The 72089-nt window shown below is 47.3% G+C and overlaps 1 non-coding gene and 1 pseudogene across 1 annotated transcript; one reads left to right on the forward strand and one right to left on the reverse strand.

Annotated features, from left to right (window-relative positions):
• Positions 1-21068: 21068 nt before the first annotated feature.
• On the reverse strand, positions 21069-21274 carry LOC142255535 (U2 spliceosomal RNA; annotated as a pseudogene).
• Positions 21275-33568: 12294 nt separating this feature from the next.
• LOC142255494 (U2 spliceosomal RNA) lies at positions 33569-33768 on the forward strand. The gene has a single exon (XR_012727423.1). It is a non-coding gene; the product is annotated as a U2 spliceosomal RNA (small nuclear RNA).
• Positions 33769-72089: the final 38321 nt, after the last annotated feature.

Here is a 72089-nt window from a genome sequence, read left to right on the forward strand (position 1 = left end):
GGCAAGGGACGCGAACACCTCGGCTAGGTGCTCCAGGTGGGCTTCATACGTCTGTGAGTACACAATCACATCATCCAAGTACAGCAAAACGGTCCCATAGGCAGTCTTCTCTCGGTCTTCCGGTGCCACGGCCACCTGCCAGTACCCGCTGGTGAGGTCAAGGGTGGAGAAGTAGTTAGCGGTTCTCAGCGAGGCCAGGGACTCTTTGATGCGGGGCAGAGGGTAAGCATCCTTATGCGTTATCTGGTTAATCTTCCGGTAATCCACACACATCCGCATGGTGCCATCCTTCTTCTTAACCAGCACCAACGGAGCAGCCCAGGGACTACAGCTGTCCCTAATAACCCCTGCCTCCTTCATGTTCCTCAATATGTCTTTGGCGCATTGGTAGTGCGCAGGGGGAATAGGCCTGTATCTCTCTTTAATAGGGGAGTGTGTACCGGTAGGGATGTGGTGTTGAACCCCTTTAATCTGCCCAAAATCTAGAGGGTGCTTGCTAAAAACCCGCTCATACTCCTGTACCACCCGGTATACCCCTTCCTTGTGGTGTATGGGGGTATCATCAGTGCCGACATGTAGCTCTCGATACCACTCGCCTAACTCCCCCAGGGATGAGTGGGAACCGGCAGCAGGCGGTGTGACCGGGGGAACGGCTTCATGGATCGTGTGGGGATCTAGAGTGAGCAATTTGGCAAGGGTAGCGTACCGGGTGGTGCATGAATGCACACATATTGGTTTTATAATCTTATTGTATTACTTTATATTCTTATTTCACTTGTGCATATCTCCACCATAATCCTGGCTAAGAAATATAGCTTTTTTTGGGGTACACAGGTAGTAAGGTCTTCTTTCTATTTCTTTAGGGGTGATATAGCCTGGTGGAACTCTAGACCTCTAACATTATATATGCACCCTTTTTCTTTATGGTTCTTGGACACCTTATAACATTCTTCCATACATATATATCTTTCTCATAAATTATAAATAATTAGGCATTTTTATATATTTTATTTACATTTTCATAAATAACTTTTTACAAAGCATGGGGGACATTCTCACATACATATAATTTTCATGTACGCATTCTGAAAATTTACGCATAAACCGTACACACTCCTTTTTGTAACAATTTCTATAACTCATTCGCTGAACTCTCATCCCGGATATTCATTCTTACACCGAATTTCCTGTTATAACACAACATTCATGATTTTTATTCAATTTATTTTTATTTTTTAGGTTTATTAGTAGTGATGAGCGAGTACTAAAAAGCTCGGGTGCTCGAAGCTCGGGCCGAGCCTCCCAAGATACTCGTGTACTCGGCCCGAGCACCGAGCCCAATGTTATCCTATGGGAGACCCGAGTATTTTTGTGAAATGACCACCGGCAGCATGTAGAAACCCTAAAAATGGCACAAAAGTCTCCGAAGAGTGCTAAAATGACATGGCAACAGCATGGGGAAGACCCCTTGAAGCATTTATCACTCAAAAGTCACAGCTTTGAATAATTTTGTCCGCGTTTTACGCCATTTTTACGGACTCACCAGAAAACCTTCCAAAATGACACCAAAATGATTTTTCATAGCGGAAATGTTAAGGGCACATACCCAATAGTGAGATAGAGCTAATGTATGTTACTTTTTGAGATCAATACATGAAAGATTTTACGTAAAACATTGTGTGGCACTCCGATGTCCCTGAGAAGAGACGTACATAAAGGCCTCTGAGTCTAATGTGCCCATTTTGAGGAACTGAGTCCTTGTAGTATTTTCCTTTGCCAGGGCAGTCCAAAATTGTGAGGTTCACCAATGCCCCTGCATACAGACGTGCATGATGGCCTGTAAACCTGAAGTGCCCATTGTAAGGAAGTGGGTCTATTGTAGTATAGCCCTTAGGCAGGGCAGCCAAAAATTGGGAGGCTCCACGTTGTCCCTGGATAGAGACGTGCATGAGGGCCTCAAAACATTAAGTGTCCAGTGTCAGGAAGTGGGTGTATTATAGTATAGCCCTTAGGCAGGGCAGCCAAAAATTGGGAGGCTCCACGTTGTCCCTGGATAGAGACGTGCATGAGGGCCTGTAAACCTGAAGTGCCCATTGGAAGGAAGTGGGTCTTTTGTAGTATAGCCCTTTGGCAGGGCAGCCAAAAATTGGGAGGCTCCACGTTGTCACTGGATAGAGACGTGCATGAGGGCCTGTAAACCTGAAGTGCCCATTGGAAGGAAGTGGGTCTTTTGTAGTATAGCCCTTTGGCAGGGCAGCCAAAAATTGGGAGGCTCCACGTTGTCCCTGGATAGAGACATGCATGAGGGCCTCAAAACATTAAGTGTCCATTGTCAGGAAGTGGGTGTATTATAGTATAGCCCTTAGGCAGGGCAGCCAAAAATTGGGAGGCTCCACGTTGTCCCTGGATAGAGACGTGCATGAGGGCCTGTAAACCTGAAGTGCCCATTGGAAGGAAGTGGGTCTTTTGTAGTATAGCCCTTTGGCAGGGCAGCCAAAAATTGGGAGGCTCCACGTTGTCCCTGGATAGAGACGTGCATGAGGGCCTCAAAACATTAAGTGTCCATTGTCAGGAAGTGGGTGTATTATAGTATAGCCCTTTGGCAGGGCAGCCAAAAATTGGGAGGCTCCACGTTGTCCCTGGATAGAGACCTGCATGAGGGCCTCAAAACATTAAGTGTCCATTGTCAGGAAGTGGGTCTTTTGTAGTATAGCCCTTTGGCAGGGCAGCCAAAAATTGGGAGGCTCCACGTTGTCCCTGGATAGAGACGTGCATGAGGGCCTCAAAACATTAAGTGTCCATTGTCAGGAAGTGGGTGTATTATAGTATAGCCCTTAGGCAGGGCAGCCAAAAATTGGGAGGCTCCACGTTGTCCCTGGATAGAGACGTGCATGAGGGCCTCAAAACATTAAGTGTCCATTGTCAGGAAGTGGGTCTTTTGTAGTATAGCCCTTTGGCAGGGCAGCCAAAAATTGGGAGGCTCCACGTTGTCCCTGGATAGAGACGTGCATGAGGGCCTCAAAACATTAAGTGTCCATTGTCAGGAAGTGGGTGTATTATAGTATAGCCCTTTGGCAGGGCAGCCAAAAATTGGGAGGCTCCACGTTGTCCCTGCATAGAGACGTGCATGAGGGCCTCAAAACATTGTTCCCATTGCAAAGGAGCGGGTCTCCTGTCGTTGTAATGTCCATTCTGCAAAGAATGGGCGAAAAAATTTACCACTGGGGGTATACCTGAAACAAAGGCCTAACTCTTGTAACGGTCATCATGGTGGCGCATGAGGAGAAGGAGGAGCAGTCCAGCGATTATCCAAAGTCCAGAAGTGTGTACCCATGGGTGACTGGAGGTACATAGCAAATTCCCGTTACAAACTTTAAATTCCGCTCTCATTTGCTGGTGGTGTGGTGAAGTCTGGCCCAATCCAACCCTTGTTCATCTTGATCAGAGTCAGCCTGTCAGCATTTTCAGTTGACAGGCGGGTGCGTTTATCTGTAATGATTCCACCTGCGGCACTAAAAACACGCTCTGACAAAACGCTAGCGGCAGGGCAGGCCAGGACTTCCAAGGCGTAGAGAGCCAATTCATGCCACGTGTCCACCTTGGATACCCAATAATTGTAAGGCACAGAGGAATGTCGGAGTACAGTTGTTCGATCTGCAAGGTACTCCTTGAGCATCTGGGCAAACTTAGGATTTCTTGTGGCACTACCCCGCACCTCAGGGGCTGTGGTACGTGAGGGGCTGAGAAAACTGTCCCACATCTTAAAGACTGTTCCCCTACCTCTGGCGGATTGGACTTGTGCCTCTCTCGGCTGTACGCCTTGGTTGTCCACTGATTCCTGACCTATGCCGCTAGCGTTTTGTGAGGGGAATGCTTTGCCTACTTCCGTGACTATGGCCTTCCGGAACTGCTGCATTTTGGTTGACCTCTCCGCCTCGGGAATAAGAGACATAAAGTTCTCCTTGTAGCGTGGGTCTAACAGTGTTACCAACCAGTAATGATTGTCGGCCAAGATGTTCTTAACGCGAGGGTCACGAGACAGGCAGCTTACCATAAAGTCAGCCATGTGCGCCAGACTCTTAACAGCCAGGACTTCAGTAGCCTGACCAACACGTTGACTGAACATGCTGTCCTCCTCCTCCTCCTCCTCCTCCTCATCTACCCTGTCCTCTGGCCAGCCACGCTGAACCGAGGATATGACTGGTGTGCATGTCATATCCTCAATTTGGCCGGAGATTTGCTCCATGTCTTCATCCTCCTCCTCGTCATAGTCCTCCACTGCACGTTGTGATGAGACGAGGCTGGGCTGTGTGTTATCACCCACACCCACTACTGTTTCTTGCTGCAACTCATCGCGCTCCGCCTGCAATGCATCATGTTTGGTTTTGAGCAGAGACCGTTTTAGAAGGCAGAGTAGCGGTATGGTGACGCTAATAATGGCGTCATCACCACTCACCATCTTGGTGGAGTCCTCAAAGTTTTGGAGGATGGTACATAGGTCGGACATCCATCTCCACTCCTCAGGTGTTATGTGTGGAGTTTGACCCATTTCCCGACGGCTTAGGTGATGCAGGTACTCAACAACTGCCCTCTTCTGCTCACATATCCTGACCAACATGTGCAGAGTTGAATTCCAACGCGTGGGGACATCACACACCAGTCTGTGAGCCGGAAGATGCAAACTGCGCTGAAAGCCGGCAAGGCCGGCTGAAGCAGTAGGTGACTTTCGAAAATGTGCAGACAGGCGGCGAACTTTTACCAGCAGATCAGACAGCTCTGGGTATGAGTTTAGAAACCGCTGAACCACGAGGTTGAGCACATGGGCCACGCATGGAACATGTGTCAGCTGGCCTCGCCTCAAAGCCGCCACCAGGTTCCGGCCATTGTCACACACGACCTTTCCTGGCTTTAGGTTCAGAGGTGTGAGCCAGTGATCTGCCTGCTGTTTCAGAGCTGTCCACAGCTCTTCTGCATTGTGGGGTTTGTCACCTATGCAGATTAGCTTCAGCACAGCCTGTTGCCGCTTCGCCGAGGCAGTGCTGCAGTGCTTCCAGCTTGGGACTGGTGTGGAGGGTACAGTGGATGAGGATGCGCAGGAGGAGGAGGAGGCTGAAGAGCATGACATTCCGGAGCTGTAGAGTGTGGGTGAAACACTGACTGAGGTAGGGCCTGCAAACCTTGGTGTGGGAAGGACGTGTTCCGTCCCTCGCTCAGACTGGGTCCCAGCTTCCACAATATTAACCCAGTGTGCCGTCAACGAGATGTAGCGGCCTTGCCCACAAGCACTTGTCCACGTGTCTGTGGTTAGGTGGACTTTGGGTGAAACAGCGTTGTTCAGGGCACGTGTGATGTTTTGTGACACGTGGTTATGCAACGCGGGGACGGCACACCGGGAGAAATAGTGGCGGCTGGGGACCGAGTAACGTGGGACAGCTGCCGCCATCAGGTCGCGGAATGCTTCTGTCTCCACCAGCCTAAAAGGCAACATTTCCAGCGCAAGCAGTCGCGAAATGTTAGCATTTAGAACTGTGGCATGTGGGGTGTTGGCAGTGTATTTGCGCCTGCGTTCAAAGGTTTGCTGAATGGATAACTGAACGCTGCGCTGGGACAAGGACGTGCTTGCTGATGGTGTTATTTCTGAGTAGGCAACTGCAGGTGCAGGACCGGAGGAGGCTTGTTCGCAGGCAGCATGGACAGGGGATTGGCTCGCATGCACAACCAGCGAAGACGTAGCAGTGACATTAGCAAGCACTGCTCCTCGACTCTGTTGTACTTCCCACAAAGTCGGGTGCTTGGCTGACATGTGCCTGATCATGCTGGTGGTGGTCAGGCTGCTAGTTTTGGTACCCCTGCTGATGCTGGCACGGCAGGTGTTGCAAATGGCCTTTTTAGAATCATCTGGATCCAACTTAAAAAACTGCCAGACTCGGGAAGACCTAACATTTGTACAGGCACCTTGTGTCGTGTTGTTGTTCCGGGGAACGGTTGCCTGACTTCTGCCTGGAGCCACCACCCTGCTTCTTACTGCCTGTTGGGATGCTACGCCTCCCTCCCCCTGTGCACTGCTGTCCTCGCTCTGCATATCCTCCTGCCAGGTTGGGTCAGTTACTGGATCATCCACCACGTCGTCTTCCTCTTCCGCACCCTGCTCCTCCTCCTGACTTCCTGACAATTGTGTCTCATCATCGTCCACCCCTTGTTGAGACACGTTGCCAACTTCGTGAGAACGTGGCTGCTCAAATATTTGGCCATCTGTACATACGATCTCCTCATGACCCACTTCAACATGAGCTGGCGAGAGGCCAGAATGTGCGAATGGAAACGTGAACAGCTCTTCCGAGTGTCCAAGTGTGGGATCATTAATGTCCGAGGACGTGTACTCAGCCTTGTGGTAGGAAGGAGGATCAGGTTCTGAAATGTGCGGTGCAGTATCACGGCTACTGACACTTGACCGTGTGGAAGACAGAGTGTTTGTGGTGGTGCCAATCTGACTGGAAGCATTATCCGCTATCCAACTAACAACCTGTTGACACTGGTCTTGGTTCAAGAGCGGTGTACTGCTGCGGTCCCCAAGAATTTGGGACAGGACGTGCGAGCGACTAGATGTGGCCCTTTGTTGTGGCAAAATTAGAGCTTGCCCACGACCTCGGCCTCTGCCTGCACCACCATCACGTCCACTTCCTTGTTCCTTGCCAACGCCCTTGCGCATTTTGCAATGCTGTGCTGACGTGTATTCACTAGACTTGGGCGTCATATCAAAGTTTGTGCAAATTGTGCACCTGTACGCTGCCACCGACAGGCACACACGTGCGGTTTTTAAATGCAAGCACGGACGCACTAAGAACCTAACAGGTTTTAGGAGCAAAAATTAATGATGAGAACTCTGACACTATCAGCCACTGCTGACTGACGTGTATTATACACTACACTTGTGCGTTATATAATAGTTTGGTAAAAACGCACACAAGTGCACCTGTACGCTGCCACCGACAGGCACACACGTGCGGTTTTTAAATGCAAGCACGGACGCACTAAGAACCTAACAGGTTTTAGGAGCAAAAATTAATGACGAGAACTCTGACACTATCAGCCACTGCTGACTGACGTGTATTATACACTACACTTGTGCGTTATATAATAGTTTGGTAAAAACGCACACAAGTGCACCTGTACGCTGCCACCGACAGGCACACACGTGCGGTTTTTAAATGCAAGCACGGACGCACTAAGAACCTAACAGGTTTTAGGAGCAAAAATTAATGACGAGAACTCTGACACTATCAGCCACTGCTGACTGACGTGTATTATACACTACACTTGTGCGTTATATAATAGTTTGGTAAAAACGCACACAAGTGCACCTGTACGCTGCCACCGACAGGCACACACGTGCGGTTTTTAAATGCAAGCACGGACGCACTAAGAACCTAACACAGGTTTTAGGAGCAAAAATTAATGACGAGAACTCTGACACTATCAGCCACTGCTGACTGACGTGTATTATACACTACACTTGTGCGTTATATAATAGTTTGGTAAAAACGCACACAAGTGCACCTGTACGCTGCCACCGACAGGCACACACGTGCGGTTTTTAAATGCAAGCACGGACGCACTAAGAACCTAACACAGGTTTTAGGAGCAAAAATTAATGACGAGAACTCTGACACTATCAGCCACTGCTGACTGACGTGTATTATACACTACACTTGTGCGTTATATAATAGTTTGGTAAAAACGCACACAAGTGCACCTGTACGCTGCCACCGACAGGCACACACGTGCGGTTTTTAAATGCAAGCACGGACGCACTAAGAACCTAACACAGGTTTTAGGAGCAAAAATTAATGACGAGAACTCTGACACTATCAGCCACTGCTGACTGACGTGTATTATACACTACACTTGTGCGTTATATAATAGTTTGGTAAAAACGCACACAAGTGCACCTGTACGCTGCCACCGACAGGCACACACGTGCGGTTTTTAAATGCAAGCACGGACGCACTAAGAACCTAACAGGTTTTAGGAGCGACAATTGCTGAGAAGTCTGACACTATCAGGACTGTTTTAGACTGTGTACACCAGCCCCAGATATGATGAAGGCTGGTATACGGTCACCACTAGGAATGGCTATATACCCTGCCTGCCTGCCTGCCTGCCTGTATACTGCTACAATAGTCCTGACAAGGACTCTTTTGGTCTCTAGCCTGTATTCCAACCTGGCTATACCCTGCCTGTATACAGCAACAATAGTCCTGAGAAGGACTCTGCTACTGTACTCCGACCTGGCTATACCCTGCCTGCCTGTATACAACTAGAATAGTCCTGAGAAGGACTTTTGGTCACACTGTTTGCAGCCCTGCTACGGAAATAGCTATAAAGGGCCGCAAACCTTTCCCTGAAGCAGCGACCCTTTCCCTGCACTGACTGTCTGGATAGCTGTGCGCCCGCCGGTATAAAGGCTCGGTCACGCTGTGCAGGCCGGCCAATCACTGCAATTCCACAACTAACAGGGCTGGCATTGCAGTGGTCTGCCAGCCAATCCCTGCATGAGGGCTGGCTCTCAAAAGAGCGCCAACATGCAGGGATGAAGACCACGAGTACAGCACGAGTATCGCGAGATTACTCTGTCCCCGTCGAGTAGACCGAGTACAGTGATACTCGTGCGAGTACCGAGTAGTAACAAGCATGCTCGCTCATCACTATTTATTAGTAAAATGGCTTACACTCCCCTTTTTTCCACTTTTTTCTTCACTACTTTTATAAAGAAATTTTTCCTTTCTTTATTCTTAATGCAATTTTATATAGCAACACCACCATTTTTTGCCACGAACATAATTTTTCTTGTCCGTCATCCCGTTCACCCTTACAGGGTTGTGGACAGATGCACTTGTCACTACACTTCTAAGACTCAATACAGGGTCTGGAGCTCAATGCTCCCTTTTTGTTTTTTTTTTCTTCTTTTTTTTCTTTTTTTCATTTTGTCCTTCTTCTTCTTCTTTTTCTGATTTTTGTCTCAAAAAGCTGATGAAATTTGAAACACTATACCCCAGTGATTTTATAAATGTTTCTCAATATATCACTTGAGAACTTTTATGGCCGGTATTGTAACAGTTGACCATCCCGGCAGTATTTGAAATACAGCAGTCAGTCCTCTGACGTAGCTCCATATGTGTATATATAGAGGTTCTTCCTCCTTTGATTGCATACTGTTCTTTTTTTGCCCTGATGAAGGAGACAGTGATCTCTGAAACACATTGACCGGAAAAAAGAATAAAGAGATGAAATAATTAACATCAGTTTCCTTTGGTGACAGCGCGGCACGCACCCGATTTTCCTCCTATACGTTATTGCTCTTCTACTAGGGGCTGCGGCTGTTAGGTTCTTAGTGCGTCCGTGCGTGCATTTAAAAACCGCACGTGTGTGCCTGTCGGTGGCAGCGTACAGGTGCACTTGTGTGCGTTTTTACCAAACTCTTATATAACGCACAAGTGTAGTGTATAATACACGTCAGTCAGCAGTGGCTGATAGTGTCAGAGTTCTCGTCATTAATTTTTGCTCCTAAAACCTGTGTTAGGTTCTTAGTGCGTCCGTGCTTGCATTTAAAAACCGCACGTGTGTGCCTGTCGGTGGCAGCGTACAGGTGCACTTGTGTGCGTTTTTACCAAACTATTATATAACGCACAAGTGTAGTGTATAATACACGTCAGTCAGCAGTGGCTGATAGTGTCAGAGTTCTCGTCATTAATTTTTGCTCCTAAAACCTGTGTTAGGTTCTTAGTGCGTCCGTGCTTGCATTTAAAAACCGCACGTGTGTGCCTGTCGGTGGCAGCGTACAGGTGCACTTGTGTGCGTTTTTACCAAACTATTATATAACGCACAAGTGTAGTGTATAATACACGTCAGTCAGCAGTGGCTGATAGTGTCAGAGTTCTCGTCATTAATTTTTGCTCCTAAAACCTGTGTTAGGTTCTTAGTGCGTCCGTGCTTGCATTTAAAAACCGCACGTGTGTGCCTGTCGGTGGCAGCGTACAGGTGCACTTGTGTGCGTTTTTACCAAACTATTATATAACGCACAAGTGTAGTGTATAATACACGTCAGTCAGCAGTGGCTGATAGTGTCAGAGTTCTCGTCATTAATTTTTGCTCCTAAAACCTGTGTTAGGTTCTTAGTGCGTCTGTGCTTGCATTTAAAAACCGCACGTGTGTGCCTGTCGGTGGCAGCGTACAGGTGCACTTGTGTGAGTTTTTACCAAACTATTATATAACGCACAAGTGTAGTGTATAATACACGTCAGTCAGCAGTGGCTGATAGTGTCAGAGTTCTCGTCATTAATTTTTGCTCCTAAAACCTGTGTTAGGTTCTTAGTGCGTCCGTGCTTGCATTTAAAAACCGCACGTGTGTGCCTGTCGGTGGCAGCGTACAGGTGCACTTGTGTGCGTTTTTACCAAACTATTATATAACGCACAAGTGTAGTGTATAATACACGTCAGTCAGCAGTGGCTGATAGTGTCAGAGTTCTCGTCATTAATTTTTGCTCCTAAAACCTGTGTTAGGTTCTTAGTGCGTCCGTGCTTGCATTTAAAAACCGCACGTGTGTGCCTGTCGGTGGCAGCGTACAGGTGCACTTGTGTGCGTTTTTACCAAACTATTATATAACGCACAAGTGTAGTGTATAATACACGTCAGTCAGCAGTGGCTGATAGTGTCAGAGTTCTCATCATTAATTTTTGCTCCTAAAACCTGTTAGGTTCTTAGTGCGTCCGTGCTTGCATTTAAAAACCGCACGTGTGTGCCTGTCGGTGGCAGCGTACAGGTGCACAATTTGCACAAACTTTGATATAACGCCCAAGTCTAGTGAATACACGTCAGCACAGCATTGCAAAATGCGCAAGGGCGTTGGCAAGGAACAAGGAAGTGGACGTGATGGTGGTGCAGGCAGAGGCCGAGGTCGTGGGCAAGCAATAATTTTGCCACAACAAAGGGCCACATCTAGTCGCTCGCACGTCCTGTCCCAAATTCTTGGGGACCGCAGCAGTACACCGCTCTTGAACCAAGACCAGTGTCAACAGGTTGTTAGTTGGATAGCGGATAATGCTTCCAGTCAGATTGGCACCACCACAAACACTCTGTCTTCCACACGGTCAAGTGTCAGTAGCCGTGATACTGCACCGCACATTTCAGAACCTGATCCTCCTTCCTACCACAAGGCTGAGTACACGTCCTCGGACATTAATGATCCCACACTTGGACACTCGGAAGAGCTGTTCACGTTTCCATTCGCACATTCTGGCCTCTCGCCAGCTCATGTTGAAGTGGGTCATGAGGAGATCGTATGTACAGATGGCCAAATATTTGAGCAGCCACGTTCTCACGAAGTTGGCAACGTGTCTCAACAAGGGGTGGACGATGATGAGACACAATTGTCAGGAAGTCAGGAGGAGGAGCAGGGTGCGGAAGAGGAAGACGACGTGGTGGATGATCCAGTAACTGACCCAACCTGGCAGGAGGATATGCAGAGCGAGGACAGCAGTGCACACGGGGAGGGAGGCGTAGCATCCCAACAGGCAGTAAGAAGCAGGGTGGTGGCTCCAGGCAGAAGTCAGGCAACCGTTCCCCGCAACAACAACACGACACAAGGTGCCTGTACAAATGTTAGGTCTTCCCGAGTCTGGCAGTTTTTTAAGTTGGATCCAGATGATTCTAAAAAGGCCATTTGCAACACCTGCCGTGCCAGCATCAGCAGGGGTACCAAAACTAGCAGCCTGACCACCACCAGCATGATCAGGCACATGTCAGCCAAGCACCCGACTTTGTGGGAAGTACAACAGAGTCGAGGAGCAGTGCTTGCTAATGTCACTGCTACGTCTTCGCTGGTTGTGCATGCGAGCCAATCCCCTGTCCATGCTGCCTGCGAACAAGCCTCCTCCGGTCCTGCACCTGCAGTTGCCTACTCAGAAATAACACCATCATCAAGCACGTCCTTGTCCCAGCGCAGCGTTCAGTTATCCATTCAGCAAACCTTTGAACGCAGGCGCAAATACACTGCCAACACCCCACATGCCACAGTTCTAAATGCTAACATTTCGCGACTGCTTGCGCTGGAAATGTTGCCTTTTAGGCTGGTGGAGACAGAAGCATTCCGCGACCTGATGGCGGCAGCTGTCCCACGTTACTCGGTCCCCAGCCGCCACTATTTCGCCCGGTGTGCCGTCCCCGCGTTGCATAACCACGTGTCACAAAACATCACACGTGCCCTGAACAACGCTGTTTCACCCAAAGTCCACCTAACCACAGACACGTGGACAAGTGCTTGTGGGCAAGGCCGCTACATCTCGTTGACGGCACACTGGGTTAATATTGTGGAAGCTGGGACCCAGTCTGAGCGAGGGATGGAACACGTCCTTCCCACACCAAGGTTTGCAGGCCCTACCTCAGTCAGTGTTTCACCCACACTCTACAGCTCCGGAATGTCATGCTCTTCAGCCTCCTCCTCCTCCTGCGCATCCTCATCCACTGTACCCTCCACACCAGTCCCAAGCTGGAAGCACTGCAGCACTGCCTCGGCGAAGCGGCAACAGGCTGTGCTGAAGCTAATCTGCATAGGTGACAAACCCCACAATGCAGAAGAGCTGTGGACAGCTCTGAAACAGCAGGCAGATCACTGGCTCACACCTCTGAACCTAAAGCCAGGAAAGGTCGTGTGTGACAATGGCTGGAACCTGGTGGCGGCTTTGAGGCGAGGCCAGCTGACACATGTTCCATGCGTGGCCCATGTGCTCAACCTCGTGGTTCAGCGGTTTCTAAAGTCATACCCAGAGCTGTCTGATCTGCTGGTAAAAGTTCGCCGCCTGTCTGCACATTTTCGAAAGTCACCTACTGCTTCAGCCGGCCTTGCCGGCTTTCAGCGCAGTTTGCATCTTCCGGCTCACAGACTGGTGTGTGATGTCCCCACGCGTTGGAATTCAACTCTGCACATGTTGGTCAGGATATGTGAGCAGAAGAGGGCAGTTGTTGAGTACCTGCATCACCTAAGCCGTCGGGAAATGGGTCAAACTCCACACATAACACCTGAGGAGTGGAGATGGATGTCCGACCTATGTACCATCCTCCAAAACTTTGAGGACTCCACCAAGATGGTGAGTGGTGATGACGCCATTATTAGCGTCACCATACCGCTACTCTGCCTTCTAAAACGGTCTCTGCTCAAAACCAAACATGATGCATTGCAGGCGGAGCGCGATGAGTTGCAGCAAGAAACAGTAGTGGGTGTGGGTGATAACACACAGCCCAGCCTCGTCTCATCACAACGTGCAGTGGAGGACTATGACGAGGAGGAGGATGAAGACATGGAGCAAATCTCCGGCCAAATTGAGGATATGACATGCACACCAGTCATATCCTCGGTTCAGCGTGGCTGGCCAGAGGACAGGGTAGATGAGGAGGAGGAGGAGGAGGAGGACGGACAGCATGTTCAGTCAACGTGTTGGTCAGGCTACTGAAGTCCTGGCTGTTAAGAGTCTGGCGCACATGGCTGACTTTATGGTAAGCTGCCTGTCTCGTGACCCTCGCGTTAAGAACATCTTGGCCGACAATCATTACTGGTTGGTAACACTGTTAGACACACGCTACAAGGAGAACTTTATGTCTCTTATTCCCGAGGCGGAGAGGTCAACCAAAATGCAGCAGTTCCGGAAGGCCATAGTCACGGAAGTAGGCAAAGCATTCCCCTCACAAAACGCTAGCGGCATAGGTCAGGAATCAGTGGACAACCAAGGCGTACAGCCGAGAGAGGCACAAGTCCAATCCGCCAGAGGTAGGGGAACAGTCTTTAAGATGTGGGACAGTTTTCTCAGCCCCTCACGTACCACAGCCCCTGAGGTGCGGGGTAGTGCCACAAGAAATCCTAAGTTTGCCCAGATGCTCAAGGAGTACCTTGCAGATCGAACAACTGTACTCCGACATTCCTCTGTGCCTTACAATTATTGGGTATCCAAGGTGGACACGTGGCATGAATTGGCTCTCTACGCCTTGGAAGTCCTGGCCTGCCCTGCCGCTAGCGTTTTGTCAGAGCGTGTTTTTAGTGCCGCAGGTGGAATCATTACAGATAAACGCACCCGCCTGTCAACTGAAAATGCTGACAGGCTGACTCTGATCAAGATGAACAAGGGTTGGATTGGGCCAGACTTCACCACACCACCAGCAAATGAGAGCGGAATTTAAAGTTTGTAACGGGAATTTGCCATGTACCTCCAGTCACCCATGGGTACACACTTCTGGACTTTGGATAATCGCTGGACTGCTCCTCCTTCTCCTCATGCGCCACCATGATGACCGTTACAAGAGTTAGGCCTTTGTTTCAGGTATACCCCCAGTGGTAAATTTTTTCGCCCATTCTTTGCAGAATGGACATTACAACGACAGGAGACCCGCTCCTTTGCAATGGGAACAATGTTTTGAGGCCCTCATGCACGTCTCTATGCAGGGACAACGTGGAGCCTCCCAATTTTTGGCTGCCCTGCCAAAGGGCTATACTATAATACACCCACTTCCTGACAATGGACACTTAATGTTTTGAGGCCCTCATGCACGTCTCTATCCAGGGACAACGTGGAGCCTCCCAATTTTTGGCTGCCCTGCCAAAGGGCTATACTACAAAAGACCCACTTCCTGACAATGGACACTTAATGTTTTGAGGCCCTCATGCACGTCTCTATCCAGGGACAACGTGGAGCCTCCCAATTTTTGGCTGCCCTGCCTAAGGGCTATACTATAATACACCCACTTCCTGACAATGGACACTTAATGTTTTGAGGCCCTCATGCACGTCTCTATCCAGGGACAACGTGGAGCCTCCCAATTTTTGGCTGCCCTGCCAAAGGGCTATACTATAATACACCCACTTCCTGACAATGGACACTTAATGTTTTGAGGCCCTCATGCACGTCTCTATCCAGGGACAACGTGGAGCCTCCCAATTTTTGGCTGCCCTGCCAAAGGGCTATACTACAAAAGACCCACTTCCTTCCAATGGGCACTTCAGGTTTACAGGCCCTCATGCACGTCTCTATCCAGGGACAACGTGGAGCCTCCCAATTTTTGGCTGCCCTGCCTAAGGGCTATACTATAATACACCCACTTCCTGACAATGGACACTTAATGTTTTGAGGCCCTCATGCATGTCTCTATCCAGGGACAACGTGGAGCCTCCCAATTTTTGGCTGCCCTGCCAAAGGGCTATACTACAAAAGACCCACTTCCTTCCAATGGGCACTTCAGGTTTACAGGCCCTCATGCACGTCTCTATCCAGGGACAACGTGGAGCCTCCCAATTTTTGGCTGCCCTGCCAAAGGGCTATACTACAAAAGACCCACTTCCTTCCAATGGGCACTTCAGGTTTACAGGCCCTCATGCAAGTCTCTATCCAGGGACAACGTGGAGCCTCCCAATTTTTGGCTGCCCTGCCTAAGGGCTATACTATAATACACCCACTTCCTGACACTGGACACTTAATGTTTTGAGGCCCTCATGCACGTCTCTATCCAGGGACAACGTGGAGCCTCCCAATTTTTGGCTGCCCTGCCTAAGGGCTATACTACAATAGACCCACTTCCTTACAATGGGCACTTCAGGTTTACAGGCCATCATGCACGTCTGTATGCAGGGGCATTGGTGAACCTCACAATTTTGGACTGCCCTGGCAAAGGAAAATACTACAAAGACTCAGTTCCTCAAAATGGGCACATTAGACTCAGAGGCCTTTATGTACGTCTCTTCTCAGGGACATCGGAGTGCCACACAATGTTTTACGTAAAATCTTTCATGTATTGATCTCAAAAAGTAACATACATTAGCTCTATCTCACTATTGGGTATGTGCCCTTAACATTTCCGCTATGAAAAATCATTTTGGTGTCATTTTGGAAGGTTTTTTTGGTGAGTCCGTAAAAATGGCGTAAAACGCGGACAAAATTATTCAAAGCTGTGACTTTTGAGTGATAAATGCTTCAAGGGGTCTTCCCCATGCTGTTGCCATGTCATTTGAGCACTCTTCGGAGACTTTTGTGCCATTTTTAGGGTTTCTACATGCTGCCGGTGGTCATTTCACAAAAATACTCGGGTCTCCCATAGGATAACATTGGGCTCGGTGCTCGGGCCGAGTACACGAGTATCTTGGGAGGCTCGGCCCGAGCTTCGAGCACCCGAGCTTTTTAGTACTCGCTCATCACTACTAATAAACCTAAAAAATAAAAATAAATTGAATAAAAATCATGAATGTTGTGTTATAACAGGAAATTCGGTGTAAGAATGAATATCCGGGATGAGAGTTCAGCGAATGAGTTATAGAAATTGTTACAAAAAGGAGTGTGTACGGTTTATGCGTAAATTTTCAGAATGCGTACATGAAAATTATATGTATGTGAGAATGTCCCCCATGCTTTGTAAAAAGTTATTTATGAAAATGTAAATAAAATATATAAAAATGCCTAATTATTTATAATTTATGAGAAAGATATATATGTATGGAAGAATGTTATAAGGTGTCCAAGAACCATAAAGAAAAAGGGTGCATATATAATGTTAGAGGTCTAGAGTTCCACCAGGCTATATCACCCCTAAAAAAATAGAAAGAAGACCTTACTACCTGTGTACCCCAAAAAAAGCTATATTTCTTAGCCAGGATTATGGTGGAGATATGCACAAGTGAAATAAGAATATAAAGTAATACAATAAGATTATAAAACCAATATGTGTGCATTCATGCACCACCCGGTACGCTACCCTTGCCAAATTGCTCACTCTAGATCCCCACACGATCCATGAAGCCGTTCCCCCGGTCACACCGCCTGCTGCCGGTTCCCACTCATCCCTGGGGGAGTTAGGCGAGTGGTATCGAGAGCTACATGTCGGCACTGATGATACCCCCATACACCACAAGGAAGGGGTATACCGGGTGGTACAGGAGTATGAGCGGGTTTTTAGCAAGCACCCTCTAGATTTTGGGCAGATTAAAGGGGTTCAACACCACATCCCTACCGGTACACACTCCCCTATTAAAGAGAGATACAGGCCTATTCCCCCTGCGCACTACCAATGCGCCAAAGACATATTGAGGAACATGAAGGAGGCAGGGGTTATTAGGGACAGCTGTAGTCCCTGGGCCGCTCCGTTGGTGCTGGTTAAGAAGAAGGATGGCACCATGCGGATGTGTGTGGATTACCGGAAGATTAACCAGATAACGCATAAGGATGCTTACCCTCTGCCCCGCATCAAAGAGTCCCTGGCCTCGCTGAGAACCGCTAACTACTTCTCCACCCTTGACCTCACCAGCGGGTACTGGCAGGTGGCCGTGGCACCGGAAGACCGAGAGAAGACTGCCTATGGGACCGTTTTGCTGTACTTGGATGATGTGATTGTGTACTCACAGACGTATGAAGCCCACCTGGAGCACCTAGCCGAGGTGTTCGCGTCCCTTGCCAAGTATGGGATGAAGTTGAAGCCCTCAAAGTGTCATCTGCTGAAACCCAGAGTGCAGTACCTAGGACATGTGGTTGGTGCGGAAGGTGTCGCCCCCAACCCCGAGAAGATCACCGCCATCCAAGACTGGCCGAGACCGACCACAGTGAGGGAAGTGAGGCAGTTTCTGGGCCTGGTGGGATATTACCGTCGCTTCATTAAGGGGTACACAAAGATGGCTGCCCCCATGCAAGACCTCCTCGTAGGACAGACCAAGGGTGGTAGATCCCTAGTAGCCCCATTGGTGTGGGAAGAAAAGCATGAGGAATCCTTCCGCCAGCTGAGAACAGCCCTGACCAGAGAGGAAATCCTAGCGTACCCTGACTACAGCCGCCCATTCATCCTCTACACCGACGCCAGCAATGTGGGCTTGGGGGCTGTTCTATCCCAGGTCCAAGACAGAAGGGAAAAGGTAATAGCTTATGCTAGCCGAAAACTCCGACCGACTGAGAGGAACCCTGAGAACTACATCTCCTTCAAGCTTGAGCTCTTGGCACTGGTGTGGGCTATCACCGAGCGGTTCCGCCATTACCTGGCAGCAGCCAAGTTCACCGCGTACACAGACAATAACCTGCTGACCCATCTAGATACGGCCAAGCTGGGCGCGTTGGAGCAGCGGTGGGTGACCAGGTTAGCCAACTACGATTTCACCATCAAGTACCGGGCCGGCCGTACCAACGTCAATGCCAATGCACTCTCCCGGATGCCCCACCTGTCGGAAGAGGGGCCAGAGGATGATGACCTCGAAGAGATCGAGTTGCCTGCATTTCACCGGCCATTCACTGAGAAGGTGCACGTCTACCAACAACGGGTGAACCTGGATCCGCTGCCCCGACAGGACTGGCAGGAAGCTCAGGACCAGGCACCTGCTGTCCGCCTGGTCAAGACTCTAGTGGAACAGGGTTCTGCTGGGATAGACCCTGCTGCCCCTGCCGAAGCCCAACGTCTGTGGCAAGAACGGACCCGGCTATACCTACACCAGGGGAAGTTGTATCGCGAGCTGATTAATCCAAAGACTCACGAGAAGATCCGCCAGCTGGTGATTCCCCAGGCTAACGTGCCCACCGTCCTGCAAGCATACCATGATGGTGCAGTGCACTTCGGGTGGAAGAAGCTAGAGATGTTGTTAAGAGAGCGGTTCTATTGGAGTGGAATGCGGGAATCTGTGGAGGCCTGGTGCCGAGAATGTGGCCCTTGCGCATTGAGAAGGAAGGACGAGGCCAGCCAGAAGGCACCCCTACACCCGATCATTACACACCAACCGCTGGAGCTGGTTGCCCTTGACCATGTAAAGCTCACCCCCAGCCGAAGTGGGTACACCTACGCTCTGACCATCGTAGACCACTACTCGAGGTTCCTGGTGGTTGTCCCAGTTAAGGACTTAACCGGCCGCACCGCTGCTAAGGCTTTCCAGGCTTATTTCTGTTGACCGCATTGGTACCCGGAGAGGGTGCTTACCGACCAGGAGAGGCTGATTTGGGAGGATGGGCCTGGAGGAAAGGGATGGCCTAGGCCCGCCACTACCGTAACCGGTGGCGATCCTCCGGGGGTTCAGGGGTCCCCTTGGACGTGGGCCCCCTGAAAGAGACAGAACCCGCTCGGGCAACTTGGTGCTGGACTGGGGTCAAGGGGTGCTGCCCGCTTCTTAGGGGCAGCATCAGGGCCAGGTTGTTTGGGTGGGAGAAGAGCGGAAGCTGTACCGTTGTAAAATGTTTATGATGCTTTTACATGTTTTACCGTTTTATTCTTTTTCAGTTGTGAAAATAAAACCGGTGATGGACGGGCAGCCCGCGGACGGTCTGCATTTTGCTATAGGGGAATGTGGCGCCCTGGACAAGCCAGGTCGTCACAGGTACTACACCAACACACTCTACACTCCGGCTAGGCACACCGAAGCTAAACACAAATCCTAGTTGCCTTCCTCCAGGGGCTGATGTCCACACCAGGGGGTGGGCCAGGCGGTTGATCCCACCCACCGAGGAGTTCACAGTCCTGGAGGCGGGAAAAGGAGTCAGATTAGAGATCAGTTTTGGAGTTAGAGAAGTGAAGAGGAGAGGAGACTGACCGTGTCCGGGTGTGTGGCCCGAGCACTCAGCAAGGTTGGCAGAGGGTGGTGACCTTCTGCAGGAGAGGCTGATTGGAGTGAACCGTACGGACCGGGGATGGGCGGTGGCCCGCCGGTACCAGATCGGGGAGTGAAGAGAAGCCAGCACCATCCGGCAGGGCCTACGGACCCCGACCAGGCTAGGAGTCGCCGTAAAACCGGTCAAATCCGTTAGCGACAGGAACCTCCAGGGTTTCCCAGCAGTCAAGACCCGATTGAAGGCAACAGCTCACACCGTAGAGGGAAGCACAGTCACCGCCAAGGCTACAATTCCCAGGGCCAGAGCCTGCGGGCAAAAGGGGCTCCCTCAGCATCCATCCAAGCTGGGGAGCGGGTTACCGGTGGGAAGCCCGCTAGATTTTGGGGGAATAAAAGGGGTCCAACACCACATCCCCACAGGTGCACACCCACCCATCAAAGAGAGCTATAAGCCAATACCACCTTCACATTGCCAGTGTACCAAGGACATGTTGAGCAACATGAAGGCGGCTGGGGTTATCCGTGACAGTTGTAGCCTTTGGGCAGCTCTGTTGATCCTGTTAAAAAAGAAGGACGGCACCACTCCCCGTATTGAGGAATTGCTAGCTGCATTGAGAACTGCAAATTATTTTTCTACCCTTGATCTCACTAGTCACTATTGGCAAGTGTCCGTTGCTGAGGCAGACCGGGAGAAGACCGCCTTCGCCACCCCTATGGGTCTCTGCGAGTTCAAAAGCATGCCCTTCGAGCTGTGCAATGCGCCAGGAACCTTCCAGAGGCTGATGGAATGCTGCTTGGGACAAGATTTTAGGGTGTATAAAAAGGGAGATTAGATCCCGTGATCCCAACGTATTGTTACACCTCTATAAATCACTTGTAAGGCTACATCTGGAATATGGGAACCAGTTTTGGGCTCCACATTTTAAAAAGGACATTCAGAAGTTAGAGTCAGTTCAAAGGTGGGCAACTAGACTACTACAAGGAATGGAAGGCCTCCCATATGATGACAAGTTGAAAAAGTTATTAAGTGATTATTGGCTGCAATGGGGCTTTCTGGCTGGTGCCAGCCTCTCTTCTTAGCACACAGGAACCACAATCCCTACACCATGCTTCAATGGATTCTCTCATCCCAGCCCAGTAAAACTACATATTTTACACAGTCATAAGCAGCCAAAAGGGATCTATTCTATTCAATTGCAAATGATCTAGATAAGACTGAGAATAAGATACTGCACGGGACATAGCAGAGTTGGTCAAGTTGAGTGGAGATGAGTTTGCTATTTGGCACAGCTTTTTGCATCAATAAAGCAAGTAAAAGGTGTGAAAGATAAAAAAAAGGGTGAAAGTGTGAAAAGTGAATTGGCCAAATTGAGGTGCATATAAAGTTTTTGCTTTCTTTCAATTCACTAATGGGGCTCATTTGAATCAGGTGAATTGAGTTCTGCTTTTGGAAACTGGGTTAAGAAGGGGTGCACCGGTCCTGGAGGTACTGCAATACCAGGTCAATGCGTGGAGTGGACAGAGCAAGATTTTTTCCATCTCCTTGTTCTAAAAATCCATTTAATATATGGTCCCCAGAGAGGGGACGTATCAGATATTAAACTGATAAGAACAGATTTAATTTTTTTTTTTTCTGTTTATCAGTAGGACTTCAAAATAACAAAGGTGATCGCCTCCCGTTGCCTGGGAACCGTCCAGGCACAAGAGGGCTATGTGTCACCAGAAGGCGCACACACTTCCTCAAGGCCGGCAGACGTGCAATCCCAGGCACCTTCCAGTACCGACCAAGGTAGCGTCCTCCGAAACTACACTTGATCTTAGCCAAAAGGCCGAGAAGCTATAACCCGAATTGGTTACGGCCTTGAGTGGCACCCTGGCCTATACCGGACACATCTTAGGGAGAGGGAGACAAACCCACGCCTACAGAAGACATTTTGTCACCCAAGCCAACCCTTGAAAAGGCTGTTTTGCAGAGCAAAAACAAGAAGAATGGTGCTTTTTGCAGCCGCCGCCCACTGCAATGAATCTGAATAACTCCTCCTTTTGGACACAAGCACCTCCCCTCCCCCTTGCAGTCTTTCCAATTCATGATACAAAAAGACGGACGGACAGGACAGGACAGGACAGGCTGCCTGACTTTCCGTCACTGCCACCCTTTGCCATCCTTGTCCGTAGAAAGCCCTTTCATCATCCCCAAACCCTAATCTTTTCCCTTCCCTTCCCAGATGCGTCTCACTCCCTTTCATTAGGAAGTGAGCGCAGCCTTTTCTCCGTTCTGCACATGCGCGACGTTAAACACAAATGCGCAGGCGTGCGTTCCATTACCCTCACTGCATTCCACTCCCATACAGGAAGTGGGCGCAGCTATTACTACGGTCGCACATAAAAGAACCCACGGCCACCACTGCACATAGCTGACTCCACCACAGGACACCCACTTCTACACCAACGCAGGTAAGACAGGATCGGCACCTCTATGCTCCCGTTACAATCAGGCTCAGTCACCATGTGATAACGCTCTCAACTCTTTAGTTGCAGGCTCCCCTTGCTTCACCTCCACTGGCTGTGCTGCCATTTCCTCTCCCACCTGGAAGGTATACTTTATTCCACTATTTTCCTGTTTCTCTCTTCCCCCTTTTCCCATAACCTACTTTTATCTGCATTTGTGGGGTATCTATATGCTATTTACATCATAGTTTTATTCATTAATATGGAAGGGAAGAGTGCCCATGAGAGTGTTGAACTGCGGAGAGCAAGAGATTAAGCTGCTCCGATTTGCCACCATTGATAAGCTGTTCTCAGTAGATACACTTGCTATCCAAACAGCAGCATCCACCATTGCTTCAGCCCACCCATTCAGTGACAGCTCACCAAGTCAGCCATAGGAGTGGTGTAAGGAATTACACGTAGGCACTGACTCCACACCTTCACATCACAAGAAGGGGGTCTACAGGCTAGTGCAAGAATACGAGCAAGTCTTCAGCAAACATCCGCTAGACTTTTGAAGAATAAAAGGGGTCAAACACTACATCCCCACAAGTGCACACCCACCCATCAAAGAGAGATATAAGCCAAAACTACCTGCACATTACCAGTGTACCAAGGACATGTTGAGCAACATGAAGGAGGCTGGGGTTATCCGTGACAGTTGTAGCCTCTGGGCAGCTCCGTTGGTCCTGTTAAAGAAGAAGGACAGCACCACTCCCCTGTATTGAGGAATAGCTAGCTGCATTGAGAACTGCAAATTATTTTTCTACCCTTGATCTCACTAGTCGCTATTGGCAAGTGTCCGTTGCTGAGGCAGACCGGGAGAAGACCGCCTTTGCCACCCCGATGGGTCTCTGCGAGTTCAAAAGCATGCCCTTCGAGCTGTGCAATTTGCCAGGAACCTTCCAGAGGCTGATGGAATGCTGCTTGGGACACCGAAACTTTGAAACGGTACTGCTATACCTTTATGATGTTATTGTTTATTCTAAAGCAAACAAGATTTTAGGGTGTATAAAAAGGGAGATTAGATCCGGTGATCCCAACGTATTGTTACCCCTCTATAAATCACTTGTAAGGCCACATCTGGAATATGGGGTAAAGTCCTGAGCAGGTTGATAACCATTGGTTTGAGCATGGTAGGGTGTAGTGCGCATCTTCCTGCATCGGTAAAAGCTGCAGAAGTCCTTGAAGATTTCCGCTTCAAAGGCTGTGCCTTGATCTGTGAGGACTCTCTCTGAGTAGCCATGAGGTCTGCATAAGTGTGCTTGGAAGACCTTCGCTGCAGTATGGGCCATTAGATCTTTGACTTGTACCACAACCATAAATCTCGAGTAGTTGTCTACCATCGTAAGTGCATACGTGAGCTCGCCTCGATATTCTGCAACAAAACTCCCTTTTTCGATTTCAGTTTCAGCAAACACTCCTCTTCCTGTAGAAAATATTTATCATTACCTAAGACAGTCATTCTAATGCATGACAATATTAAGGCAATTTAGTTAAAACTTGTTTTAACTCACCTTTAAGGGGATTGATGTATTTCATGGTCAATCCAGGTTTGTCAGTGATGGCACTGACATAATGTATGGCGTCTTTTTCGGGCGTTATCCTTTGCCTTTTCATTGTGAAAATCCAGTTGCCTATATCAAAGCAAATTCTACTACTTGTAAAGTATGCAGAAAATGAAATGTAGAACATATAACATCAACTGCTTAGGAACGCATCATAGGTTAGTACTTAAAAGGATATTGTCATGTTCTAGTCATAATGCAAGCTGGACATTTTTCATGTTACCCTGTAATCGCTGGCCTGTTCTAATGCTCACAAGCCAAGATATAGGCTCAGCTGCTAAGGCTTCCCTCTGCCTTCTGAATGAAACTTGAATATGTCTGGGTCACTGTGTATATAGCAGGTGCTCAGAAAAAATAAGAGTCAATTCAATAGAAATAGCTCTGGCACACTATAGTGATCAATAACGTAAGAAAAGAACTCTTGGAATGCTGAAAATTCTTTATTTGTGCAAAAGGATAATTCATCCAACGTTTCGACCTTGTTTTTAGGTCTTTATCAAGGATAAAGTTATCTAAGATCATAAAGGGTTACAAAACCATATAAACACGTAATTAGTACATAGTACAACATAACAGTACAATATATTGCTACTTGAGAGTACAATGGGTCAAATGACCATGATGCACATACAAAAAATTTTTCCAAAGCCATAGTGAAAACATTTGTACTGAGGAAAGAAAATTTCCACATGACCTATCTGGAGAAACATTCTGGATCAAACAACCAAAAATAGTCAAGCAGGTAAATACACACCTATATGGATAACAGGATGATATGTGTTCAATTGTATAGCGTCATTGCCATTAAGGTACAAATGGAAAACTTGCAATCCTATATAGTGAAGGAAATGAACACATATCATATCAAAGAACACAGGAACATGGGTGTGAGAAAAACCTCAATGTTTATACTTTGTTCTTTATAATGGTGTGAACATGTATATGTCTCAGTACCTTATGCACTTGAGAATTCTAGTGAGTAGATCATGAAAGCCTATTTCAGAACTGGAATCGGTAAATAATTGTAGGTGGAATCTAAATGAAAAGATGGTACAAGTGTTATCATGACACGTGGGCTATAACACAATGGACCGTGTGACAAAGAAGAAAGGAGAGAAAGAAGAGGAAGAAAATGCAACTACCTGTAACATTACGTGATAGTCACTGGTAAGTATCACTTGACAATTCAAGTGAAAAAGGATTCCTTTATTAAAGGGTTCTCAGTCGCCTCAGGATCATGAAATACTAGGGTAAATGATATGAGAATGGGTAAGAAGCACCACTAAAGGAAATATGAGATGCAGGACATATATCTATAAACCCCTGAACTACATGATAGAAATAAAAAGAAGAAAAAAGAAAAAAAAGAAGAAAGAAGAAGAACACATAGAATGCGGAAAGAGAATGGGTACAACTACCTGAGTTACTGCAGGGAGGCCCCTGGTTGGTATTGTGAGGGTTAGTGGAATTCCTTCACTGAAGGGTTCTCAGTTGCCTCAGGTTCGTGAAAAATGCTATAGACAAATAATGCCCGGAGAAAAGGGGTTCATATACAGCGAATAATGGTAATACAAGGTACATGTGTCACATGTAATAGTATATATATATATATTGTACTAAGCTCTACACCAGAAATAGAAAGTAGTCCCTCTGCCTTCTGTCTAGGTGCCCTGAGTTATGTCCTGTAAACTGTCACAGCGACCCAGACACACATGTGTAGTAGGGGAATATCCCTGCTGAGATGCCAGTGCTAGAGCACTCGTTTGCTGTGGAGTTGAACGCTATGTGAGCAGTTCTTACCTTCAATGAGCAGAAGTCTCTTTTTTCAGATTTCAATATCTCTGTGGGTATCTGGCAGAAATATGGAATACTCTTTACTGCTAAGACCCTGTACACCACTCCCACTAAAGGGGGCTTTACACGCTGCGACATCGCTAATGCGGAGTCGTTGGGGTCACGGAATTTGTGACGCACATCCGGCCGCATTAGCGATGTTGCTGCGTGTGACACCGATGAGCGATTTTGCATCGCTGCAAAAACGTGCAAAATCGCTCATCGGTGACATGGGTCTCCATTCTCGATTATCGTTACTGCAGCAGTAACGATGTAGTTCGTCGCTCCTGCGGCAGCACACATCGCTCCGTGTGACACCGCAGAAACGAGGAACCTCTCCTTACCTGCCTCCCAGCCGCTATGAGGAAGGAAGGAGGTGGGCGGGATGTTCCGGCCACTCATCTCCGCCCCTCCGCTGCTATTGGGCGGTCGCTCAGTGACGTCGCTGTGACGCCGCACGGACCGCCCCCTTAGAAAGGAGGCGGTTCGCCGGTCACAGCGACGTCGCCGGGCAGGTAAGTATGTGTGACGGGTCTGGTCGGTGTTGTGCAGCATGGGCAGCGATTTGCCCGTGTCGCGCAACAGATGGGGGCGGGTATCCACACTAGCGATATCGGGACCGATATCGCAGTGTGTAAAGTAGCCTTTAATAAACTGTGTAAAGGATTTTAAGTAAAAATCCACAATAAACCAGCGCTAGATGGGTTTTTATAATTTTATTAATAGACCACAAATAAAAAATTTTTTGCTATCCTTGTTTCAAGACAGAGTATTTGATAATATACAATACACTGATTATTACTAAAACCAAGGACCACATAAAACAAGGACCACATAAAATAAAAAATGAAAGTAATGAGAATAAAATTCTTTTGTATAACCAATTAACTTCGAGGTGATACAATATTCACATTGATTTAGTTTTACCAGTCTAATGTAATGCCCCGGCCGGTGGCATATATTTTGTTTGGTTAATAATTTAGACTTATACAATGAAAGATGTACTATACCACCCCTGGCTAACTTACAAGTTTTAAGTTGTACAATATAAGTTTGCGACGTTATATTCATATATAGGAAGGCAAACAATATTGGCAATTTAGTGGCACCCACCATACGTAATCTTACAGCACCTAATAAGGGAGGATTATTTGGCCTGAAAGGTTTTTTTCCATGCAAAAGCTGTATAGTATGTAAGAATACAAAAAATATTTCACGGAAATCCTTCTTACAGGGGCAGTCAGAAGTCATGATTAGAGAATTTATTACATGTCAATCAAAGGGAGTAGTATATTGCATTCAATGTCCCTGTCAGAAAAAATACATTGGGAGAACTATTAGACCCCTATGGAAAAGGGTGGGTGAGCACATTAGAAGTGTTAAAAATAAATGTACTAAGCACCCCCTATCCAGACATTATGTGTTAAAACATGGAGGGTCCTTTAAAGGATCCCAAGTATGGGGCGTACAAAAAATAACTAAGGATTGGAGAGGTGGCGATTTCATTAAAAAAATGTCACGAGCAGAAAGCCAATGGATTTTTGAATTGAACACCTTGAAACCATATGGACTCAATAATGATATAGAACTGTTTGCTTTTAATTAATTTATATTTTTATAGGTAGAGGAGTAATAGGTACTGATAATAATACGGAGAGAAGGAAAAAAAAAAAAAAAAAAGCGATTGTCATGGAGATATATGTGTATATATGCATAATATATATTAAAATTGGTGCTTCACTTGCCCAAGGTTGATGTAGATATAAGGGGCTTTTCATATTATAGCAAATTTATATTACACCTTTATGATGTCCTTTTGTTAAATTTATTGTTGAAAAAAAGCATATGCATATATACACATTGTCTTCCCAGTATATGATGATACAAGCAAGGCTATATATAGGTCTTTTTAGAAAAACCTTTAGAAAAACCTTTGCACATAATTATATTATATGGCTATTATGAACGGTCTTTCACAAATTGATATATGTAGTGGTCATTGAATGTTGGTTGAATTTAAACATTGTTTAATTTTATGCAAATTATAACCAATTAAATATATGCATAAATAGTGCTCTAGGCAACAGCTGAGTTATCCTTGAGGAAGGGGGCCGTTACACGCCCCCGAAACGCGCGTCGGATCAGGACTCTGTTTTTGCCTACCTCACCTGTGCGGTGATAACCTGCCAAGTAATCTCTCCCTCGTGTGGAATCAACCGGCTTCCACTGGACACGGTACGGATTGCCTGCTGGAGAGGTTGAGAGGTTACCGCTGACATTTCCTTTGTCTGCAACCAGGATACATTGGTACCTCCAGCGGTTCTGCATTGCTCGTTTGGAAGCGGATCGGAGCCTTGTGTGGTGCTAACCTGCCAAGCAACTTCCTCCTGTGTGGAATCAGTCAGCTGACACTGGATACGGTCTGGACTGCCCGCTGGAGAGGCTGAGTAGTTACCGCTGATCTTATTGTTGTCCGCAGCCAACATCTTGGTGCTTTCAGTGGCTTCGTACTGCTTGATTTCGAAAGTACATTTGGGAGAATACGGGACCGGCTGGTTTGTGGCCTTGTGAAGTGTTATAAAGGCTCTGTAAAGAGGGATGTCGGTAACCATACATCTCCCCCAGAGCCAGCACTAGTCGCGGCCACTGGCCTCAAAACGTCCGCTCTGGAAGTCTAACAGGTCAATCCTGTACATAGCGGTTCCAGCCTAATCAACGGAGAAATCCGGGGTGTTTTTTGCGGTCAAATTGTTGTGAGGTTTATTCCCCCAGGCCCTGGGGGCGAATATAACGTCGCAAACTTATATTGTACAACTTAAAACTTGTAAGTTAGCCAGGGGTGGTATAGTACATCTTTCATTGTATAAGTCTAAATTATTAACCAAACAAAATATATGCCACCGGCCGGGGCATTACATTAGACTGGTAAAACTAAATCAATGTGAATATTGTATCACCTCGAAGTTAATTGGTTATACAAAAGAATTTTATTCTCATTACTTTCATTTTTTATTTTATGTGGTCCTTGTTTTATGTGGTCCTTGGTTTTAGTAATAATCAGTGTATTGTATATTATCAAATACTCTGTCTTGAAACAAGGATAGCAAAAATTTTTTTATTTGTGGTCTATTAATAAAATTATAAAAACCCATCTAGCGCTGGTTTATTGTGGATTTTTACTTAAAATCCTTTACACAGTTTATTAAAGGCTACTTTACACACTGCGATATCGGTCCCGATATCGCTAGTGTGGATACCCGCCCCCATCTGTTGCGCGACACGGGCAAATCGCTGCCCATGCTGCACAACACCGACCAGACCCGTCACACATACTTACCTGCCCGGCGACGTCGCTGTGACCGGCGAACCGCCTCCTTTCTAAGGGGGCGGTCCGTGCGGCGTCACAGCGACGTCACTGAGCGACCGCCCAATAGCAGCGGAGGGGCGGAGATGAGTGGCCGGAACATCCCGCCCACCTCCTTCCTTCCTCATAGCGGCTGGGAGGCAGGTAAGGAGAGGTTCCTCGTTTCTGCGGTGTCACACGGAGCGATGTGTGCTGCCGCAGGAGCGACGAACTACATCGTTACTGCTGCAGTAACGATAATCGAGAATGGAGACCCATGTCACCGATGAGCGATTTTGCACGTTTTTGCAGCGATGCAAAATCGCTCATCGGTGTCACACGCAGCAACATCGCTAATGCGGCCGGATGTGCGTCACAAATTCCGTGACCCCAACGACTCCGCATTAGCGATGTCGCAGCGTGTAAAGCCCCCTTTAGTGGGAGTGGTGTACAGGGTCTTAGCAGTAAAGAGTATTCCATATTTCTGCCAGATACCCACAGAGATATTGAAATCTGAAAAAAGAGACTTCTGCTCATTGAAGGTAAGAACTGCTCACATAGCGTTCAACTCCACAGCAAACGAGTGCTCTAGCACTGGCATCTCAGCAGGGATATTCCCCTACTACACATGTGTGTCTGGGTCCCTGTGACAGTTTACAGGACATAACTCAGGGCACCTAGACAGAAGGCAGAGGGACTACTTTCTATTTCTGGTGTAGAGCTTAGTACAATATATATATATATACTATTACATGTGACACATGTACCTTGTATTACCATTATTCGCTGTATATGAACCCCTTTTCTCCGGGCATTATTTGTCTATAGCATTTTTCACGAACCTGAGGCAACTGAGAACCCTTCAGTGAAGGAATTCCACTAACCCTCACAATACCAACCAGGGGCCTCCCTGCAGTAACTCAGGTAGTTGTACCCATTCTCTTTCCGCATTCTATGTGTTCTTCTTCTTTCTTCTTTTTTTTCTTTTTTCTTCTTTTTATTTCTATCATGTAGTTCAGGGGTTTATAGATATATGTCCTGCATCTCATATTTCCTTTAGTGGTGCTTCTTACCCATTCTCATATCATTTACCCTAGTATTTCATGATCATGAGGCGACTGAGAACCCTTTAATAAAGGAATCCTTTTTCACTTGAATTGTCAAGTGATACTTACCAGTGACTATCACGTAATGTTACAGGTAGTTGCATTTTCTTCCTCTTCTTTCTCTCCTTTCTTCTTTGTCACACGGTCCATTGTGTTATAGCCCACGTGTCATGATAACACTTGTACCATCTTTTCATTTAGATTCCACCTACAATTATTTACCGATTCCAGTTCTGAAATAGGCTTTCATGATCTACTCACTAGAATTCTCAAGTGCATAAGGTACTGAGACATATACATGTTCACACCATTATAAAGAACAAAGTATAAACATTGAGGTTTTTCTCACACCCATGTTCCTGTGTTCTTTGATATGATATGTGTTCATTTCCTTCACTATATAGGATTGCAAGTTTTCCATTTGTACCTTAATGGCAATGACGCTATACAATTGAACACATATCATCCTGTTATCCATATAGGTGTGTATTTACCTGCTTGACTATTTTTGGTTGTTTGATCCAGAATGTTTCTCCAGATAGGTCATGTGGAAATTTTCTTTCCTCAGTACAAATGTTTTCACTATGGCTTTGGAAAAATTTTTTGTATGTGCATCATGGTCATTTGACCCATTGTACTCTCAAGTAGCAATATATTGTACTGTTATGTTGTACTATGTACTAATTACGTGTTTATATGGTTTTGTAACCCTTTATGATCTTAGATAACTTTATCCTTGATAAAGACCTAAAAACAAGGTCGAAACGTTGGATGAATTATCCTTTTGCACAAATAAAGAATTTTCAGCATTCCAAGAGTTCTTTTCTTACGTTATTGATCACTATAGTGTGCCAGAGCTATTTCTATTGAATTGACTCTTATTTTTTCTGAGCACCTGCTATATACACAGTGACCCAGACATATTCAAGTTTCATTCAGAAGGCAGAGGGAAGCCTTAGCAGCTGAGCCTATATCTTGGCTTGTGAGCATTAGAACAGGCCGGCGATTACAGGGTAACATGAAAAATGTCCAGCTTGCATTATGACTAGAACATGACAATATCCTTTTAAGTACTAACCTATGATGCGTTCCTAAGCAGTTGATGTTATATGTTCTACATTTCATTTTCTGCATACTTTACAAGTAGTAGAATTTGCTTTGATATAGGCAACTGGATTTTCACAATGAAAAGGCAAAGGATAACGCCCGAAAAAGACGCCATACATTATGTCAGTGCCATCACTGACAAACCTGGATTGACCATGAAATACATCAATCCCCTTAAAGGTGAGTTAAAACAAGTTTTAACTAAATTGCCTTAATATTGTCATGCATTAGAATGACTGTCTTAGGTAATGATAAATATTTTCTACAGGAAGAGGAGTGTTTGCTGAAACTGAAATCGAAAAAGGGAGTTTTGTTGCAGAATATCGAGGCGAGCTCACGTATGCACTTACGATGGTAGACAACTACTCGAGATTTATGGTTGTGGTACAAGTCAAAGATCTAATGGCCCATACTGCAGCGAAGGTCTTCCAAGCACACTTATGCAGACCTCATGGCTACTCAGAGAGAGTCCTCACAGATCAAGGCACAGCCTTTGAAGCGGAAATCTTCAAGGACTTCTGCAGCTTTTACCGATGCAGGAAGATGCGCACTACACCCTACCATGCTCAAACCAATGGTTATCAACCTGCTCAGGACTTTACCCCATATTCCAGATGTGGCCTTACAAGTGATTTATAGAGGGGTAACAATACGTTGGGATCACCGGATCTAATCTCCCTTTTTATACACCCTAAAATCTTGTTTGCTTTAGAATAAACAATAACATCATAAAGGTATAGCAGTACCGTTTCAAAGTTTCGGTGTCCCAAGCAGCATTCCATCAGCCTCTGGAAGGTTCCTGGCAAATTGCACAGCTCAAAGGGCATGCTTTTAAACTCGCAGAGACCCATCGGGGTGGCAAAGGCGGTCTTCTCCCGGTCTGCCTCAGCAACGGACACTTGCCAATAGCGACTAGTGAGATCAAGGGTAGAAAAATAATTTGCAGTTCTCAATGCAGCTAGCTATTCCTCAATACAGGGGAGTGGTGCTGTCCTTCTTCTTTAACAGGACCAACGGAGCTGCCCAGAGGCTACAACTGTCACGGATAACCCCAGCCTCCTTCATGTTGCTCAACATGTCCTTGGTACACTGGTAATGTGCAGGTAGTTTTGGCTTATATCTCTCTTTGATGGGTGGGTGTGCACTTGTGGGGATGTAGTGTTTGACCCCTTTTATTCTTCAAAAGTCTAGCGGATGTTTGCTGAAGACTTGCTCGTATTCTTGCACTAGCCTGTAGACCCCCTTCTTGTGATGTGAAGGTGTGGAGTCAGTGCCTACGTGTAATTCCTTACACCACTCCTCTGGCTGACTTGGTGAGCTGTCACTGAATGGGTGGGCTGAAGCAATGGTGGATGCTGCTGTTTGGATAGCATGTGTATCTACTGAGAACAGCTTATCAATGGTGGCAAATTGGAGCAGCTTAATCTCTTGCTCTCCGCAGTTCAACACTCTCATGGGCACTCTTCCCTTCCATATTAATGAATAAAACTATGATGTAAATAGCATATAGATACCCCACAAATGCAGATAAAAGTAGGTTATTGGAAAAGGGGGAAGAGAGAAACAGGAAAATAGTGGAATAAAGTATACCTTCCAGGTGGGAGAGGAAATGGCAGCACAGCCAGTGGAGGTGAAGCAAGGGGAGCCTGCAACTAAAGAGTTGAGAGCGTTATCACATGGTGACTGAGCCTGATTGTAACGGGAGCATAGAGGTGCCGATCCTGTCTTACCTGCGTTGGTGTAGAAGTGGGTGTCCTGTGGTGGAGTCAGCTATGTGCAGTGGTGGCCGTGGGTTCTTTTATGTGCGACCGTAGTAATAGCTGCGCCCACTTCCTGTATGGGAGTGGAATGCAGTGAGGGTAATGGAACGCACGCCTGCGCATTTGTGTTTAACGTCGCGCATGTGCAGAACGGAGAAAAGGCTGCGCTCACTTCCTAATGAAAGGGAGTGAGACGCATCTGGGAAGGGAAGGGAAAAGATTAGGGTTTGGGGATGATGAAAGGGCTTTCTACGGGCAAGGATGGCAAAGGGTGGCAGTGACGGAAAGTCAGGCAGCCTGTCCTGTCCTGTCCTGTCCGTCCGTCTTTTTGTATCATGAATTGGAAAGACTGCAAGGGGGAGGGGAGGTGCTTGTGTCCAAAAGGAGGAGTTATTCAGATTCATTGCAGTGGGCGGCGGCTGCAAAAAGCACCATTCTTCTTGTTTTTGCTCTGCAAAACAGCCTTTTCAAGGGTTGGCTTGGGTGACAAAATGTCTTCTGTAGGCGTGGGTTTGTCTCCCTCTCCCTAAGATGTGTCCGGTATAGGCCAGGGTGCCACTCAAGGCCGTAACCAATTCGGGTTATAGCTTCTCGGCCTTTTGGCTAAGATCAAGTGTAGTTTCGGAGGACGCTACCTTGGTCGGTACTGGAAGGTGCCTGGGATTGCACGTCTGCCGGCCTTGAGGAAGTGTGTGCGCCTTCTGGTGACACATAGCCCTCTTGTGCCTGGACGGTTCCCAGGCAACGGGAGGCGATCACCTTTGTTATTTTGAAGTCCTACTGATAAACAGAAAAAAAAAAAATTAAATCTGTTCTTATCAGTTTAATATCTGATATGTCCCCTCTCTGGGGACCATATATTAAATGGATTTTTAGAACAAGGAGATGGAAAAAATCTTGCTCTGTCCACTCCACGCATTGACCTGGTATTGCAGTACCTCCAGGACTGGTGCACCCCTTCTTAACCCAGTTTCCAAAAGCAGAACTCAATTCACCTGATTCAAATGAGCCCCATTAGTGAATTGAAAGAAAGCAAAAACTTTATATGCACCTCAATTTGGCCAATTCACTTTTCACACTTTCACCCTTTTTTTTATCTTTCACACCTTTTACTTGCTTTATTGATGCAAAAAGCTGTGCCAAATAGCAAACTCATCTCCACTCAACTTGACCAACTCTGCTATGTCCCGTGCAGTATCTTATTCTCAGTCTTATCTAGATCATTTGCAATTGAATAGAATAGATCCCTTTTGGCTGCTTATGACTGTGTAAAATATGTAGTTTTACTGGGCTGGGATGAGAGAATCCATTGAAGCATGGTGTAGGGATTGTGGTTCCTGTGTGCTAAGAACAGAGGCTGGCACCAGCCAGAAAGCCCCATTGCAGCCAATAATCACTTAATAACTTTTTCAACTTGTCATCATATGGGAGGCCTTCCATTCCTTGTAGTAGTCTAGTTGCCCACCTTTGAACTGACTCTAACTTCTGAATGTCCTTTTTAAAATGTGGAGCCCAAAACTGGTTCCCATATTCCAGATGTAGCCTTACAAGTGATTTATAGAGGTGTAACAATACGTTGGGATCACGGGATCTAATCTCCCTTTTTATACACCCTAAAATCTTGTCCCAAGCAGCATTCCATCAGCCTCTGGAAGGTTCCTGGCGCATTGCACAGCTCGAAGGGCATGCTTTTGAACTCGCAGAGACCCATAGGGGTGGCGAAGGCGGTCTTCTCCCGGTCTGCCTCAGCAACGGACACTTGCCAATAGTGACTAGTGAGATCAAGGGTAGAAAAATAATTTGCAGTTCTCAATGCAGCTAGCGATTCCTCAATACGGGGAGTGGTGCCGTCCTTCTTTTTTAACAGGATCAACAGAGCTGCCCAAAGGCTACAACTGTCACGGATAACCCCAGCCGCCTTCATGTTGCTCAACATGTCCTTGGTACACTGGCAATGTGAAGGTGGTATTGGCTTATAGCTCTCTTTGATGGGTGGGTGTGCACCTGTGGGGATGTGGTGTTGGACCCCTTTTATTCCCCCAAAATCTAGCGGGCTTCCCACCGGTAACCCGCTCCCCAGCTTGGATGGATGCTGAGGGAGCCCCTTTTGCCCGCAGGCTCTGGCCCTGGGAACTGTAGCCTTGGCGGTGACTGTGCTTCCCTCTACGGTGTGAGCTGTTGCCTTCAATCGGGTCTTGACTGCTGGGAAACCCTGGAGGTTCCTGTCGCTAACGGATTTGACCGGTTTTACGGCGACTCCTAGCCTGGTCGGGGTCCGTAGGCCCTGCCGGATGGTGCTGGCTTCTCTTCACTCCCCGATCTGGTACCGGCGGGCCACCGCCCATCCCCGGTCCGTACGGTTCACTCCAATCAGCCTCTCCTGCAGAAGGTCACCACCGTCTGCCAACCTTGCTGAGTGCCCGGGCCACACACCCGGACACGGTCAGTCTCCTCTCCTCTTCACTTCTCTAACTCCAAAACTGATCTCTAATCTGACTCCTTTTCCCGCCTCCAGGACTGTGAACTCCTCGGTGGGTGGGATCAACCGCCTGGCCCACCCCCTGGTGTGGACATCAGCCCCTGGAGGAAGGCAACTAGGATTTGTGTTTAGCTTCGGTGTGCCTAGCCGGAGTGTAGAGTGTGTTGGTGTAGTACCTGTGACGACCTGGCTTGTCCAGGGTGCCACATTCCCCTATAGTAAAATGCAGACCGTCCGCGGGCTGCCCGTCCATCACCGGTTTTATTTTCACAACTGAAAAAGAATAAAACGGTAAAACATGTAAAAGCATCATAAACATTTTACAACGGTACAGCTTCCGCTCTTCTCCCACCCAAACAACCTGGCCCTGATGCTGCCCCTAAGAAGCGGGCAGCACCCCTTGACCCCAGTCCAGCACCAAGTTGCCCGAGCGGGTTCTGTCTCTTTCAGGGGGCCCACGTCCAAGGGGACCCCTGAACCCCCGGAGGATCGCCACCGGTTACGATAGTGGCGGGCCTAGGCCATCCCTTTCCTCCAGGCCCGTCCTCCCAAATCAGCCTCTCCGGAGGCGGTAACGGTGTCAAGCCAACAAACATTTTTATTTACATTGCACTAAGTTTGTGGTTGTCCTGCAAGTTCTCGGGCTTGTCCGTAAGCAGTTCCTTACGCAATGGTTGCACAGTCCCTACGGGGACAACAGTTGCCGGCAACGGCCGGTTTAATCACGGTTCAATCAGGTAAACTTCTTTGGTTGATCATCTTTACTTATCATTTAAAACTTTCAAACTGGTACACTCAACACATAAAGCCCCCCCCTTTTAAAGAGTAGTTTCCCTGTACCTAAGTGGGGGTCTACCTAGGTTGGGGCGAGTGGACCTTCGGGGTCCGGTGTCAGTGGTGACAGGCAGTGGGGCAGAGGGAACAGTCAGTTCCTCCTCCCTGCTATCATGTGGGGCAGGCGGAGGCGTAGGGGAGCTGGGTACAGGTACATCCCTGGGCACTGGCTCGCGGTTAACCGTTTCCATCATTTCTTCATCCACGGGTTGTGGGAACAGTATCACTGGAAGGATCACCGCACCGTTCTGTGTAGGCCAGTCTGCTGGAAAATCACCCATCATGGTGTGGATTACCTCTTTTTCCTTCTCCACTGGACTGGGAACTGGAGCCTCATCCGCTACTCTCAATGCTGGTGGGCACTTCTTCAGGTGGTCTCGGGAAACCGTGGCCAAAGTCCCCCCCTGGTCACGGCTGATCTGGTAGGCCTTCCCATTCTCCCATCCTGTGGGCTGGACTACATACGGGGTTTTTTCCCATTGATCATCCAGCTTGTGGGCCCTTCTTTTCCGCTTCAGCACTACATCCCCAGGTTGGAAGGAACCGGCAGGCGCCTTCTTGTTGAAGCACTGCTCCTGTTGTCCCCGACTCCGGCACAAGTTCTTTTCAACATACTCCTGGACCTGTCGGTACTGTGTCCTCCGCCGAGTGTCCCATTCAGCTGTCGACAGGAGTGCTTCTGAAGCTTCCAAGCCCATTTCCAGATCCACTGGTAGCCGGCCGGGACGAGCTCTCATCAGGTATGCTGGAGTGCATTTCGTAGAGCTGGAAGGGATGTTGTTGTACATATCGACCAGGTCAGGTAGCTTCTCCAGCCACAGGTTCCGTTCTTCCAGTGGTAACGTCTTGAGGAGGCCCAGGACCAAGTGGTTCATCTTTTCACAAATGCCATTGGTTTGGGCGTGGTAAGGCGTGGTCCGGATTTTCTTGCAGCCGTACAACTGGCAGAATTCCTGGAATACCTCTGCTTCAAAGGCCGGACCCTGGTCGGTAAGCACCCTCTCCAGGTACCAATGCGGTCAACAGAAATAAGCCTGGAAAGCCTTAGCAGCAGTGCGGCCGGTTAAGTCCTTAACTGGGACAACCACCAGGAACCTCGAGTAGTGGTCTACGATGGTCAGAGCGTAGGTGTACCCACTTCGGCTGGGGGTGAGCTTTACATGGTCAAGGGCAACCAGCTCCAGCGGTTGGTGTGTAATGATCGGGTGTAGGGGTGCCTTCTGGCTGGCCTCGTCCTTCCTTCTCAATGCGCAAGGGCCACATTCTCGGCACCAGTCCTCCACAGATTCCCGCATTCCACTCCAATAGAACCGCTCTCTTAACAACATCTCTAGCTTCTTCCACCCGAAGTGCACTGCACCATCATGGTATGCTTGCAGGACGGTGGGCACGTTAGCCTGGGGAATCACCAGCTGACGGATCTTCTCGTGAGTCTTTGGATTAATCAGCTCGCGATACAACTTCCCCTGGTGTAGGTATAGCCGGGTCCTTTCTTGCCACAGACGTTGGGCTTCGGCAGGGGCAGCAGGGTCTATACCAGCAGAACCCTGTTCCACTAGAGTCTTGACCAGGCGGACAGCAGGTGCCTGGTCCTGAGCTTCCTGCCAGTCCTGTCGGGGCAGCGGATCCAGGTTCACCCGTTGTTGGTAGACGTGCACCTTCTCAGTGAATGGCCGGTGAAATGCAGGCAACTCGATCTCTTCGAGGTCATCATCCTCTGGCCCCTCTTCCGACAGGTGGGGCATCCGGGAGAGTGCATTGGCATTGACGTTGGTACGGCCGGCCCGGTACTTGATGGTGAAATCGTAGTTGGCTAACCTGGTCACCCACCGCTGCTCCAACGCGCCCAGCTTGGCCGTATCTAGATGGGTCAGCAGGTTATTGTCTGTGTACGCGGTGAACTTGGCTGCTGCCAGGTAATGGCGGAACCGCTCGGTGATAGCCCACACCAGTGCCAAGAGCTCAAGCTTGAAGGAGATGTAGTTCTCAGGGTTCCTCTCAGTCGGTCGGAGTTTTCGGCTAGCATAAGCTATTACCTTTTCCCTTCTGTCTTGGACCTGGGATTTAGGAAAAAAACTGTGGAAGAAACAAGCGCAGAAATAGGGTCTTATCTGGTAGACAAGGGTATGCAAAAGTAAAGACAGGTACTCACCTGCTTCAGTTGTGACTGGCACAACTCCAATGTAAGCATATAAGCTGATGATGTAGCAGTGGTCAGCAGCAGCCCCGATGCAGAATTGGCAGAAAACAGATGGCTGGGAGAAAAACGGGTTAAATGCGGGTTAAACAAGACAGTACAAAAAAGTTGGTCATTCTTTTTTTGTACTGTCTTGTCCTGATGAAGAAAGTGGATATGCTTTCGAAACGCGTTGACTTGTGCCAATAAAGGAAAGGATTTATTTTATCCATCGGATTCGTGGTTTCTAGCGCAGCATTTAACCCGTTTTTCTCCCAGCCATCTGTTTTGGACCTGGGATAGAACAGCCCCCAAGCCCACATTGCTGGCGTCGGTGTAGAGGATGAATGGGCGGCTGTAGTCAGGGTACGCTAGGATTTCCTCTCCGGTCAGGGCTGTTCTCAGCTGGCGGAAGGATTCCTCATGCTTTTCTTCCCACACCAATGGGGCTACTAGGGATCTACCACCCTTGGTCTGTCCTACGAGGAGGTCTTGCATGGGGGCAGCCATCTTTGTGTACCCCTTAATGAAGCGACGGTAATATCCCACCAGGCCCAGAAACTGCCTCACTTCCCTCACTGTGGTCGGTCTCGGCCAGTCTTGGATGGCGGTGATCTTCTCGGGGTTGGGGGCGACACCTTCCGCACCAACCACATGTCCTAGGTACTGCACTCTGGGTTTCAGCAGATGACACTTTGAGGGCTTCAACTTCATCCCATACTTGGCAAGGGACGCGAACACCTCGGCTAGGTGCTCCAGGTGGGCTTCATACGTCTGTGAGTACACAATCACATCATCCAAGTACAGCAAAACGGTCCCATAGGCAGTCTTCTCTCGGTCTTCCGGTGCCACGGCCACCTGCCAGTACCCGCTGGTGAGGTCAAGGGTGGAGAAGTAGTTAGCGGTTCTCAGCGAGGCCAGGGACTCTTTGATGCGGGGCAGAGGGTAAGCATCCTTATGCGTTATCTGGTTAATCTTCCGGTAATCCACACACATCCGCATGGTGCCATCCTTCTTCTTAACCAGCACCAACGGAGCGGCCCAGGGACTACAGCTGTCCCTAATAACCCCTGCCTCCTTCATGTTCCTCAACATGTCTTTGGCGCATTGGTAGTGCGCAGGGGGAATAGGCCTGTATCTCTCTTTAATAGGGGAGTGTGTACCGGTAGGGATGTGGTGTTGAACCCCTTTAATCTGCCCAAAATCTAGAGGGTGCTTGCTAAAAACCCGCTCATACTCCTGTACCACCCGGTATACCCCTTCCTTGTGGTGTATGGGGGTATCATCAGTGCCGACATGTAGCTCTCGATACCACTCGCCTAACTCCCCCAGGGATGAGTGGGAACCGGCAGCAGGCGGTGTGACCGGGGGAACGGCTTCATGGATCGTGTGGGGATCTAGAGTGAGCAATTTGGCAAGGGTAGCGTACCGGGTGGTGCATGAATGCACACATATTGGTTTTATAATCTTATTGTATTACTTTATATTCTTATTTCACTTGTGCATATCTCCACCATAATCCTGGCTAAGAAATATAGCTTTTTTTGGGGTACACAGGTAGTAAGGTCTTCTTTCTATTTCTTTAGGGGTGATATAGCCTGGTGGAACTCTAGACCTCTAACATTATATATGCACCCTTTTTCTTTATGGTTCTTGGACACCTTATAACATTCTTCCATACATATATATCTTTCTCATAAATTATAAATAATTAGGCATTTTTATATATTTTATTTACATTTTCATAAATAACTTTTTACAAAGCATGGGGGACATTCTCACATACATATAATTTTCATGTACGCATTCTGAAAATTTACGCATAAACCGTACACACTCCTTTTTGTAACAATTTCTTTAACTAATTCGCTGAACTCTCATCCCGGATATTCATTCTTACACCGAATTTCCTGTTATAACACAACATTCATGATTTTTATTCAATTTATTTTTATTTTTTAGGTTTATTAGTAGTGATGAGCGAGTACTAAAAAGCTCGGGTGCTCGAAGCTCGGGCCGAGCCTCCCAAGATACTCGTGTACTCGGCCCGAGCACCGAGCCCAATGTTATCCTATGGGAGACCCGAGTATTTTTGTGAAATGACCACCGGCAGCATGTAGAAACCCTAAAAATGGCACAAAAGTCTCCGAAGAGTGCTCAAATGACATGGCAACAGCATGGGGAAGACCCCTTGAAGCATTTATCACTCAAAAGTCACAGCTGTGAATAATTTTGTCCGCGTTTTACGCCATTTTTACGGACTCACCAGAAAACCTTCCAAAATGACACCAAAATGATTTTTCATAGCGGAAATGTTAAGGGCACATACACAATAGTGAGATAGAGCTAATGTATGTTACTTTTTGAGATCAATACATGAAAGATTTTACGTAAAACATTGTGTGGCACTCCGATGTCCCTGAGAAGAGACGTACATAAAGGCCTCTGAGTCTAATGTGCCCATTTTGAGGAACTGAGTCTTTGTAGTATTTTCCTTTGCCAGGGCAGTCCAAAATTGTGAGGTTCACCAATGCCCCTGCATACAGACGTGCATGATGGCCTGTAAACCTGAAGTGCCCATTGTAAGGAAGTGGGTCTATTGTAGTATAGCCCTTAGGCAGGGCAGCCAAAAATTGGGAGGCTCCACGTTGTCCCTGGATAGAGACGTGCATGAGGGCCTCAAAACATTAAGTGTCCAGTGTCAGGAAGTGGGTGTATTATAGTATAGCCCTTAGGCAGGGCAGCCAAAAATTGGGAGGCTCCACGTTGTCCCTGGATAGAGACGTGCATGAGGGCCTGTAAACCTGAAGTGCCCATTGGAAGGAAGTGGGTCTTTTGTAGTATAGCCCTTTGGCAGGGCAGCCAAAAATTGGGAGGCTCCACGTTGTCCCTGGATAGAGACGTGCATGAGGGCCTGTAAACCTGAAGTGCCCATTGGAAGGAAGTGGGTCTTTTGTAGTATAGCCCTTTGGCAGGGCAGCCAAAAATTGGGAGGCTCCACGTTGTCCCTGGATAGAGACATGCATGAGGGCCTCAAAACATTAAGTGTCCATTGTCAGGAAGTGGGTGTATTATAGTATAGCCCTTAGGCAGGGCAGCCAAAAATTGGGAGGCTCCACGTTGTCCCTGGATAGAGACGTGTATGAGGGCCTGTAAACCTGAAGTGCCCATTGGAAGGAAGTGGGTCTTTTGTAGTATAGCCCTTTGGCAGGGCAGCCAAAAATTGGGAGGCTCCACGTTGTCCCTGGATAGAGACGTGCATGAGGGCCTCAAAACATTAAGTGTCCATTGTCAGGAAGTGGGTGTATTATAGTATAGCCCTTTGGCAGGGCAGCCAAAAATTGGGAGGCTCCACGTTGTCCCTGGATAGAGACGTGCATGAGGGCCTCAAAACATTAAGTGTCCATTGTCAGGAAGTGGGTGTATTATAGTATAGCCCTTAGGCAGGGCAGCCAAAAATTGGGAGGCTCCACGTTGTCCCTGGATAGAGACGTGCATGAGGGCCTCAAAACATTAAGTGTCCATTGTCAGGAAGTGGGTCTTTTGTAGTATAGCCCTTTGGCAGGGCAGCCAAAAATTGGGAGGCTCCACGTTGTCCCTGGATAGAGACGTGCATGAGGGCCTCAAAACATTAAGTGTCCATTGTCAGGAAGTGGGTGTATTATAGTATAGCCCTTAGGCAGGGCAGCCAAAAATTGGGAGGCTCCACGTTGTCCCTGGATAGAGACTTGCATGAGGGCCTCAAAACATTAAGTGTCCATTGTCAGGAAGTGGGTCTTTTGTAGTATAGCCCTTTGGCAGGGCAGCCAAAAATTGGGAGGCTCCACGTTGTCCCTGGATAGAGACGTGCATGAGGGCCTCAAAACATTAAGTGTCCATTGTCAGGAAGTGGGTGTATTATAGTATAGCCCTTTGGCAGGGCAGCCAAAAATTGGGAGGCTCCACGTTGTCCCTGCATAGAGACGTGCATGAGGGCCTCAAAACATTGTTCCCATTGCAAAGGAGCGGGTCTCCTGTCGTTGTAATGTCCATTCTGCAAAGAATGGGCGAAAAAATTTACCACTGGGGGTATACCTGAAACAAAGGCCTAACTCTTGTAACGGTCATCATGGTGGCGCATGAGGAGAAGGAGGAGCAGTCCAGCGATTATCCAAAGTCCAGAAGTGTGTACCCATGGGTGACTGGAGGTACATGGCAAATTCCCGTTACAAACTTTAAATTCATAGTATCATAGTTTTTAAGGTTGAAGGGAGACTCTAAGTCCATCTAGTTCAACCCGTAGCCTAACATGTTGATCCAGAGGAAGGCAAAAAAAACCCCCAATGTGGCAAACAAGTTCCAATGGGGAAAAAATTTCCTTCCTGACTCCACATCCGGCAATCAGACTAGTTCCCTGGATCAATACCCTGTCATAAAATCTAATATACATAACTGGTAATATTACATTTTTCAAGAAACGCATCCAGGCTCTGCTTAAATGTTAGTAGTGAATCACTCATTACAACATCATGCGGCAGAGAGTTCCATAGTCTCACTGCTCGTACAGTAAAGAATCCTCGTCTGTGATTATGATTAAACCTTCTTTCCTCAAGACGTAGCGGATGCCCCCGTGTTCCAGTCGCAGGCCTAGGTGTAAAAAGATCTTTGGAAAGGTCTCTGTACTGTCCCCTCATATATTTATACATTGTGATTAGATCCCCCCTAAGCCTTCGTTTTTCCAAACTAAATAACCCCAAGTTTAATAACCTGTCTTGGTATTGCAGCCCACCCATTCCTCTAATAATCTTGGTCGCTCTTCTCTGCACCCTCTCCAGTTCAGCTATGTCCTTCTTATATATCGGTGACCAGAATTGTACACAGTATTCTAAGTGCGGTCGCACTAGTGACTTGTACAGAGGTAGAAGTACATTTTTTTCATGAACACTTATACCTCTTTTAATACATCCCATTATTTTATTAGCCCTGGCAGCAGCTGCCTGACACTGTCCACTAAAGTGAAGTTTACCATCCACCCATACACCCAAGTCTTTTTCTGTGTCTGTTTTACCCAGTGTTCTACAATTAAGTACATAATCATAAATGTTATTTCCTCTACCCAAGTGCATGACCTTACATTTATCTACATTAAACTTCAATTGCCACTTCTCAGCCCAATCCTCCAATTTACATAAATCTCCCTGTAATATAAAATTATCCTCCTCTGTATTGATTACCCTGCAGAGTTTAGTATCATCTGCAAATATTGAAATTCTACTCCGCATGCCCCCAACAAGGTAATTTATAAATATGTTGAAAAGAAGCGGGCCCAATACTGACCCCTGTGGTACCCCACTATGAACTGAGACCCAGTCCGAGTACGTACCATTATTAACCACCCTTTGTTTCCTATCACTGAGCCAGTTTTTAACCCAGTTACACATATTTTCCCCTATCCCCATTATTCTCATTTTATGTACCAACCTTTTGTGTGGCACCGTATCAAAAGCTTTTGAAAAGTCCATATACACAACATCCACTGCATTTCCCTGGTCCAGACTTGAACTTACCTCTTCATAGAAACTGATCAAATTAGTTTGACAGGATCGATCCCTCATAAACCCATGTTGATACTCTGTCATAAGGTTATTTTTCTTGAGATACTCCAGTATAGCATCTCTCAAGAATCCCTCAAGGATTTTACCAACCGTAGAGGTTAAACTTACCGGCCTATAATTTCCCGGCTCAGTTTTTGTCCCCTTTTTGAATATTGGCACCACATTTGCTATGCGCCAGTCCTGCGGTACCGACCCTGTTATTATGGAATCTGAGAAGATTAAAAATAATGGTCTATCTATCACAGAACTCAATTCCTGTAGTACTCTGGGGTGTATGCCATCCGGGCCCGGAGATTTGTCAACCTTAGTGATTTCGAGGCGGCGGCGTACTTCCTGCTGGGTTAAGCAGGTAATATTCAAGGGTGAATTTATGGTATCACTGGTCATGTCATCTGCCATGGCATTTTCTTGTATAAAAACCGTAGAAAAAAAGTCATTCAGCAGGTTGGCTTTACCCTCATCCCCTTCCACCATTTCACCAAGACTATTTTTAAGGGGGCCAACACTATCGCTTTTCAGTTTTTTACTGTTTATGTAGTTAAAGAATATTTTAGGATTATTTTTACTTTCTCTCGCAATGAGTCTCTCTGTCTCAAACTTAGCTAACTTAATTTGCTTTTTACATATTTTATTTAATTTTCTATAATTATATAATGCCTCATCACTACCTACCCTCTTTAATTCTTTTAAGGCTTTCTGTTTTTCTTTTATTGCTTCCCTTACAGCTCTATTTAGCCATAGGGGTTTCCTCCTATTTCTAGCATGTTTGTTCCCATAGGGTATATTTTCTGCACAAGCCCTATTCAGGATGCTCATAAAAGTCTCCCATTTGCTTTGTGTACTTTTATTACTTAGTACATCATCCCAGTTTATTGCACTAAGAACATCTCTCAACCGTTTAAAATTTGCTTTCCTGAAGTTTAGTGTCCTTGTAGCCCCTCTACTAGACATCTTACTAAAGAATACATGAAAACTTATTATTTTGTGATCACTATTCCCCAAGTAACCCCCAACTTGTATATTTGATATTCCGCTCTCATTCCGCTCTCATTTGCTGGTGGTGTGGTGAAGTCTGGCCCAATCCAACCCTTGTTCATCTTGATCAGAGTCAGCCTGTCAGCATTTTCAGTTGACAGGCGGGTGCGTTTATCTGTAATGATTCCACCTGCGGCACTAAAAACACGCTCTGACAAAACGCTAGCGGCAGGGCAGGCCAGGACTTCCAAGGCGTAGAGAGCCAATTCATGCCACGTGTCCACCTTGGATACCCAATAATTGTAAGGCACAGAGGAATGTCGGAGTACAGTTGTTCGATCTGCAAGGTACTCCTTGAGCATCTGGGCAAACTTAGGATTTCTTGTGGCACTACCCCGCACCTCAGGGGCTGTGGTACGTGAGGGGCTGAGAAAACTGTCCCACATCTTAAAGACTGTTCCCCTACCTCTGGCGGATTGGACTTGTGCCTCTCTCGGCTGTACGCCTTGGTTGTCCACTGATTCCTGACCTATGCCGCTAGCGTTTTGTGAGGGGAATGCTTTGCCTACTTCCGTGACTATGGCCTTCCGGAACTGCTGCATTTTGGTTGACCTCTCCGCCTCGGGAATAAGAGACATAAAGTTCTCCTTGTAGCGTGGGTCTAACAGTGTTACCAACCAGTAATGATTGTCGGCCAAGATGTTCTTAACGCGAGGGTCATGAGACAGGCAGCTTACCATAAAGTCAGCCATGTGCGCCAGACTCTTAACAGCCAGGACTTCAGTAGCCTGACCAACACGTTGACTGAACATGCTGTCCTCCTCCTCCTCCTCCTCCTCCTCCTCATCTACCCTGTCCTCTGGCCAGCCACGCTGAACCGAGGATATGACTGGTGTGCATGTCATATCCTCAATTTGGCCGGAGATTTGCTCCATGTCTTCATCCTCCTCCTCGTCATAGTCCTCCACTGCACGTTGTGATGAGACGAGGCTGGGCTGTGTGTTATCACCCACACCCACTACTGTTTCTTGCTGCAACTCATCGCGCTCCGCCTGCAATGCATCATGTTTGGTTTTGAGCAGAGACCGTTTTAGAAGGCAGAGTAGCGGTATGGTGACGCTAATAATGGTGTCATCACCACTCACCATCTTGGTGGAGTCCTCAAAGTTTTGGAGGATGGTACATAGGTCGGACATCCATCTCCACTCCTCAGGTGTTATGTGTGGAGTTTGACCCATTTCCCGACGGCTTAGGTGATGCAGGTACTCAACAACTGCCCTCTTCTGCTCACATATCCTGACCAACATGTGCAGAGTTGAATTCCAACGCGTGGGGACATCACACACCAGTCTGTGAGCCGGAAGATGCAAACTGCGCTGAAAGCCGGCAAGGCCGGCTGAAGCAGTAGGTGACTTTCGAAAATGTGCAGACCGGCGGCGAACTTTTACCAGCAGATCAGACAGCTCTGGGTATGACTTTAGAAACCGCTGAACCACGAGGTTGAGCACATGGGCCACGCATGGAACATGTGTCAGCTGGCCTCGCCTCAAAGCCGCCACCAGGTTCCGGCCATTGTCACACACGACCTTTCCTGGCTTTAGGTTCAGAGGTGTGAGCCAGTGATCTGCCTGCTGTTTCAGAGCTGTCCACAGCTCTTCTGCATTGTGGGGTTTGTCACCTATGCAGATTAGCTTCAGCACAGCCTGTTGCCGCTTCGCCGAGGCAGTGCTGCAGTGCTTCCAGCTTGGGACTGGTGTGGAGGGTACAGTGGATGAGGATGCGCAGGAGGAGGAGGAGGCTGAAGAGCATGACATTCCGGAGCTGTAGAGTGTGGGTGAAACACTGACTGAGGTAGGGCCTGCAAACCTTGGTGTGGGAAGGACGTGTTCCGTCCCTCGCTCAGACTGGGTCCCAGCTTCCACAATATTAACCCAGTGTGCCGTCAACGAGATGTAGCGGCCTTGCCCACAAGCACTTGTCCACGTGTCTGTGGTTAGGTGGACTTTGGGTGAAACAGCGTTGTTCAGGGCACGTGTGATGTTTTGTGACACGTGGTTATGCAACGCGGGGACGGCACACCGGGAGAAATAGTGGCGGCTGGGGACCGAGTAACGTGGGACAGCTGCCGCCATCAGGTCGCGGAATGCTTCTGTCTCCACCAGCCTAAAAGGCAACATTTCCAGCGCAAGCAGTCGCGAAATGTTAGCATTTAGAACTGTGGCATGTGGGGTGTTGGCAGTGTATTTGCGCCTGCGTTCAAAGGTTTGCTGAATGGATAACTGAACGCTGCGCTGGGACAAGGACGTGCTTGATGATGGTGTTATTTCTGAGTAGGCAACTGCAGGTGCAGGACCGGAGGAGGCTTGTTCGCAGGCAGCATGGACAGGGGATTGGCTCGCATGCACAACCAGCGAAGACGTAGCAGTGACATTAGCAAGCACTGCTCCTCGACTCTGTTGTACTTCCCACAAAGTCGGGTGCTTGGCTGACATGTGCCTGATCATGCTGGTGGTGGTCAGGCTGCTAGTTTTGGTACCCCTGCTGATGCTGGCACGGCAGGTGTTGCAAATGGCCTTTTTAGAATCATCTGGATCCAACTTAAAAAACTGCCAGACTCGGGAAGACCTAACATTTGTACAGGCACCTTGTGTCGTGTTGTTGTTCCGGGGAACGGTTGCCTGACTTCTGCCTGGAGCCACCACCCTGCTTCTTACTGCCTGTTGGGATGCTACGCCTCCCTCCCCCTGTGCACTGCTGTCCTCGCTCTGCATATCCTCCTGCCAGGTTGGGTCAGTTACTGGATCATCCACCACGTCGTCTTCCTCTTCCGCACCCTGCTCCTCCTCCTGACTTCCTGACAATTGTGTCTCATCATCGTCCACCCCTTGTTGAGACACGTTGCCAACTTCGTGAGAACGTGGCTGCTCAAATATTTGGCCATCTGTACATACGATCTCCTCATGACCCACTTCAACATGAGCTGGCGAGAGGCCAGAATGTGCGAATGGAAACGTGAACAGCTCTTCCGAGTGTCCAAGTGTGGGATCATTAATGTCCGAGGACGTGTACTCAGCCTTGTGGTAGGAAGGAGGATCAGGTTCTGAAATGTGCGGTGCAGTATCACGGCTACTGACACTTGACCGTGTGGAAGACAGAGTGTTTGTGGTGGTGCCAATCTGACTGGAAGCATTATCCGCTATCCAACTAACAACCTGTTGACACTGGTCTTGGTTCAAGAGCGGTGTACTGCTGCGGTCCCCAAGAATTTGGGACAGGACGTGCGAGCGACTAGATGTGGCCCTTTGTTGTGGCAAAATTAGAGCTTGCCCACGACCTCGGCCTCTGCCTGCACCACCATCACGTCCACTTCCTTGTTCCTTGCCAACGCCCTTGCGCATTTTGCAATGCTGTGCTGACGTGTATTCACTAGACTTGGGCGTTATATCAAAGTTTGTGCAAATTGTGCACCTGTACGCTGCCACCGACAGGCACACACGTGCGGTTTTTAAATGCAAGCACGGACGCACTAAGAACCTAACAGGTTTTAGGAGCAAAAATTAATGATGAGAACTCTGACACTATCAGCCACTGCTGACTGACGTGTATTATACACTACACTTGTGCGTTATATAATAGTTTGGTAAAAACGCACACAAGTGCACCTGTACGCTGCCACCGACAGGCACACACGTGCGGTTTTTAAATGCAAGCACGGACGCACTAAGAACCTAACAGGTTTTAGGAGCAAAAATTAATGACGAGAACTCTGACACTATCAGCCACTGCTGACTGACGTGTATTATACACTACACTTGTGCGTTATATAATAGTTTGGTAAAAACGCACACAAGTGCACCTGTACGCTGCCACCGACAGGCACACACGTGCGGTTTTTAAATGCAAGCACGGACGCACTAAGAACCTAACACAGGTTTTAGGAGCAAAAATTAATGACGAGAACTCTGACACTATCAGCCACTGCTGACTGACGTGTATTATACACTACACTTGTGCGTTATATAATAGTTTGGTAAAAACGCACACAAGTGCACCTGTACGCTGCCACCGACAGGCACACACGTGCGGTTTTTAAATGCAAGCACGGACGCACTAAGAACCTAACACAGGTTTTAGGAGCAAAAATTAATGACGAGAACTCTGACACTATCAGCCACTGCTGACTGACGTGTATTATACACTACACTTGTGCGTTATATAATAGTTTGGTAAAAACGCACACAAGTGCACCTGTACGCTGCCACCGACAGGCACACACGTGCGGTTTTTAAATGCAAGCACGGACGCACTAAGAACCTAACAGGTTTTAGGAGCGACAATTGCTGAGAAGTCTGACACTATCAGGACTGTTTTAGACTGTGTACACCAGCCCCAGATATGATGAAGGCTGGTATACGGTCACCACTAGGAATGGCTATATACCCTGCCTGCCTGCCTGCCTGCCTGCCTGTATACTGCTACAATAGTCCTGACAAGGACTCTTTTGGTCACTAGCCTGTATTCCAACCTGGCTATACCCTGCCTGTATACAGCAACAATAGTCCTGAGAAGGACTCTGCTACTGTACTCCGACCTGGCTATACCCTGCCTGCCTGTATACAACTAGAATAGTCCTGAGAAGGACTTTTGGTCACACTGTTTGCAGCCCTGCTACGGAAATAGCTATAAAGGGCCGCAAACCTTTCCCTGAAGCAGCGACCCTCTCCCTGCACTGACTGTCTGGATAGCTGTGAGCAGAGCACAGCGCGCCCGCCGGTATAAAGGCTCGGTCACGCTGTGCAGGCCGGCCAATCACTGCAATTCCACAACTAACAGGGCTGTGGCATTGCAGTGGTCTGCCAGCCAATCCCTGCATGAGGGCTGGCTCTCAAAAGAGCGCCAACATGCAGGGATGAAGACCACGAGTACAGCACGAGTATCGCGAGATTACTCTGTCCCCGTCGAGTAGACCGAGTACAGTGATACTCGTGCGAGTACCGAGTAGTAACAAGCATGCTCGCTCATCACTATTTATTAGTAAAATGGCTTACACTCCCCTTTTTTCCACTTTTTTCTTCACTACTTTTATAAAGAAATTTTTCCTTTCTTTATTCTTAATGCAATTTTATATAGCAACACCACCATTTTTTGCCACGAACATAATTTTTCTTGTCCGTCATCCCGTTCACCCTTACAGGGTTGTGGACAGATGCACTTGTCACTACACTTCTAAGACTCAATACAGGGTCTGGAGCTCAATGCTCCCTTTTTGTTTTTTTTTTCTTCTTTTTTTTCTTTTTTTCATTTTGTCCTTCTTCTTCTTCTTTTTCTGATTTTTGTCTCAAAAAGCTGATGAAATTTGAAACACTATACCCCAGTGATTTTATAAATGTTTCTCAATATATCACTTGAGAACTTTTATGGCCGGTATTGTAACAGTTGACCATCCCGGCAGTATTTGAAATACAGCAGTCAGTCCTCTGACGTAGCTCCATATGTGTATATATAGAGGTTCTTCCTCCTTTGATTGCATACTGTTCTTTTTTTGCCCTGATGAAGGAGACAGTGATTACTGAAACACATTGACCGGAAAAAAGAATAAAGAGATGAAATAATTAACATCAGTTTCCTTTGGTGACAGCGCGGCACGCACCCGATTTTCCTCCTATACGTTATTGCTCTTCTACTAGGGGCTGCGGCTGTCGCCATTTGTAACACGCATTTAGGGGTTGTGACTGGCACAACCTTAATAGGTGAGTGCAACTACTATTAATTATTTGTTACCTTACCAGGTAAGACCCTAATTTGTGCGTCTGCTCCAGAGTTATTTCCCTGATTATTAATATCTGACAGGCAGTGATTGATCCTGCATTCTCACCTTCCTCTCTGTTGCACATTCTTATTGTTCCTATATGCTCTCTATTTCCATCAGACTTTTTTTGTCCTTCGGTGGGGCTCTAACATATGTGCACCATTTATTATTTATTTTTATGGATTCCTTTCTTTTTTCATGCTAGCGTTCATTATGCAGTAGTCATTCATGATATATCTTATATTTGTGAATCCATTAGGGCTCTATATGTCTGGTGCATCACATTGGGTCTTTTCAGTGCACAATAGGCACCTTTTTCTGTTATGCTCTGCTGCCACCTTATGGACATCCTATCAGTGATGCCAGAAAAAAATGGACATGTCTCCGTGCAGCAATCACGGACACGCGGGTACGCCGCACGGAGACACGTGCAGTGAAAAATCACTGATGTGTGAGCAGACCCATTCATTATAATGGATCTGCGTATCTCAGTGATTCTGTTATGTTTAAAAAAAAGCACAAACGTACCAGAATCACTGACGTGTGAAACAGGCCTTATAGTTAGTGATGAGCGAGTACTAAAAAGCTCGGGTGCTCGAAGCTCGGGCCGAGCCTCCCAAGATACTCGTGTACTCGGCCCGAGCAACGAGCCCAATGTTATCCTATGGGAGACCCGAGTATTTTTGTGAAATGACCTCCCGGCAGCATGGAGAAACCCTAAAAATGGCACAAAAGTCTCAGAAGAGTGCTCAAATGACATGGCAACAGCATGGGGAAGACCCCTTGAAGCATTTATCACTCAAAAGTCACAGCTGTGAACAATTTTGTCCGCGTTTTACGCCATTTTTACGGACTCACCAGAAAACCTTCCAAAATGACCCCAAAATGATTTTTCATGGCAGAAATGTTAAGGGCACATACCCAATAGTGAGATAGAGCTGGTGTATGTTACTTTTTGAGATTAATACATGAAAGATTTTACGTGAAAACATTGTGTGGCACTCCGATGTCCCTGAGAAGAGACGTACATGAAGGCCTCTTGAGTCTAATGTGCCCATTTTGAGGAAGTGAGTCTTTGTAGTATTTTCCTTTGCCAGGGCAGTCCAAAATTGTGAGGTTCACCAATGTCCCTGGATAGAGACGTGCATGATGGCCTGTAAACCTGAAGTGCCCATTGTAAGGAAGTGGGTCTATTTTAGTATAGCCCTTTGCCAGGGCAGCCAAAAATTGGGAGGCTCCACATTGTCCCTGGATAGAGACGTGCATGATGGCCTGTAAACCTGAAGTGCCCATTGTAAGGAAGTGGGTCTATTTCAGTATAGCCCTTTGCCAGGGCAGCCAAAAATTGGGAGGCTCCACATTGTCCCTGGATAGAGACGTGCATGATGGCCTGTAAACCTGAAGTGCCCATTGTAAGGAAGTGGGTCTATTTCAGTATAGCCCTTTGCCAGGGCAGCCAAAAATTGGGAGGCTCCACATTGTCCCTGGATAGAGACGTGCATGATGGCCTGTAAACCTGAAGTGCCCATTGTAAGGAAGTGGGTCTATTTTAGTATAGCCCTTTGCCAGGGCAGCCAAAAATTGGGAGGCTCCACATTGTCCCTGGATAGAGACGTGCATGATGGCCTGTAAACCTGAAGTGCCCATTGTAAGGAAGTGGGTCTATTTTAGTATAGCCCTTTGCCAGGGCAGCCAAAAATTGGGAGGCTCCACATTGTCCCTGGATAGAGACGTGCATGATGGCCTGTAAACCTGAAGTGCCCATTGTAAGGAAGTGGGTCTATTTCAGTATAGCCCTTTGCCAGGGCAGCCAAAAATTGGGAGGCTCCACATTGTCCCTGGATAGAGACGTGCATGATGGCCTGTAAACCTGAAGTGCCCATTGTAAGGAAGTGGGTCTATTTCAGTATAGCCCTTTGCCAGGGCAGCCAAAAATTGGGAGGCTCCACATTGTCCCTGGATAGAGACGTGCATGATGGCCTGTAAACCTGAAGTGCCCATTGTAAGGAAGTGGGTCTATTTTAGTATAGCCCTTTGCCAGGGCAGCCAAAAATTGGGAGGCTCCACATTGTCCCTGGATAGAGACGTGCATGATGGCCTGTAAACCTGAAGTGCCCATTGTAAGGAAGTGGGTCTATTTCAGTATAGCCCTTTGCCAGGGCAGCCAAAAATTGGGAGGCTCCACATTGTCCCTGGGTAGAGACGTGCATGATGGCCTCAAAACATTAAGTGTCCATTTTAAGGAAGTGGGTGTATTTCAGTATAGCCCTTAGGCAGGGCAGCCAAAAATTGGGAGGCTCCACATTGTCCCTGGGTAGAGACGTGCATGAGGGCCTCAAAACATTAAGTGTCCATTTTAAGGAAGTGGGTCTATTTCAGTATAGCCCTTAGGCAGGGCAGCCAAAAATTGGGAGGCTCCACATTGTCCCTGGGTAGAGACGTGCATGAGGGCCTCAAAACATTAAGTGTCCATTTTAAGGAAGTGGGTGTATTTCAGTATAGCCCTTAGGCAGGGCAGCCAAAAATTGGGAGGCTCCACGTTGTCCCTGGGTAGAGACGTGCATGAGGGACTCAAAACATTGTTCCCATTGCAAAGGAGCGGGTCTCCTGTCGTTGTAATGTCCATTCTGCAAAGAATGGGCGAAAAAATTTACCACTGGGGGTATACCTGAAACAAAGACCTAACTATTGTAACGGTCATCATGATGGCGCATGAGGAGAAGGAGGAGCAGTCCAGCGATTATCCAAAGTCGAGAAGTGTACCCATGGGTGAGTGGAGGTACATGGCAAACTTTAAACTCCGCTCTCATTTGCTGGTGGTGTGGTGAAGTCTGGCCCAATCCAACCCTTGTTCATCTTTATCAGAGTCAGCCTGTCAGCATTTTCAGTTGACAGGCGGGTGCGTTTATCTGTAATGATTCCACCTGCGGCACTAAAAACACGCTCTGACAAAACGCTAGCAGCAGGGCAGGCCAGGACTTCCAAGGCGTAGAGAGCCAATTCATGCCACGTGTCCAGCTTGGATACCCAATAATTGTAAGGCACAGAGGAATGTCGGAGTACAGTTGTTCGATCTGCAAGGTACTCCTTCAGCATCTGGGCAAACTTAGGATTTCTTGTGGCACTACCCCGCACCTCAGGGGCTGTGGTACGTGAGGGGCTGAGAAAACTGTCCCACATCTTAAAGACTGTTCCCCTACCTCTGGCGGATTGGACTTGTGCCTCTCTCGGCTGTACGCCTCGGTTGTCCACTGATTCCTGACCTATGCCGCTAGCGTTTTGTGAGGGGAATGCTTTGCCTACTTCCGTGAGTATGGCCTTCCGAAACTGCTGCATTTTGGTTGACCTCTCCTCCACGGGAATAAGAGACAAAAAGTTCTCCTTGTAGCGTGGGTCTAACAGTGTTACCAACCAGTAATGATTGTCGGCCAAGATGTTCTTAACGCGAGGGTCACGAGATAGGCAGCTTACCATAAAGTCAGCCATGTGCGCCAGACTCTTAACAGCCAGGACTTCAGTAGCCTGACCAACAAGATGACTGAACATGCTGTCCTCCTCCTCCTCCTCCTCCTCCTCCTCCTCATCTACCCTGTCCTCTGGCCAGCCACGCTGAATCGAGGATATGACTGGTGTGCATGTCATATCCTCAATTTGGCCGGAGAGTTGCTCCATGTCTTCATCCTCCTCCTCGTCATAGTCCTCCACTGCACGTTGTGATGAGACGAGGCTGGGCTGTGTGTTATCACCCACACCCACTACTGTTTCTTGCTGCAACTCATCGCGCTCCGCCTGCAATGCATCATGTTTGTTTTTCAGCAGGGACCGTTTTAGAAGGCAGAGTAGCGGTATGGTGACGCTAATAATGGCGTCATCACCACTCACCATCTTGGTGGAGTCCTCAAAGTTTTGGAGGATGGTACATAGGTCTGACATCCATCTCCACTCCTCAGGTGTTATGTGTGGAGTTTGACCCATTTCCCGACGGCTTAGGTGATGCAGGTACTCAACAACTGCCCTCTTCTGCTCACATATCCTGACCAACATGTGCAGAGTTGAATTCCAACGCGTGGGGACATCACACACCAGTCTGTGAGCCGGAAGATGCAAACGGCGCTGAAAGCCGGCAAGGCCGGCTGAAGCAGTAGGTGACTTTCGAAAATGTGCAGACAGGCGGCGAACTTTTACCAGCAGATCAGACAGCTCTGGGTATGACTTTATAAACCGCTGAACCACGAGGTTGAGCACATGGGCCACGCATGGAACATGTGTCAGCTGGCCTCGCCTCAAAGCCGCCACCAGGTTCCGGCCATTGTCACAAACGACCTTTCCTGGCTTTAGGTTCAGAGGTGTGAGCCAGTGATCTGCCTGCTGTTTCAGAGCTGTCCACAGCTCTTCTGCATTGTGGGGTTTGTCACCTATGCAGATTAGCTTCAGCACAGCCTGTTGCCGCTTCGCCGAGGCAGTGCTGCAGTGCTTCCAGCTTGTGACTGGTGTGGAGGGCACAGTGGATGAGGATGCGCAGGAGGAGGAGGAGGCTGAAGAGCATGACATTCCGGAGCTGTAGAGTGTGGGTGAAACACTGACTGAGGTAGGGCCTGCAAACCTTGGTGTGGGAAGGACGTGTTCCGTCCCTCGCTCAGACTGGGTCCCAGCTTCCACAATATTAACCCAGTGTGCCGTCAACGAGATGTAGCGGCCTTGCCCACAAGCACTTGTCCACGTGTCTGTGGTTAGGTGGACCTTGGGTGAAACAGCGTTGTTCAGGGCACGTGTGATGTTTTGTGACACGTGGTTATGCAACGCGGGGACGGCACACCGGGAGAAATAGTGGCGGCTGGGGACCGAGTAACGTGGGACAGCTGCCGCCATCAGGTCACGGAATGCTTCTGTCTCCACCAGCCTAAAAGGCAACATTTCCAGCGCAAGCAGTCGCAAAATGTTAGCATTTAGAACTGTGGCATGTGGGGTGTTGGCAGTGTATTTGCGCCTGCGTTCAAAGGTTTGCTGAATGGATAACTGAACGCTGCGCTGGGACAAGGACGTGCTTGATGATGGTGTTCTTTCTGCGTAGGCAACTGCAGGTGCAGGAGTGGAGGAGGCTTGTTCGCAGGCAGCATGGACAGAGGATTGGCTCGCATGCACAACCAGCGAAGACGTAGCAGTGACATCAGCAAGCACTGCTCCTCGACTCTGTTGTACTTCCCACAAAGTCGGGTGCTTGGCTGACATGTGCCTGATCATGCTGGTGGTGGTCAGGCTGCTAGTTTTGGTACCCCTGCTGATGCTGGCACGGCAGGTGTTGCAAATGGCCTTTTTTGAATCATCTGGATCCAACTTAAAAAACTGCCAGACTCGTGAAGACCTAACATTTGTACAGGCACCTTGTGTCGTCGTGTTGTTCCGGGGAACGGTTGCCTGACTTCTGCCTGGGGCCACCACCCTGCTTCTTACTGCCTGTTGTGATGCTACGCCTCCCTCCCCCTGTGCACTGCTGTCCTCGCTCTGCATATCCTCCTGCCAGGTTGGGTCAGTTACTGGATCATCCACCACGTCGTCTTCCTCTTCCGCACCCTGCTCCTCCTCCTGACTTGCTGACAATTGTGTCTCATCATCGTCCACCACTTGTTGAGACACGTTGCCAACTTCGTGAGAACGTGGCTGCTCAAATATTTGGCCATCTGTACAGACGATCTCCTCATGACCCACTTCAATATGAGCTGGCGAGAGGCCAGAATGTGTGAATGGAAACGTGAACAGCTCTTCCGAGTGTCCAAGTGTGGGATCATTAATGTCCGAGGAGGACGTGTACTGAGCCTGGTGGTAGGAAGGAGGATCAGGTTCAGAAATGTGCGGTGCAGTATCACGGCTACTGACACTTGACCGTGTGGAAGACAGAGTGTTTGTGGTGGTGCCAATCTGACTGGAAGCATTATCCGCTATCCAACTAACAACCTGTTGACACTGGTCTTGGTTCAAGAGCGGTGTACTGCTGCGGTCCCCAAGAATTTGGGACAGGACGTGCGAGCGACTAGATGTGGCCCTTTGTTGTCGCGAAATTAGAGCTTGCCCACGACCTCGGCCTCTGCCTGCACCACCATCACGTCCACTTCCTTGTTCCTTGCCAATGCCCTTGCGCATTTTGCAATGCTGTGCACTGCTGACGTGTATATTCACTACTTGTGCGTTATATCAAAGTTTCTGGAAATTGCACACAAGTGCACCTGTACGCTGCCACCGACAGGCACACACGTGCGGTTTTTAAATGCAAGCACGGACGCACTAAGAACCTAACACAGGTTTTAGGAGCAAAAATTAAGAACTCTGACACTATCAGCCACTGCTGACTGACGTGTATTATACACTACACTTGTGCGTTATATAATAGTTTGGTAAACGCACACCAGTGCACCTGTACGCTGCCACCAACAGGCACACACGTGCGGTTTTAAAAACCAAGCACGGACGCAATAATAACCTAACACAGGTTTTAGGAGCAAAAATTAAGAACTCTGACACTATCAGCCACTGCTGACTGACGTGTATTATACACTACACTTGTGCGTTATATAATAGTTTGGTAAAAACGCACACCAGTGCACCTGTACGCTGCCACCAACAGGCACACACGTGCGGTTTTAAAAACCAAGCACGGACGCAATAATAACCTAACACAGGTTTTAGGAGCAAAAATTAAGAACTCTGACACTATCAGCCACTGCTGACTGACGTGTATTATACACTACACTTGTGCGTTATATAATAGTTTGGTAAAAACGCACACCAGTGCACCTGTACGCTGCCACCAACAGGCACACACGTGCGGTTTTAAAAACCAAGCACGGACGCAATAATAACCTAACACAGGTTTTAGCAGCAAAAATTAAGAACTCTGACACTATCAGCCACTGCTGACTGACGTGTATTATACACTACACTTGTGCGTTATATAATAGTTTGGTAAAAACGCACACCAGTGCACCTGTACGCTGCCACCAACAGGCACACACGTGCGGTTTTAAAAACCAAGCACGGACGCAATAATAACCTAACACAGGTTTTAGGAGCAAAAATTAAGAACTCTGACACTATCAGCCACTGCTGACTGACGTGTATTATACACTACACTTGTGCGTTATATAATAGTTTGGTAAAAACGCACACCAGTGCACCTGTACGCTGCCACCAACAGGCACACACGTGCGGTTTTAAAAACCAAGCACGGACGCAATAATAACCTAACACAGGTTTTAGGAGCAAAAATTAAGAACTCTGACACTATCAGCCACTGCTGACTGACGTGTATTATACACTACACTTGTGCGTTATATAATAGTTTGGTAAAAACGCACACCAGTGCACCTGTACGCTGCCACCAACAGGCACACACGTGCGGTTTTAAAAACCAAGCACGGACGCAATAATAACCTAACACAGGTTTTAGGAGCAAAAATTAAGAACTCTGACACTATCAGCCACTGCTGACTGACGTGTATTATACACTACACTTGTGCGTTATATAATAGTTTGGTAAACGCACACCAGTGCACCTGTACGCTGCCACCAACAGGCACACACGTGCGGTTTTAAAAACCAAGCACGGACGCAATAATAACCTAACACAGGTTTTAGGAGCAAAAATTAAGAACTCTGACACTATCAGCCACTGCTGACTGACGTGTATTATACACTACACTTGTGCGTTATATAATAGTTTGGTAAACGCACACCAGTGCACCTGTACGCTGCCACCAACAGGCACACACGTGCGGTTTTAAAAACCAAGCACGGACGCAATAATAACCTAACACAGGTTTTAGGAGCAAAAATTAAGAACTCTGACACTATCAGCCACTGCTGACTGACGTGTATTATACACTACACTTGTGCGTTATATAATAGTTTGGTAAACGCACACCAGTGCACCTGTACGCTGCCACCAACAGGCACACACGTGCGGTTTTAAAAACCAAGCACGGACGCAATAATAACCTAACACAGGTTTTAGGAGCAAAAATTAAGAACTCTGACACTATCAGCCACTGCTGACTGACGTGTATTATACACTACACTTGTGCGTTATATAATAGTTTGGTAAACGCACACCAGTGCACCTGTACGCTGCCACCAACAGGCACACACGTGCGGTTTTAAAAACCAAGCACGGACGCAATAATAACCTAACACAGGTTTTAGGAGCAAAAATTAAGAACTCTGACACTATCAGCCACTGCTGACTGACGTGTATTATACACTACACTTGTGCGTTATATAATAGTTTGGTAAACGCACACCAGTGCACCTGTACGCTGCCACCAACAGGCACACACGTGCGGTTTTAAAAACCAAGCACGGACGCAATAATAACCTAACAGGTTTTTTTGGGGAGCGACAATTACAGTACAGACAAGTCAGACACTATCTGGACTGTTTTACACTGTGTACACCAGCCCCAGATATGAAGGCTGGTATACGGTCACCACTACCCTGCCTGCCTGCCTGCCTGTATACTGCTACAATAGTCCTGACAAGGACTCTTTTGGTCACTAGCCTGTATTCAGACCTGGCTATACCCTGCCTGTATATAGCAACAATAGTCCTGAGAAGGACTCTGCTACTGTACGCCGACCTGGCTATACCCTGCCTGCCTGTATACAACTAGAATAGTCCTGAGAAGGACTTTTGGTCACACTGTTTGCAGCCCTGCAACTGAAAAAGCTATAAAGGGCCGCAAAGCTTTCCCTGAATCAGCGACACTCTCCCTACACTCACTGTCAGAATAGCTGTGAGCAGAGCACAGCGCGCCGGCCTATATAAAGGCTCGGTGACGCTGTGCAGGCCGGCCAATCACTGCAATTCCACAACTAACAGGGCTGTGGCATTGCAGTGGTCTGCCAGCCAATCCCTGCATGAGGGCTGGCTCTCAAAAGAGCGCCAACATGCAGAAATGAAGACCACGAGTAAAGCACGAGTATCGCGAGATTACTCGGTCCCCGCCGAGCAGCCCGAGTACAGTGATACTCGTGCGAGTACCGAGTAGTGACAAGCATGCTCGCTCATCACTACTTATAGTGTTTTGATTTATGTATGTATTATACAACTTCTGTGGATCTTGTATGAGTGACTTTTCTTCATTTTATTGGATTGTTTTAAAATATTGAAATAAAGTCACGCTTCCTATGCATCCTTTTGTATTCTGATTGGCTACTATAATACAGTTTTTAGGCACTGAGATCGATACCAGAGGCATGGTCTTCCGCTTACCAGAGGATAAGCTCAAAAGGCTAAGGGACATAATAGAAGGGTTTAGTGCTGTTAATAAGGTGGCATTAAGATAAATGAAATATATCTTCTCGGTCTTCTCGTTTTCTTGCTGAGTTGTGCCAATGGACAGAGTTTTTTCTAGACATTTGCTATTGGAAACTCAGGGAACCAAAGCTCCTGGATAGAGTTGAGCGCGGTTCGTGGTTCGTGGTTCTCCAGTTCTAGGCTCGAGTGATTTTGGGGCATGTTCTAGATCGAACTAGAACTCGAGCTTTTTGCAAAAGCTCGATAGTTCTAGAAACGTTCGAGAACGGTTCTAGCAGCCAAAAAACAGCTAAATCATAGCTTGGTTTCTGCTGTAATAGTGTAAGTCACTCTGTGAATCAAACTATTATCACATTTCAGTGTATAGTGTGCGTGAACAGCGCCTTCAGATCACTGCTGTTTCTATAATGGCGATCGCCATTTTTTTTTTTTTTTTCTTGTCTTCCTTCCCTAAGTGCGCGCGTCTTGTGGGGCGGGCCAGCATGTCAGCCAATCACAGACACACACACAGCTAAGTTGACTTTGAGCCAGAGAAGCAACGGCATGTGTGATAGGATCTGCATGTCACATGTCCCTGCATTATAAAACCGGACATTTTCTTCACGGACGCCATTATCTGCCTTCTGCGTCTTTGGTGTCAGACATCACTGTCGCAGCTCCGTCCTCCTGAGTCCTATAGCCGATACAGCTGTATGCGCTGCATACACAGCGTTAGACAGCATAGGGAGAGCACTTTATAGCAGTCCTTTTAAGGGCTCAAACCGGCAGGGTCAGAGAGCCATAGGTGACAGGTCCTGCAAACAGCAACAGCATCTGTGTAGCCAAGGTCAGGGATTTCCTCCCTGCATTTCACCATTAGGAGGGAATAGAAAGGCAGGCTTCCATTCCTCTACCCAGAGCACCACAATCCTGCCACTGTACCCTCCTGTCCTCTGCACACTCCAACTCATTATAACTAAGCCATTATACTAGCAAACACTCAGTGTACCTAGTGGCATCCTATCTGTGGCTATTGGACTTTGCTATAGTCCCACTAGTGCAAAGACATTTGCAGAGCACGTCTGCCTGCATTGCACACTCCAACTTTTTTAAACTAAGCAATTTTACTAGCAAACACTCAGTGTACCTAGTGGCATCCTATACGTGGCTATTGGACTTTGCTATAGTCCCACTAGTGCCAAGACATTTGCAGAGCGCTTCTGCCTGCGTTGCACACTCCAACTAATTTTAACTTAGCCATTATACTAGCAAACACTCAGTGTACCTAGTGGCATCCTATACGTGGCTATTGGACTTTTCTATAGTCCCACTAGTGCCAAGACATTTGCAGAGCGCATCTGCCTGCGTTGCACACTCCAACTAATTATAAGTAAGCCATTATACTAGCAAACACTCAGTGTACCTAGTGGCATCCTATCTGTGGCTATTGGACTTTGCTATAGTCCCACTAGTGCAAAGACATTTGCAGAGCACGTCTGCCTGCATTGCACACTCCAACTTTTTTAAACTAAGCAATTTTACTAGCAAACACTCAGTGTACCTAGTGGCATCCTATACGTGGCTATTGGACTTTGCTATAGTCCCACTAGTGCCAAGACATTTGCAGAGCGCATCTGCCTGCGTTGCACACTCCAACTAATTATAAGTAAGCCATTATACTAGCAAACACTCAGTGTACCTAGTGGCATCCTATCTGTGGCTATTGGACTTTGCTATAGTCCCACTAGTGCAAAGACATTTGCAGAGCACGTCTGCCTGCATTGCACACTCCAACTTTTTTAAACTAAGCAATTTTACTAGCAAACACTCAGTGTACCTAGTGGCATCCTATACGTGGCTATTGGACTTTGCTATAGTCCCACTAGTGCCAAGACATTTGCAGAGCGCATCTGCCTGCGTTGCACACTCCAACTAATTATAAGTAAGCCATTATACTAGCAAACACTCAGTGTACCTAGTGGCATCCTATCTGTGGCTATTGGACTTTGCTATAGTCCCACTAGTGCCAAGACATTTGCAGAGCGCATCTGCCTGCGTTGCACACTCCAACTAATTATAAGTAAGCCATTATACTAGCAAACACTCAGTGTACCTAGTGGCATCCTATACGTGGCTATTGGACCTTGCTATAGTCCCACTAGTGCCAAGACATTTGCAGAGCGCATCTGCCTGCGTTGCACACTCCAACTAATTATAAGTAAGCCATTATACTAGCAAACACTCAGTGTACCTAGTGGCATCCTATACGTGGCTATTGGACCTTGCTATAGTCCCACTAGTGCCAAGACATTTGCAGAGCGCATCTGCCTGCGTTGCACACTCCAACTAATTATAAGTAAGCCATTATACTAGCAAACACTCAGTGTACCTAGTGGCATCCTATCTGTGGCTATTGGACTTTGCTATAGTCCCACTAGTGCCAAGACATTTGCAGAGCGCATCTGCCTGCGTTGCACACTCCAACTAATTATAAGTAAGCCATTATACTAGCAAACACTCAGTGTACCTAGTGGCATCCTATACGTGGCTATTGGACCTTGCTATAGTCCCACTAGTGCCAAGACATTTGCAGAGCGCATCTGCCTGCGTTGCACACTCCAACTAATTATAAGTAAGCCATTATACTAGCAAACACTCAGTGTACCTAGTGGCATCCTATACGTGGCTATTGGACCTTGCTATAGTCCCACTAGTGCCAAGACATTTGCAGAGCGCATCTGCCTGCGTTGCACACTCCAACTAATTATAAGTAAGCCATTATACTAGCAAAAACTCAGTGTACCTAGTGGCATCCTATCTGTGGCTATTGGACTTTGCTATAGTCCCACTAGTGCAAAGACATTTGCAGAGCACGTCTGCCTGCATTGCACACTCCAACTTTTTTAAACTAAGCAATTTTACTAGCAAACACTCAGTGTACCTAGTGGCATCCTATACGTGGCTATTGGACTTTGCTATAGTCCCACTAGTGCCAAGACATTTGCAGAGCGCATCTGCCTGCGTTGCACACTCCAACTAATTATAAGTAAGCCATTATACTAGCAAACACTCAGTGTACCTAGTGGCATCCTATCTGTGGCTATTGGACTTTGCTATAGTCCCACTAGTGCCAAGACATTTGCAGAGCGCATCTGCCTGCGTTGCACACTCCAACTAATTATAAGTAAGCCATTATACTAGCAAACACTCAGTGTACCTAGTGGCATCCTATACGTGGCTATTGGACCTTGCTATAGTCCCACTAGTGCCAAGACATTTGCAGAGCGCATCTGCCTGCGTTGCACACTCCAACTAATTATAAGTAAGCCATTATACTAGCAAACACTCAGTGTACCTAGTGGCATCCTATACGTGGCTATTGGACCTTGCTATAGTCCCACTAGTGCCAAGACATTTGCAGAGCGCATCTGCCTGCGTTGCACACTCCAACTAATTATAAGTAAGCCATTATACTAGCAAACACTCAGTGTACCTAGTGGCATCCTATCTGTGGCTATTGGACTTTGCTATAGTCCCACTAGTGCCAAGACATTTGCAGAGCGCATCTGCCTGCGTTGCACACTCCAACTAATTATAAGTAAGCCATTATACTAGCAAACACTCAGTGTACCTAGTGGCATCCTATACGTGGCTATTGGACCTTGCTATAGTCCCACTAGTGCCAAGACATTTGCAGAGCGCATCTGCCTGCGTTGCACACTCCAACTAATTATAAGTAAGCCATTATACTAGCAAACACTCAGTGTACCTAGTGGCATCCTATACGTGGCTATTGGACCTTGCTATAGTCCCACTAGTGCCAAGACATTTGCAGAGCGCATCTGCCTGCGTTGCACACTCCAACTAATTATAAGTAAGCCATTATACTAGCAAAAACTCAGTGTACCTAGTGGCATCCTATCTGTGGCTATTGGACTTTGCTATAGTCCCACTAGTGCAAAGACATTTGCAGAGCACGTCTGCCTGCATTGCACACTCCAACTTTTTTAAACTAAGCAATTTTACTAGCAAACACTCAGTGTACCTAGTGGCATCCTATACGTGGCTATTGGACTTTGCTATAGTCCCACTAGTGCCAAGACATTTGCAGAGCGCATCTGCCTGCGTTGCACACTCCAACTAATTATAAGTAAGCCATTATACTAGCAAACACTCAGTGTACCTAGTGGCATCCTATACGTGGCTATTGGACCTTGCTATAGTCCCACTAGTGCCAAGACATTTGCAGAGCGCATCTGCCTGCGTTGCACACTCCAACTAATTATAAGTAAGCCATTATACTAGCAAACACTCAGTGTACCTAGTGGCATCCTATACGTGGCTATTGGACTTTGCTATAGTCCCACTAGTGCCAAGACATTTGCAGAGCGCATCTGCCTGCGTTGCACACTCCAACTAATTATAAGTAAGCCATTATACTAGCAAACACTCAGTGTACCTAGTGGCATCCTATACGTGGCTATTGGACCTTGCTATAGTCCCACTAGTGCCAAGACATTTGCAGAGCGCATCTGCCTGCGTTGCACACTCCAACTAATTATAAGTAAGCCATTATACTAGCAAACACTCAGTGTACCTAGTGGCATCCTATCTGTGGCTATTGGACTTTGCTATAGTCCCACTAGTGCCAAGACATTTGCAGAGCGCATCTGCCTGCGTTGCACACTCCAACTAATTATAAGTAAGCCATTATACTAGCAAACACTCAGTGTACCTAGTGGCATCCTATCTGTGGCTATTGGACTTTGCTATAGTCCCACTAGTGCAAAGACATTTGCAGAGCACGTCTGCCTGCATTGCACACTCCAACTTTTTTAAACTAAGCAATTTTACTAGCAAACACTCAGTGTACCTAGTGGCATCCTATACGTGGCTATTGGACTTTGCTATAGTCCCACTAGTGCCAAGACATTTGCAGAGCGCATCTGCCTGCGTTGCACACTCCAACTAATTTTAACTTAGCCATTATACTAGCAAACACTCAGTGTACCTAGTGGCATCCTATACGTGGCTATTGGACTTTGCTATAGTCCCACTAGTGCCAAGACATTTGCAGAGCGCATCTGCCTGCGTTGCACACTCCAACTAATTATAAGTAAGCCATTATACTAGCAAACACTCAGTGTACCTAGTGGCATCCTATACGTGGCTATTGGACCTTGCTATAGTCCCACTAGTGCCAAGACATTTGCAGAGCGCATCTGCCTGCGTTGCACACTCCAACTAATTATAAGTAAGCCATTATACTAGCAAACACTCAGTGTACCTAGTGGCATCCTATCTGTGGCTATTGGACTTTGCTATAGTCCCACTAGTGCCAAGACATTTGCAGAGCGCATCTGCCTGCGTTGCACACTCCAACTAATTATAAGTAAGCCATTATACTAGCAAACACTCAGTGTACCTAGTGGCATCCTATACGTGGCTATTGGACTTTGCTATAGTCCCACTAGTGCCAAGACATTTGCAGAGCGCATCTGCCTGCGTTGCACACTCCAACTAATTATAAGTAAGCCATTATACTAGCAAACACTCAGTGTACCTAGTGGCATCCTATACGTGGCTATTGGACTTTGCTATAGTCCCACTAGTGCAAAGACATTTGCAGAGCGCATCTGCCTGCGTTGCACACTCCAACTCATTATAACTAAGTTGCATTGTCAGGGATATTTATTCTTTATTATTCTGCTGTTAATAAAGCTAGACCACCACTGCAATCTTCACCACCTCTCAATTTTTACTACCACATTTTCAGTCCACAATCTTGTCGCAATCAACATGAGTGGCAAAATGACAGATGCTGGTGGAAAGGGGAAGAGGCGTGGTGGAAAAGGCAAAAAAGGTTTTGTCTGTGGGGAAAGTGGCAAAGCTCCATTATCATCTGCTGAAGATAGACCATCTACCAGCAAAAGTAAGATGTCTACTACTTACCGTGGACAATCCGATGTGCTCCCTTTTTTACGGACACGAGCAACAGGAAGAAAGGTAGATGATGGGCAAAAAAGGAAAATGCTTGAATGGATCTCAAGTGGTCCAACAAGTGCCCTCTCAGCCACTTCAAGTACCGCATCCAAAAAACACCAGTCCTCTGAGTTGTCATCCCAATCACACTTGATTTCTCCCAGCTCTGAAGTCTCCATCAGCCCTGCACAGTATGGTGGAATTGAGATGGCTGAGTCTGCAGAGCTGTTCAGTCACACTATAGCCTGGGAATCAGAGGTCTGCTCCCAAGCTACAGTGAGTACAGAACAGGAAATGGTCTGCAGTGATGCCCAGAACCTTTGTGACTCTGATTCAGGCCGTGAGGACCAAGTTTCTGAGCATAATGTTGACCCTTTGTCACAAACTGTAACACCTGTGGTTATAGACAATGAGGAACATACTGATGAAGATGAGACGCAGATACCCGATTGGGATGACAACTTAAATATTCGGTCAGGGCAAGAAGAGGCTCGGTCTGAGGGGGAGGGGAGTGCAAACACAACAATTGATGATGAAGTTCTAGATCCCACCTACTGTCAACCCCCAGTCAGGCACTCGAGGAGGTCAACAGAGGCGGTGGAGGAGGATGCAACCGACGACGAAGTTACCTTGCGCCTTCCTGGACAGAGTCGGAGCACTGGTAGCACGTCTACAACTGCATCCTCAGCCACCACTCTGCCTATGAGCATTATTCGGGGTGGATCAACAGGTCGCATGGCCTCTAAGCCTTGCCTAGCCTGGTCCTTTTTTGACATAGAAAAAGATCGCCCAAATCATGTGATATGTAAAATTTGTCATGATTCTCTTAGTAGAGGTCAAAACCTCAGCAGTTTGACAACTTCTTCCATGAATCGTCACATGAATAAATATCATAGGTCCCGGTGGGAAGCTCACTGTGCTGCAATGCTGCAAGAGCGAACCATCCACCACCCGCCCCTTCCAGTGCATCCGCGCGCTCTTCATCTTCTAGGACTGTGGGGACAGCTGTCACACCTGTTTTTCCACGCCAAACTTCCACCACTGTAACCGCAACAGGCAGTTTGCTTGTAAGGTCGTCAGTTGGTTTGGAAGGGGAAACAAGTGAGTGTGTACAGCTCTCTCAGACATCGATAGCACCAACGTTGGATGAAGGCAACATCATGTCTCTGCCTGCACTTTCCTCACAAACCTGCATTTTTCCAGGGACACCCTACTCAACACCGTCTACACACAGCAGCCAGATCTCTGTCCCTCAGATGTGGTCAAATAAAAGGCCACTTCCTCCGACCCATGACAAAGCTAAGAGGTTGACTCTATCCCTCTGTAAGCTGTTGGCTACCGAAATGCTGCCTTTCCGCCTAGTGGACACACAGGATTTTAGAGACCTTATGTCTGTCGCTGTGCCCCAGTACCAGATGCCTAGTCGCCACTACTTCTCTAAGAAAGGTGTGCCCGCGCTACACCAGCATGTCGCACACAACATCACCGCTTCCTTGAGAAACTCTGTGTGTGAACGGGTGCATTTCACCACCGATACTTGGACCAGTAAGCATGGACAGGGACGTTACATGTCGCTGACTGGGCACTGGGTAACTATGGTGATAGATGGTGAAGGGTCTGCTGCACAAGTCTTGCCGTCCCCACGACTTGTGTGTCAATCCTCTGTCTGTCCAAGTTCCGCCACAGCTTCTGCATCCTCCACCTCATCTGGGTCCTCCACCTCCGCCCCAAGCCTGCCTGGTCAGGCCACCAGCGTTCTCACTGCGCAGAAGGAATCACGCACGCCTCATTACTATGCTGGCAGCAGAGCGCAACGGCATCAGGCAGTCTTTAGCTTGACATGTCTTGGGAATAAGAGTCACACAGCTGAGGATTTGTGGTCAGCTCTGCGGTCCGAGTTTAATAAATGGTTGTCTCCACTCAACCTGCAGCCTGGTAAGGCCGTGTGCGACAATGCTGCAAACCTGGGTGCGGCACTTCGCCTGGGCATTGTGACACACGTACCTTGTATGGCTCACGTGTTGAACCTTGTCGTCCAGCAATTTTTAACACACTATCCCGGCCTAGATGGCCTTCTGAACAGGGCACGAAAACTGTCAGCTCACTTCCGCCGTTCAAGCGCCGCAGCAGAGCGACTTGCATCGCTCCAGAAGTCTTTCGGCCTGCCGGTTCATCGCCTGAAATGCGATGTGGCGACACGCTGGAATTCAACTCTCCACATGTTACAGCGACTGTGGCAGCACCGCAGAGCCCTGGTGCAATACGTCATGACGTATAGCCTGGGCCAACGAAATGCAGAGGTGGGGCAGATCACCCTGATGGAGTGGTCTCAGATCAAGGACCTATGCACCCTTCTGCACAGTTTCGACATAGTTTCATAGTTTCATAGTTTTTAAGGTTGAAGGGAGACTCTAAGTCCATCTAGTTCAACCTGTAGCCTAACATGTTGATCCAGAGGAAGGCAAAAAAACCCCAATGTGTCAAATAAGCTCCAATGGGGAAAAAAATTCCTTCCTGACTCCACATACGGCAATCAGACTAGTTCCCTGGATCAACACCCTGTCATAAAATCTAATATACATAACTGGTAATATTATATTTTTCAAGAAATGCGTTCAGGCTCTGCTTAAATTTTACTAGTGAATCCCTCATTACAACATCATACGGCAGAGAGCTCCATAGTCTCACTGCTCGTACAGTAAAGAATCCTCATCTGTGATTATGATTAAACATTCTTTCCTCAAGACTTAGCGGATGCCCCCTGTTCCAGTCGCAGGCCTAGGTGTAAAGAGATCTTTGGAAAGGTCTCTGTACTGTCCCCTCATATATTTATACATTGTGATTAGATCCCCCTAAGCCTTTGTTTTTCCTAACTAACTAACCCCAAGTTTAATAACCTGTCTTGGTATTGCAGCCCCCCCCATTCCTCTAATAATCTAGGTCGCTCTTCTATCTACCTGTAAGATTATGCTATTTATAACCTTCTATACTTTTGCTAACAAGAAATGCATCCATTCCTCTCTTAAATTCATTCAGTGAGTTGGCCATCACCACTTCCTCAGGAAGAGAGTTCCAGAGCCTCACTGCTCTTACCGTGAAGAACCCTCTTCTATGCTGATGTAGGAATTTTCTTTCCTCCAATCGAAAAGAATGCCCCCTTGTTCTTGTCATAGTCCTTGGTACAAACAGATCATGGGAGAGATCTCTATATGGCCCTCTGATATATTTGTACATATTTATTAGGTCTCCCCTAAGTCTTCTCTTTTCTAGAGTAAATAGACCTAATTTTGATAACCTTTCCGTGTATTGTAATGCACCCATTCCATTTATTATTTTAGTAGCCCGCCTCTGAACCCTTTCAAGTTCAGTAATGTCTTTCTTCAGCACCGGCGCCCAAAATTGCACACAATACTCCAAGTGTGGTCTGACTAGTGATTTGTACAGAGGGAGAATGATGTTTTCATCTCGTGCCCCCAGACCTCTTCTAATGCATCCCATCACCCTATTTGCTTTGGTGGCTGCTGCCTGACACTGGGCACTCCAATTTAGATTCTTATTCACTAAGATGCCTAAGTCTTTTTCCATGTCTGATTTCCCCAGCAGTTTCCCATTTAGTAAGTAATCGTAGCATCTGTTTCTCCTTCCCATGTGCATAACCTTACACTTATCTGTGTTAAACCTCATTTGCCATTTTTCAGCCCAATTCTCCAATTTACTCAAATCCATCTGTAGTTGCAAACTGTCCTCCTTTGTGTTAACTACCTTACATAGTTTTGTATCATCTGCAAATACTGATATTTTACTCTGTAAACCATCCACCAGATCATTAATAAATATATTAAATAGTAGGGGGCCCAATACAGACCCCTGTGGCACCCCACTAGTAACCCTGGCCCAATCTGAGTATGCACCATTAATAACCACTCTTTGTTTTCTACCACTAAGCCAGCTACCTACCCATCTACACACATTTTCCCCGAGCCCAAGCTTTCTCATTTTACTTAGCAGTCTTTTATGTGGGACAGTGTCAAATGCTTTACCGAAGTCGAGATAAATGACATCCAATGATTCTCCTCGGTCCATGTGAGAGCTTACATCCTCATAGAAGCTGATCAGGTTAGTTTGACAGGAGCGATCCTTCATAAATCCATGTTGATATGGAGTTAAACAGTTATTAACATTGAGACATTCCATAATAGTATCCCTTAAAAACCCTTCAAACATTTTACCCACAACAGATGTTAAGCTTACCGGCCTATAGTTTCCAGGTTCCCTTTTGCACCCTTTTTTGAATATTGGTACCACATTTGCTAGCCGCCAATCCAGTGGAACAGACCCAGTTTCTATAGAGTCTTTAAATAAAAGGAATAGAGGCCTGTCTATCACATTACTTAACTCCCTTAATACCCGAGGGTGAATGCCATCAGGGCCTGGTGATTTGTCAATTTTAATGTTACTAAGTCGGTTCTGCACTTCTTCCTGGGTTAGGCAGGTCATACTTAATGGGGCATTTACATGATCACTCTGCATTTCCCCTGGCATATGCTTTTCCTGTGTGAACACAGTTGAGAAAAAAGTATTTAAAACATTTGCTTTTCCCACATCGCTTTCTATGATTTTACCCTCATTATTCTTTAAAGGGCCAACACCATCAATTTTAATCTTTTTTCTGTTTATATAATTAAAGAATAGTTTGGGATTTGTTTTGCTTTCCTTAGCAATGAGTCTCTCAGTTTCTACTTTTGCTAAATATATTTGTTTTTTACACATTTTATTTTTTTCTCTATATATTTTTAATGCTTCCTCGCTGCCTTCTTGTTTTAGCTTTTTAAATGCCTTTTTCTTATTATTCATTGCCCCTTTTACATCCTTATTTAGCCACATTGGTTTTCTCCTGTTCCTAGCCCTTTTATTTCTGTATGGTATGGCTAGCCCGCAGTGGGTGTTTAATACCGATTTAAAAATGTCCCACTTATTTTCTGTGCTCCCATTTTTGAGGACACTGTCCCAATCAATTTGGCGAAGGTCTTCTCTAAGCTGATCAAACTTTGCTTTGCTGAAATTCAGCGTTTTTGTAACCCCCCTCCAAGGCACCTTACTAAAGGACAAGTGGAATTGTATTATATTGTGGTCACTATTCCCTAGGTGCCCATCCACTGGTACGTCTGTTATTCTATCTGGCCTGTTGCTTAAAATTAAGTCCAGAAGGGCTGCCCCTCTAGTTGAGCCTGGCACAAGTTGGGACAGATAATTATCCTTAGTTACTGACATGGCGACGAATATGTTTAGCTCTGACAATGCCATTATCAGCATGACGATTCCAGTCATTTACATGCTGGAGCACACGCTAAACACTATTCGGAGTCAGGGGGTGGGACAACATGAAGGGGAGGAACTACAGGAGGATTCATATGCGCAAGGGACAACAACATCACCAAGGTCCAGACGTTCATCATCACCAACGCAGCAGGCATGGGACCATGGGGAACAGGGATCGACAAGGGCGCATAGTAGCAGGCGAAATGTTGAGCAAGGTGCAGGAGAACATGAAGAAATGGAGGACGAACTGTCCATGGACATGGAAGACTCAGCGGATGAGGGAGACCTTGGTCAAATTTCAGTTGAAAGAGGTTGGGGGGAGATGTCAGAGGAAGAAAGAACGGGTAGCACCTCTATGCCACAAACACAGCGTGGACTTGGTCCGCATGGCTGCGCAAGACACATGAGTGCCTTTTTGTTGCACTACCTCCAACATGACAGTCGTATTGTCAAAATTAGAAGTGATGATGACTACTGGATTGCCACACTATTAGATCCCCGGTACAAGTCCAAATTTTGTGACATAATTCCAGCCATAGAAAGGGACGCACGTATGCAGGAGTATCAGCAGAAGCTGTTACTCGATCTTAGCTCGGCTTTTCCACCAAACAACCGTGCAGGTGCAGGGAGGGAATCTCCCAGTTGTAACTTGACAAACATGGGACGGTCTCGTCATCTTCAACAGTCTACCCGTACCAGTAGGACCGTATCTGGTGCCGGTAACAGCAATTTTATGGAATCTTTTCATAATTTTTTTAGACCCTCTTTTGCAAGGCCACCAGAGACAACAAGTCTGACACATACTCAACGGCTGGAGAGGATGATACA

This window comes from Anomaloglossus baeobatrachus, chromosome 10 (assembly GCF_048569485.1).
Source record: "Anomaloglossus baeobatrachus isolate aAnoBae1 chromosome 10, aAnoBae1.hap1, whole genome shotgun sequence".
Lineage (NCBI taxonomy): Eukaryota > Metazoa > Chordata > Amphibia > Anura > Aromobatidae > Anomaloglossus > Anomaloglossus baeobatrachus.